The sequence below is a fragment of the Malania oleifera genome, chromosome 3, assembly GCF_029873635.1.
Source record: "Malania oleifera isolate guangnan ecotype guangnan chromosome 3, ASM2987363v1, whole genome shotgun sequence".
Taxonomy (NCBI): domain Eukaryota; kingdom Viridiplantae; phylum Streptophyta; class Magnoliopsida; order Santalales; family Ximeniaceae; genus Malania; species Malania oleifera.
In genome coordinates this window covers 14526330-14598418 of record NC_080419.1, presented here as the reverse complement: position 1 = coordinate 14598418, position 72089 = coordinate 14526330, and the positions used below count along the sequence as shown (strand labels likewise).

General features: G+C 37.6%; 2 protein-coding genes across 2 annotated transcripts in view; both read left to right on the top strand.

Annotated features, from left to right (window-relative positions):
* The first annotated feature begins 29042 nt into the window (after positions 1-29042).
* Positions 29043-54811, top strand: LOC131150202 (3-dehydrosphinganine reductase TSC10A). The gene is made up of 4 exons (XM_058100797.1): positions 29043-29637; positions 33173-33320; positions 53177-53468; positions 54522-54811. Coding segments are annotated over exons 1-4 (972 nt in total). The 5' UTR covers positions 29043-29106; the 3' UTR covers positions 54523-54811.
* Positions 54812-59415: 4604 nt separating this feature from the next.
* Positions 59416-72089, top strand: part of LOC131150201 (peroxiredoxin-2F, mitochondrial) — a 19849-nt gene continuing 7175 nt past the window's right edge. Inside the window, exons 1-3 of the mRNA XM_058100796.1 lie at positions 59416-59782; positions 60204-60233; positions 64763-64921. Coding sequence (XP_057956779.1) covers positions 59567-59782; positions 60204-60233; positions 64763-64921 — 405 coding nt within the window. The 5' untranslated portion in view covers positions 59416-59566. The remainder of the gene's footprint in view (positions 59783-60203; positions 60234-64762; positions 64922-72089) is intronic.

Genomic DNA, 72089 nt, shown 5'->3' with positions numbered 1-72089 from the left:
TATGTTTTACAGATTATTTATTGTATTACAGTTCAATTACTATTTTTAAGTATTTTTAACTTAGTTGCCACACACTAGTAATAGCATATTTCCACTTACTGAGCGTTAACTCACCCCATTACTCTAACATTTTTCAGGTAAGCCATATAGGTTAGTAGATCAGACTCGCGGATAGAGAGAGTGTTTGATCGCCCTGGTTTAGGGTGATTTTTTGACAGAGTTGGGTATATTTTTGAGTAGATGATGATAGAAGGGTATTTTGTATGGCTATGGTCTGTATATCCTAGATTCTGGTATTGTATAGTAAAGATGTGAATGGTTGTATGATATATGTTTCCGCTGCTTAGGGGTGGATGTGAATTCACAGATGTATATATGTATAAAAAAAAATGGTATGAATTTTGAGGGTGTTACAACCACTTTGTACTCTGTTTATCACCTCTGCTAACTCTGGGTCTTCCTTCTGGGCAGCCTTAATCCTCTCCTGCAGTTTAGGCTACACCACTAAACTGGCAATGTGAGCTTGAGAACCATTTTCAACCAATTCGATGCCGAGTCTCTCCAGATCCATCATGATCGGATACTGGATCTCCATAGCTGCCAACGCTGGTCCCTTAGATTTTCTACTCAATGCATCAGCTACCACATTTGCTTTTCCTTGGTGATAACTGATGATACAATCAAAATCCTTAATTAGCTTCAACCATCTTCTTTGCCTCATATTCAATTCCTTCTGCGTGAAAAAGTACTTCAAACTCTTATGGTCGAAAAAGATCTCACACCGCTCGCCATACAAGTAATGCCTCCAAATCGTCAATGCGTGTATTACTGCAACCAATTCAAGGTCATGTGTAGGGTAGTTCTTTTCATATTCTTTCAACTGCCTAGAAGCATACGCCACCACCCTGCCATGCTACATCAATACACAATCAAATCCCTTCAGGGACGCATTACTATAGATAGTATAACCCTCGCCCCCTAACAGGATGACCAATACTGGTGTTGTGACTAATCTCTGCTTCAACTCTTGAAAACTTTGCTCGCAATTATCGTCCTATTCAAATCTAACATTCTTCTTAGTCAGTCGTGTCAAAGGCCCTGATAACGCCGAGAATCCCTCTACAAAACGACGGAAATACCCAACTAGCCCCAAGAAAATCCTAATCTCATGGACATTCCTTGGTCGAGCCCAATTCACTACCACATCAATCTTGCTAGGAGCCACAGAAATTCCGTCTCCTGAGATTACATGCCCCAAAAACACAACTTTCTCGAGCCAGAAGTCGCATTTGTTGAACTTTGTATACAACTTCTTATCCTTGAGCATCTGCAAAACCTGTCTCTAATGTATCTCATGCTCCTCATAGCTCCTCGAATAGACCAGCACATCATCAATAAAAACAACAACAAACTGATCTAGGTATTGGTGGAAGACTCTATTCATCAAGTCCATAAATACTGCAGGAGCATTCGTCAAACCAAACGGCATAATAAGAAATTCGTAGTGTCCGTACCTGGTCCTGAAGGCCATCTTTGAGACGTCTTCTACTTTCACTTTCACTTGATGATAGTCGGATCTGAGGTCAATCTTCGAATCCCGTGTACCCTGGAGCTGGTCAAACAAATCATCGGTACGGGGTAGAGGATACTTGTTCTTGATTATCACTTTATTAATCTCCCTATAGTCTATACACATCCTCATAGTCCCGTCTTTCTTCTTCACAAATAGAACTAGAGCTCTCAATGGAAATACACTAGGTCGTATGAAGCCCTTATCAAGCAGATCTTACAACTGATCCTTCAATTCTGCCAATTTTGTTGGCGCCATCCAGTAAGGTACTTTAGAAATCGGCGTTGTACCTGGAAGTATGTAAATATGGAAATTTACCTCACGAGCGGGTGGCAAGCCTGGTAACTCATCTGGGAAAACATCTGTAAATTCCTTTACTACAGGCGTGCTAACAAGTTTCAATTCATTCTATGACATCTCCTTCACAATTGCCACAAACCCCTGACAACCATTCAGCAGTAGTCTCCTGGCCTGGATAGCTGAAACTGGCTAACGTGGGGATTGCACCTGTGATCCTACAAACCTGAATTTCGCTTTCCCCAAAGGTCTGAATATCACTTCTCGTGCTCAGCAATCTATGCTGAAAAAATTAACTGCTAGCCAATCCATGCCAAATATAACATCAAACCCGTGCATGTCTAACACTATCATATCAGCAAATAAAATTTCCCCTTGAATATCAACTGAACAACCCTGGAGTACTTTACTACATCTTACTATAGATTTAGTCGATGTAGACACTAACAATTCAGTATTCAACAACTGTGTTTCTGCCCCACATAGTTTAACATACTCCAAAGACACGAACGAGTGCATAGCTCTTGAATCAAATAATGCAATAACTTTAAAAGAAAACATAATAATCATACCTGTCACCACATCACCTGTCGTCTCAGCCTCACCCGACGTCAAAGTAAATACCCTGGCTGGAGCCATATTCCTCTGCTAGCCCCTACGTGGCACCTGATAACCTCCTCAGTATGGTCTGGGAGCTGGAACTGCATTTGGTGGGGTAGGGCAGTCTCACACCATGTGCCTTGGTCTACCGCAGCGATAGCAGACCACACCACCAGCTCGACACTCGCCCTAGTGCTTCCTACCACAAGTCTGACAAACTAGTGGACCCTGCACTACTTAAACCTCGCGTCCTCCCTTCTCCTGTTTCCACCCTCTACCATGGTTACCTCTCCTCCACTAATTCTGTCTAGTACCCTACTGGTAGCCCGTAGATGCAGATCTCATCCTCTGTCCTTGCTTCTCTGTATTGAGACACTCACCAATCTCTGCAAAGGCTACCCTGTCAACTAACTCAGCAAAGTCCTGGATCCACAGCACCATCGCTTGCTTGAATATACTCCGCCTCAAGACTCTCTCAAACTGCCTCGCCTTCTTCACTTCATTAGGAACAATATACGGGGCGAAATGAGAGAGCTCGATGAAATGCGCCGCATACTACTAGACGGATAGCTGTCCCTGCTTCAGACTCAAGAACTCTTCTACTTTAGCCTCCCTGATAGTAGTTGGAAAATATCTATTGAATAACAACTCTTTAAACCGGTCCCATGTCATGGCTATTAGAGTCACCCTCTACTGCTCCAACAGTTTCACTGCAGTCCACTACCTCTCGGCCTCTCTCATCAGTCTATAAGTAGTAAAAAGGACCCTCTGTTCCTCAATACACTACAACACGGTCAAAACTTTCTTGGTCTCCTACATCCAATTCTTAGCGGTTGCAGGATCGACTCCGCCTGAGAATGCCGGAGGATTCATCTTCATAAACTTCTCTATGGTGCACCCATGGCCTACAGATGGACCACTCTGCTCCTTTGAGATCCTAGCTGTAACAACCCAAAAAATAATGGTTTTTAAATAATAAAAAGGAAGGGAAATGGAAATAGAAATAGAAGGTGGCAGTAGGCTTCGTCGAAGAACGTGAAGTGTTCGTCGACGACATTACACTTTGGACGTAATAACCTAGAAGTTTTACACAAGGCCTCATTGACGAACATAGGGAGTTCGTCGACAAGCTTATAATTAGGCCTCGTCGATGAAGCCATGCCTCGTCGATGAGAAGATACCGAGATGGGTTTTTGGGACAGTTTGAAATTCGTCGACGAGGGATGAAGTTCGTCAACAAAATTATTAAAGGACTTGTCGAAGAGGTGATGTGTCTCATCGACGAATCCAACTCTATAAATAGTGAAAACTCATATTTTTCACGCAAAACTCGCATAGAAACCCTCTCCTTCTCTCTTCAATTTTGGGTCCATTTTACGCCTGATCAACGATCTAAAGCCACCACGACGCTCTTGGCGAAGTTCTCTACAAGTCTGCTGGAGCTTATCGTTGGTGGAGTAGTTTGGATTTCGTCCCAATCTTAGGGTAAGGCATTTTATTCAGTATTTGTCTTTCCCTTAGTTATGAGAAATACAATACATGAAGAAATACTGATGTTTTGTTCTGGGGGATTTGATTTTCATGGTGTTGAGTGGAGAATCTTGCGGGCATAGGGTTAGAGTACAATAGGGACTTTTCAGAGATAACGTAAGGGAAATATGCAATGCTATGAATTTTTATAATGTTAACGGAGATTTTACACATATGTATATACCAGCTTATTACCCAGTTTTATAGAATATGAGTTTTAAATGCTTGTGTGGCCTGAGTAGATATTTATGTGATGAAGAACTTTTATAGTTTTTACAATATATCATACTATACTGAATACACAGATACAAACAGTATATTACAGTTTTCCAGTATATGAAGTAATACAGAACATACAGATATAGTCATATATTCACAGAGATTATACAGAAAGATATACATATATATACAACTTTTATTTAAATAGTTTCACAAAACACACACACACACATACATATATATATATATATATATATATGTATACAAATGTTTACTCAAATCAGTATGTTATAGTTTTAAAGAAATCATCACAGATATTTATCCAGAATAGTACATTACAGTTTTACTCAAATCAGTATATTACAGCTTTATTCATATTTGAGTAATACCCATTTGGGGAAATACTGCTGTAAATGATGATATGCTTTAAATATGTGTAATACCCATTTTGTGTGGCATGAATAGAATTTATTATGAACTACTGTTTTCTGGGAAAATGTTAAATGATACAAAGTTTTTATATGATATACCGGTGTACGAGCTGAGGATGTACTTACATGATATGTCGGCATGCGGGCCGAGCCTTTTATATGATATGTTGGCATACGGGCCAAGAATTTTATCTGATATATAATATGGTGTACGAACCGTGATTGATAAAATACGAAATGTCGGCGTAAGGGCCTATGATTTTCACGTTATGTAAGCAAAACGATATGATGATATTAACTTGGCAATTATTATTATGAAATAGCCACGTATCACTGTTTGAATATATGTTATATGTTATCAAAACCTGGTTGGTTTGGTTTAGGCTTTCATGGGCATGATACCATAGCTATGTGATCATGATCATTATGATGTTAGTGTTACCACTGTCGTATGGGGCAGTGGGAGGATGGATAGTCGACGTGGTTTATTGTAGTGTTAGCACTCCTAGTGTACGGACCAGGTCTGGCAGACCGATCGTACTTACAGACTTTTGCTTTTGACTTGACAGTAGTCTGCCAGCCATTGTCGGGACCTGCCTTCCGGCCACATAATCCAGTCATGTGGGGGTAAGACATGACAACAGTCAGCTAACCTTCCAAGATATTTTCTATGTACAGTATTATGAGATGGTTTATATATATGGAAACTCAGTACGTTATACCATGTTATGCTTACATATTTTTTCTCAAATATGATATGTGTGGGTTTTATTTGGAATACTTATGTACTGTTATATGTATAACATGAAAGTTCTCATGTTGCCACACACTAATATTAGTTTATTTCCCTTACTGAGAGGTGTCTCACCCCAAATTATATGAACTTTTTAGGAGCCCCAGATAGGAGAGCGGATAAAGCTTCGCAACGCTAGAGTCCATTAGTCCTACCCTATCTGAAGGGTAAGTCTTTTGCTAGGGTCAGAAGGATTTTTGGGTGACGACGCTAGGACTGGTTTTGATTGGGTTGGAATGTATACCATGGATATAGTAAACTCTAGCATTGTGTTGAATGGTAATATGAGATGTATATGATTTTATGTTTCCTGCTACTTAGGCTTCCATGTTGTATTTCTGACGTATCCCTGGTACCAACAGGTTCAGGTTGATTATGATATGCTAGGTTTATTATATCGATTTTTATTATTATGAAAAAAAGTAAAATAAGTAGGTCGCTACAGTTTGGTATCAAAGCTTAGGTTGCTAGGTTCTATAAACTTTAGAGTGCAATGAAAACGATATCAGAGTATAGGAAAGTGATTTAAGATTTTGTTCTACAGTCTAGAGGCAGGACTTCCATGGTGGTTTCTGTGTTTTTCCTAGGATGACGATTTTAGGAAAATCATAGTAAGCTATTGACGGGTTGTGTTCTTAGAATGTGGGACTGGAGTTAGGAATGAGTTAAGAAAGTTAGCATAAGGAACTATGTTAGGCATGTAAAGTATAAGTATAGGGTTTCTAAGTTACGTTTATTGTTTTTTAATACGGATCCAAGAGGAGTTAGTGCCCATGCGAGTAGCAGTAATGGAGCAGGGCCCTCGAGTGTAGGCGGGACTGATTCCGATGCAGTACTACGTAGCGTGGCTCAATAGGTTATAATTGAAATCTCTAGGAGTTCCAAGGAACAGGGAGGCCCGTCTGCAGGCCATGGGTGCATGATAGAGAAGTTTACTAAGATTAATCCTCTGGCATTTTTAAGAGGATTGATCTTGTAGCCACTGAGAATTGGATGTAGGAGATTGAGAAAGTCCTGGCTGTTTTACAGTGTACGGAGGAGCAAAGGGTCCTCGTCACCACTTATAAATTAACAGCGGAGGCCGAGAGGTGATGGATTGCTGTGATACTTTTGGAGCAGCAGAGGACGACACTGATAGTCATGACGTGGGGCCGATTTAAAGAGTTATTCGTTGATAGGTATTTCCTAGCCACTGTGGGAAGCTAAAGTGGAGGAGTTCCTGAATCTGAAGCAGGGACAATTGTCGGTCCAGAAGTATGTGGCATGGTTTATAGAGCTTTCCCACTTTGCTCCATATATTGTTCTTGATGAGGTGAAAAAGGCGAGATAGTTTGAAAAAGGTTTGAGGCGAAGCATATACAAGTAGGTGTTAGTGCTAAAGATTTAGGATTTTGCTGAGTTAGTCGACAGAGCAGCCTTGGCAGAGGTTGGTGAGCGTATGGATGTAGAGGAACAATTACAGAAGAAGAGATCTACATCTTCAGGCTATCAGCAGGGTCCTAGGCAGGGTTAGTGGAGGAGAGGAAACTATGGTAGAGGGCGGAGACAAGAGACTGGGGATCGTGAGGTTTAGATAGTGCAGAATCCTCCTGTGTGTCAGACTTATGGGAGGAGACACTGGGAAGAGTGTCGAGTAGGGAGAGTTGTCTGCTATCGTTGCAGTAGATAGGGACATGTGGTGCGAGATTGCCCTACACCACTAGATGTTGTTCCAGCACCTAGACTATATAGGGGAGGCTATCAGGCGCCACATGGAGGCCAGTAGAGGAATATGGCTCTAGCTAGAGTTTTTGCTTTGACGACGAGTGATGCTGAGATAGCCAGCGATGTGGTGACAGGTATGGTTAGCATGCTTTCCTTTAAAGTTATTGCATTATTTGATTTAGGGACCACGCACTCGTTTGTGTCTATAGGATGTATAAAATTGTATGGGGCAGATACACAGTTGTTAGATACTGAATTATTAGTGACTACACTGACTGGGTCAATAGTGAGGTGTAGTAGGGTATTTCAGAGTTGTCCAGTTGATATCCAGGGGAAAGTCTTGTCTGCTGATTTAATAGTGCTGGACATGTATGGGTTTGATGTAATATTCGGTATGGATTAGTTAGCAGCTAATTTTGCCAGTATTGATTGTCATTCACAAGAAGTGATATTTAGACCTCCAGGAAAACCATAATTCAGATTTATAGGGTCGCGAGTGCAATCCCCGCCTCAGTTAGTTTCAGCTATTCAGGCGAGAAGACTACTACTGAGTGGTTGTCAGGGATTCGTGGCATTTGTGAAGCAAATGATAGGGAATGAATTGAAACTCACTAATACGCCTATAGTAAAGGAGTTTATGGATGTTTTTCCATATGAGTTGCCAGGTTTGTCACCTAATCAGAAGGTAGATTTTACTATTGATCTACTTCCAGGTACAGCGCTGATCTCTAAAGCACCTTACCGAATGGCACCCGTAGAGTTGGCAGAATTAAAGAATCAGTTGCAAGATTTGCTCGATAAGGATTTTATACGACCTAGTGTATCTCCATAGGGAGCTCCGGTATTATTTGTGAAGAAGAAAGACGGGACTATGAGGATGTGTATAGATTATAGGGAAATTAATAAAGTGACAAACAAGAACAAGTATCCTCTACCCCGTATAGATGATTTATTTGACCAGATCCAGGGTACACGGGTATATTCTAAGATTGACCTCAGATTGGGCTATCGTCAAGTAAAGGTAAGGACAGAAGACGTATCAAAAACAGCCTTCAGGACTACGTATGGGCATTACGAGTTTCTTGTTATGCCGTTTGGTTTGATGAATGCTCCTACGGTATTTACAGACTTAATGAATAAAGTCTTCCACCAATACTTAGACCATTGTGTTGTTGTTTTTATTGATGATGTACTAGTCTATTCGAGGAGCTATGAGGAGCATAAGACGCACTTTAGGCAAGTTTTACAGACACTCAGGGAAAAGTAGTTGTACACCAAGTTCAGTAAATGTGAATTCTGGCTAAAAAAGGTTGTGTTTTTGGGGCACGTTATCTCAATGGATGGAATTGCTGAGGATCCTAATAAGATTGATACAATAGTGAATTGGGCTAGACCGAGGAACGTTTAGGAGATCAAGAGTTTCTTAGGACTAGCTGGGTATTACTGTCGTTTCGTTGAGGGATTCTCAGCGTTATTAGGGCCTCTGACACGACTAACTAGGAAGAACACTAGATTTGAATGGGACGATAGCTGTGAGCAAAGTTTTCAGGAATTGATGCAAAGACTAGTCACAACACCAGTACTGGTTATCCTGTCAGGGGGTGAAGGTTATGTTATCTACAGTGATGCGTCCTTGAAGGGTCTTGGTTGTGTATTGATGTAGCATGGTAGGGTGATAGCATATGCTTCCAGGAAGTTGAAAGAATATGAAAAGAACTACCCTACCCATAATCTTGAATTAGATGCAATGGTACATGCATTAAAGTTGGATGTGAGATTTTCTCCGACCATAAGAGTTTAAAGTACTTCTTCACCCAGAAGAAATTGAACATGAGGTAGAGAAGATGTTTAGAGCTTATTAAAGATTTTGATTGTATTATCAATTACCACCTAGGAAAAGCAAACGTGGTAGCTGATGCGTTGACTAGGAGGTCTGTGGGACCAGTGTTAGCAGTTATGAAGATTCAGTATTTGATTATGATGGATATGGAGAGACTCGGCATAAAATTGATTGAGAGTGATCCATAGGTATGTATTGCAAGTTTAGTGGTGCAGCCTACTCTGCAGGAAATGATTAAAGCTGCTCAGAAATACAATCTAAAATTAGCAGAGGTATTAGTCAAAGTGTGGAATGGTCAGGGAGAGGAATTTTGGCGGAGCGTTGCGGTTCCGTTCTAGATTATGTGTTCCTGCCGATACTGACATTAAGAAGACCATCTTAAAGGAGGCTTATAGATCTTTGTACATAGTTCATTCTAGTAGTACAAAGATGTATAGAGATCTGCAAAAGTCTTACTAGTGGAGTGGTATGAAGAAAGGAATTTCTAAGTATGTAGCCCAGTGTCTGACGTGCCAGCAGATAAAAGCTGAGCATCAGAGGCCAGTAGGCCAGTTGTAGGCACTTTTTATCCTAGAGTGGAAATGGGATCATATATCCATGGATTTTGTATCAGGGCTACCGTCAGCGTTGCATGGTCAGAATGCTATTTGGGTGATTGTAGACCATTTGACTAAGATAGCCAATCCTATCAAGATCAGTTACTCTTTTAACCATTTGGCAGAGATTTATATTCAAGAAATAGTCCATTCTCACGGAGTGCTAGTATCTATAGTATCAGATCGGGACCCACGTTTCATATCACATTTCTGGAGGAGCTTGCAGGAAGCCCTGGGGTCTCAGTTATCTTTTAGCATAACATTCCATCCTCAGTCAGATGGGCAGACTGAGAGGACGATACAAATATTAGAAGATATGCTTCGAGCATGTGTGTTAGATTTTAGGGGTAGTTGGACTCAGTTTGTGCCACTGGTGGAGTTTGCATATAATAATAATTATCAGACCAACATTGGCATGACACTGTTTGAGGCACTATATGGTAGGAGATGTCATACTCCTTTATTTTGGGATGAAATGGGTGAGCGGCAAGTTGTGGGACCAGAGCTTATACAGCAAGCAAGTAATAAGGTTCGACTCATCAGACATATAATCAGTGCAGCTCAAAGCTGATAGAAGAGTTATGTTGATAACTGCTGCAAGAAGTTAGAGTTTGATATTGGTGATCATGTGTTTTTGAAGATAGCTCCGTTAAAAGGGGTTATGCGATTTGGGAGGAAAGGTAAACTTAACCCTAGGTTCATTAGCCCATTTGAGATTCTAAAGAAAGTGGGGCCAGTTGCCTACAGGTTAGCTTTACCACTTGTATTGTCCAGGATACACGATGTATTCCATATTTCTATGTTGAGGAAATACGTTTCAGATCCTTCTCATGTAATCAACTGTGGTGAATTAGAGCTCAGGGATTCACTAGTCTATGAGGAGGTACCAGTACAGATTCTAGACAAAAATGAGCAAGAATTGCGTAATAAGAAGATTCCTCTGGTAAAAGTTTTGTGGAGAAATCACGCAATAGAATAAGCTTCTTGGGAGCTCTAGGAACAGATAAGGCAGAAATACTCGCAGTTGTTCCATGAAGTTTAGTCATAATCAAGAAAGTGTAAGTGATTGTACAATATTTCTTTTGCAGGTACATGTAATAGTTTAGTTAGTGAGTAGTCTTTTAGTTTTGGGGGAATCTTGTTTTTTATTTTATAAATATGTAATCTCACAGGACTTGAAATGTAATCATGGTACTCCTCCACCATAAGTGAGGGTAAGTAATAAAATAAGTAAACCATTTATTTTTTAGGGATGATGAATTATATACATAGCAAATTTCGAGGACGAAATTTTTTAAGGAGGGGAGAATGTAGTGACCCAAAGAAATTATGGTATTTAAATAATGGAAGAAGGAATTAAAGAAGGAAATTATACAGGGTCTCGTCGACGAACACAGGGAATTCGTCGACGAACACACATAAGGGGCTCGTCAACGGGGTCATGTCTCGTCGACGAGAAGATACCGAGAGGGTATACCATGGTTCTGAATTTCATTGACAAGGAGTGAGCATTCGTTGACGAACTTCCTTCTTGACCTCGTCAACAAAGTGACATGGCTCGTCGATGAAAGCCAGTGTATAAATAGGCCTAACCCTCATTTTTGGCCGAAAATCCTGCAAACATTCCTCTCTCTCTCTCTCTCTCTCTCTCTCTCTCTCTCCTCAATTCATCCCTTCTCCCTTCTCTCTAAGATTTGGAGATAGATTCTTGTTGGTTCGACGATCTGAAGCCACCACGACACTCTTGAGAAAGTTCTCTGCAAAACTACTGGAGTGGATCGTTAGTGAGGCTATCTCGAAATTCATCCCAAATTCAGGGTAAGGTTTTTTATTCGAAATTTCGTCTTTCCGTAGTTATAGGAAATGTTGTACGCGAAGAAACACTGAAATTTAGTTATGAGAGATGTTGTTTACAGGGTGTTGAACGGGGAACCTTGCAGGTGCGGGACTGGTTTATCTTAGGGGCTTTTCAGGAACCAGGTAAGAGGATAAACTAAGTCAGTTGTTTTCATAAAAAATATATGTATAATCTTACAGCATTTAATTTTAGGAAAATAAATAAATAAATATATATATATGCATTATTTTTGGGGAAATACTGTTGTAAATGATGATATGCTTTAAATATGTGTAATACCCATTTTGTGTGGCATGAGTAGAATTTATTATGAACTACTGTTTTCTGGGAAAATGTTAAATGATACAAAGTTTTTATATAATATACCGGCGTACGGGCCGAAGATGTACCTACATGATATGTCGTCATACGGGCCAAGCCTTTTATATGATATGTTGGCATACGGGCCGAGAATTTTATCTTATATGTAACACGGTGTACGGATCATGATTGATAAAATACGAAATATCGGCATAAGGGCCGATGATTTTCACGTTATGTATGCAAAATGATATAATGATATTAACTTGGCAGTTATTATTATGAAATAGCCACATATCACTATTTGAATATATGTTATATGTTATCAGAACCTAGTTGGCTTGGTTTAGGCTTTCATGAGCACGGTACCGTAGTTATGTGTTCATGATCATTATGATGTTAGTGTTACCACTGTTGTACGGGGCAGTGGGAGGATGGATGGTCGATGTGGTTTATTATAGTGTTGGCACCCCTAGTGTACGGACTAGGTTTGGCAGACCCATCATACTTACAGACTTTTGCTTTTGACTTGGCAGTAGTCAGCTAGCCATTGTCAAAACCCGCCTTCCGACCACATAACCTAGTCATGTGCAGGTAAGACATGACAACAGCTAGCTAACCTTCTAAGATATTTTCTATGTACAGTATGATGAGATGGTTTATATATATGGAAACTCAGTACGTTATTCCATGTTATGCTTACATATGTTTTCTCAGATATGATATGTATGGGTTTTATTGAGAATGCTTATGTACTGTTAAATGTATAACACGAAAGTGCTCATGTTGCCACACACTAATATTAGTTTATTTTTCTTACTGAGAGGTGTCTCACCCCAAATTATATGAACTTTTCAGGCGCCCCAGATAGGAGAGCGGATAAAGCTCCGCAACGCTAGAGTCTGTTAGTCCTACCCTATCTGAAGGGTAAGTCTTTTGCTAGGATCAAATGGATTTTTGGGTGACGACCCTAAGACTGGTTTTGATTAGGTTGGAATGTATACCATGGATATAGTAAACTCTGGTATTGTGTTGAATGGTAATATGAGATGTATATGATTTTATGTTTCCTACTGCTTAGGCTTCCATGTTGTATTTCTGATGTATCCCTGGTACTCATGGGTTCAGGTTGATTATGATCTGCTAGGTTTATTATATCGATTTTTATTATTGTGAGATTGACACCTCCGACCATACAATGCCTTGAATGGTGTCATACCAATACTAGCCTAGAAGCTATTGTTATAGGTGAACTCCACTAACGATAGGAACCGCATCCAACTACAGCCAAAGTCTAACACACATGCCCATAACATATCCTACAAGGTTTATATCGTCCTCTCTAACTGTCCATCAGTTTGGAGTTAGAACGTTGTACTGAAAGTAAGCTTTGTCCCCAGTGCTTCCTGTAAGCTCTTCCAGAACCAAGAAGTGAATCTTGGGTCTCAATCCGAAACAATGGACACCGGTACCCCGTGCATTCTGACTATCTCCTACATGTATAAATTTTCTAGCCTACTCAAGGAGTAGCTAACCTTCATCGGTACAAAGTGAGTAGATTTAGTCAACTTGCCCACGATCACTCAGATTGCATTCTGCCCGTAAGCTGCTGGTGGTAACTCGGTGACAAAATCCATGGAGATGTGCTCCCATTTCCACTCCATAATGCTCAATGTCTACAACGGCCCTGTCGGCCTTTGATGTTCAACCTCTACCTGCTGACACGTTAGACATTGCTCCACAAATCGAGCAATCTCCCTTTTCATGCCACTCCACTAGAAAGATTCGCGCAAATCCCGATACATATTTGTTCTACCCAGATGTACCGTATACAAAGAATGATGCGCCTCCTCCAGAATCATCCTCCTTATCCCCTCGTCATTTGGAACACACAGTCTGGTTCCAAACCTTAATACACCTCCCTCGGTGATGTTAAAATCTGCAGCCAGCCTCTGCTGCACCTTTTCTACAACCTCGACTAACTCCTCATCATTAGCCTGGGCAACTTTAATCCTCTCTAATAATGTCGGCTGGATCACCAAACTAGCAATGAAAGCTGGAAACTACCATCCACCAATTCCACACCAAGGCTCTTCAAATCTCATTTGATATGATGCTGACCTACTACTGCAGATACTGACGCGTGCTCTGACTTCCGACTTAATGCATCAGCTACCACGTTGGCTTTCCCCGGATGATAACTAATGGTGCAATCGTAGTCCTTGATTAGTTCCAGTCACCTCCTCTACCTCATGTTCAACTCCTTCTACGTGAAAAAGTATTTGAGGCTCTTATGGTCCGTGAAGATCTCACACTGTTCACCGTACAAGTAGTGTCTCTAGATCTTCAGCGTATATACCACTGCTGCCAACTCCAGATCATGCGTGGGGTAATTCTTCTCATGCTCCTTAAGTTACTGAGAAGCATAGGCAATTACTTTTCCTCGTTGCATCAGCACACATCCCAAACCCTTCATAGATGTGTCGCTGTAAATCACAAAACCACCGTCCCCAGATGGGATGGTTAAAACCAGAGTAGTGACCAGCAGGTGTTTCAACTCCTGGAATCTCTACTCGCACTCGTCAATCCAATCAAATCTCACATCTTTCCTTGTTAACAGTATCAAAGGGCCAGATAATCTAGAGAATTCTTCCACGAACCGCCGATAGTACCCAGCTAGTCCTAGGAAACTCCGAACTTCCTACATGCTCTTTGGTTTCACCTAGTCGACCACTGCTTCAATCTTACTTGGATCAACTGAGATACCCCCTCCCGACACGATATGGCCTAGGAATGCAATCTGGTTTAAACAAAACTCACATTTCTTCAACTTAGCATACAACTTCCTTTCCCGCAGTACCTGAAACATTAGCCTCAAATGGTTTTCATACTCTTCCAAACTCTTAGAATATACCAGAATATCGTCAATGAATACCACTATGAATTGGTCCAGGTATTCATGGAAAATCCTGTTCATCAAGTCCATAAATAGTGTCAGAGCGTTAGTCAACCCAAATAGCATAACCAAAAACTTCTAGTGACCATACCTGGTTCGGAAAATAGTTTTCGCAACATCCTCAGTCATAACTTTCACCTTATGATACCCTGACTGTAGATCGATCTTAAAAAAGACCCATGTTCCCTGCAGTTAGTCAAACAGATCATCTATAAGAGGCAACAGGTATCGATTCTTCATTGTTACCTTGTTGATCTCATGGTAATCAATGCACATTCTCATTAACTCGTCCTTCTTCTTCACAAATAATACTGGCGCTCCCCAAGGCAAAACACTAGGTCTGATAAAGCCCTTATCCAGTAGTTTCTATAATTGCTCCTTCAACTCTTTAAGTTTAGTTGGAGCCATCCGGTATAGAGCTTTAGAAATCGGTGCCTTGCCTAACAGCAATTCAATAGCGAACTCCACCTCATGATCAGGAGGTAAACTAGGTAAGTCTTCCAAGAATACATCTAGAAATTTGTTAACCACTCGTATATGTTCGAGTTTTAGATCATCCCGAGGTGGTTCCTTCACACAAGCTAGGTACCCCTAACACCCATCCAAGAGTAACCTTCTCACCTGCATTGCCGATAGAATCTGGGGTGTCGAACGCACACACGATCCTACGAACTCATACTCTTGTTCTCTAGGAGGTCTGAACACCACCACTTTCCTACAACAGTCAATCATAGCAAAGCTGGAGGATAACTAATCCATCCTCAGTATAACATCAAAATCAAACATATCATACACTACTAGGTTCATCGGTAGTGGGAAGGGCCTTCCCTGAATTATCACTATATAGTTCCCTAACATCTTCCTGTATATCACTACACTCCCAGACGGTGTAGCCACAAACAACCCTTTATCCATCACTTGGGTTTTAACTCCATATAGTTTCACAAAATTTGCAGATATAAAGGAGTGGGTTGCTCCTAAATCAAATAATACAAAAACTTTATTTAAAAGCAGTAACATGGTACCTATCACCACGTTGCTAGCATGCTCTGCATTGAATGGAGTAAGCGAGTGCACTCTCACCTAAGTTGTGTTTTCTTGAAAGTTTCCCCAAGGCACCTGATTATTTTCCCGATTCTAACTCGATGTAGGTGTACCAGTCATTTTCGTACAACAGTCTCAGGCTTTGTGGCCTGATTTGCCACAGTTGTAACAGTTACCCACAAATTGCTGACATTCACCATCATGCCATTTGTAACACCTGGTACAAACGCTCATGAGATTGGTTCTCTTGTGGACCCCACAGTTCTGTACCCTGGTGATTATCCGAACCGTATTTCCTCTTCTTCCACCGTCCCTATCGAGAACCAATATGTGAACCATAAGGTACTGCTCTCTTCTTCTATTCCTATACCACCTCATCCTCCTAAAGACCAACGTCAACCATGGCGGATTTATCCACCAGAAAGGGAAACCCCCGAATCTGTAGCATTCCCACCAGCCTACGGATGCCCTTCCTCAAGCCCTTCTCGAACCTTTGAGTCTTCTCGTACTCGTTCGAAATCATACATGATTCAAATCGAGATAGCTCAATGTATCTAGTTGTGTAACTCTGCACTGTCAGGGTCCCTTGAGTCTGACTCGAGAATTCGTCTGCCTTTGCATAGCGAAAAGAAGTCAGGAAGTATCACTCGAAGAATACCTCCTTAAAACGGCCACACGTCATCCCTGATGAATCAGTTCTCTGCTCCTCAAGTAGACTCACAGCCATCCACCACCTCTTAGCTTCCTTTGCCAGCTAAAACGTAGCATATAGAATTTTCTACTCGTCAGTGCAGTGCAGAACCTTTAGTATCTTTTCTATCTTTTGCACCCAATTCTCCATCACAATTGGGTCAGATCCTTTAGTGAACATTGGAGGATGCATAGGGTGAACTTCTTAATGGCGCAACCCGCAGTCGTAGGTGGACGTTCTCGTCCCCTAACACTTCGCCTGATATCTCGCATAATATGCCTATTCAAACCTTGAGGCATGAAAGGAGACCCTTCACTCGAAGTCCCCTCTGAGCTACTATCCTAGTTGCTATCCTTGGGCTCCATTCTGAAAATAGTATAAGAATAGATTAACATTCCTATATCATAGTACAATTAACACAATCATTGACGAATAATCATGTTAACTTATAGACTCTCAGGGCCTGGTCTGCCTCACCGCACCGACACAAAACCATTAATGGTTTGCCATGATTTTACTGAAATCGTCATTCTAAGAAAAACACAGAACACCACCAATGAATCCCTTTCTAGCTACAAGACAACCCTCGGCCTACTTTACCTATTCCCTACATCCTATACTTTGGTATGTTCACAAAATCACGCCTAACCAAGTCTCTAAGACCTAACAACCTAGTTAGCTCTAATACCAAACTGTCACGCCCTGAACCCGGAAATGGGCCCCAAGGTGTGATTTAGTAACCTAACTTGTCCCTGTATCATACAACTATCCATGATACTATACAATATGAGGGTCCGACCCCATAGGATTCACGTATACCCTATCCACAATCACATACACAATATTCGTAGTGGAATAATTCAACCTATTACATAATATTGCCATACCAGAGTCTATACAGAACCAGGAACTAATTCCCAAATTACATAACGTACCCCGGGTGTCTATATAACCCAAAATGACAACCTGACCAAAGATCATTACTTACACAAGTACTTCTACAAAGCTAACCAACAACTATGCTCCTAAAATGCTAGGAAGCTAGTGTTGACTACTCAAAGGACCTGAAAAACATTTGTATGATAGGGGTGAGACACCTTTCAGTAAGGGAGAAACAAGTTATATCAGTGTGTGGATACATGAGTGTGATTTCAATAGTAAAACATAAACATTTCACAATTCCAATATTTTCACAATACAGTTCCAGTATATTTCACAAAACACCTCGATCTATTGTAGTCACACTCTTCGGCCTAAGTCGGCCGCACGACACAGCGCCCTCGGTAACCTAGCGTAGCCTAAGTCCCACAGTGTTCAATCGGTGCAACCATGGCGCAAACTCACACCCTTCGGTGACCAACCAAAATCATAGGTGGTATTTCACACCCTCAACCCCAAGCTGGATATCTAAGCCTATGGTAGTTAACTAACTCAGCCACTTATGGTATTATTCTGGCATGCCTCATATCTCAGCCTTTGGTAATTAACTGGAACTCTTCGATTATCCTAAGCCTTCGATTTTATCCCGACTCGGCATTTTCACGAAACCGGGAACATTTTGGAACTTATGTTCCTATATCTCATTTCAATAACTCACAACCAGCAGTAGTTAATCAACACGCTTTTTCACAGAACATATCATTCAATATATCAGCTCAATCCACACTTATTTGGGTAAACAAATAATCTCATATAAGATATTCCAAAAATACAATTTAAAATAATCGAAGGTACGATCATCTCTATATTATAGTTTAACCAAATATATAGTTTTCCAATAAAAACAAAGATGATACCCGAAACCCCCAATTTTCCCAAAAATTGTAACCCGAAAATCCCGTCATTTCACCTGATAGATTTTCCCAAATAAGTAACCAAAACATCCATAAAATCATAAAGCATAGTTTTATCGATTCAGATTATAAAAATAACTGATATAAATAGAAACCCCTTACCTTATCTTGAAAACCAAAACACGAATTTAATCGGTCCAAAACAATGACACACGATCTCCAAAACCTAAAAACCAAAGAATAATACTACAATATAATCCCAACCACTACAGATCTACTGAATCGAAACCAAAATCAGACCCTTACCTTGATTTTGGAACAAAACTCGAAAACCCTTGAAACGAAATTCCAATCTGCAATAAACGTAGAGATTCTCCTCCTGATCCACGTGGTAATGTCGGATCGTTGAGTAACAGACGACCTGAAACCTAGAGAAAGAGAGTCTCCTTTGAATTCTAGAGAGAGAGAGAGAAAAAGAATCTTTGGTTTCTTAACACTTAAGTAATGAATAGGATATTTATAACTTGGTTGACCCGACTAACCTCGTCGACGAGATGGCGCCTTCGTTGACGAGTAGAAGAAGGGCGTTCATTGACGACGAAGTGGCCTCATTGACGAGCTTGAGATTTCAGAATTCCCAAAATCTCTCGGTATTCACTCGTTGACGAACCTTTGAATTTCGTTGCCGAGCTGTAAAAAGGACTTCGTCGACGAGGGAAGGAGCCTCATCGACGAGCCCTATTGTTTTCACCTTTTAAAATTCCACCATTTTTCTTATTTTTTTAATCTAAAATTCTCAGGTCAGGTTCTTACACCCGCTGCCACTTAGGGATATGAAGTGGCTACAATTGTCCCATCGGTCTCTGGTGCTCAGCCTTCACCTACTGGCACGTCAAACAATGCTCCATGAATTCAGCTATCCCCCTCTTTATGCCACTCCACCAAAATGATTTTCAAAGATCCCGATACATTTTAGTGCATCCAGGATGTACTGTGTATAGGGATCTATGAGCCTTCTCTAGGATCATCCTTTTGATATCCACATCTATAGGCACGCACAGCCTGGTACGGAACCTCAGAGTTCCGTCGTTTGAAATACTAAATTCTTCTCCCTGTCCATCCTGCACTTTAGCCATCAACTCCACTAATTCAGTGTCATTCCTATGAGCAGCTTTAATCCTCTCCTGTATAGTAGGTTGGTCCACCAAGTTGGAAATAAATGTTTGAGGATCAGTCTCTACTAGCTTCACACCGAGCCTCTCCAAGTCCATCTGGATCGGGTGTTGAATTACTACTACTAACTATGCTACTCCCCCTCATTTCTGGCTCAGAGCATCAGCCACCACATTTGCCTTCCTTAGGTGGTAACTGATGGTGCAATCGTAATTTTTAATAAGTTCCAACCATCTCCTCTACCTCATATTCAACTCCTTCTGCGTGAGGAAGTATTTCATACTTTTATGGTCTGAAAATATTTCACATCTCTCTTCGTACAAGTAATGCCTCCATATTTTCAATGCATAAACCATTGCAACCAATTCTAGATCATGGGTAAGATAATTCTTTTCATATTATTTTAATTGTCTAGAGGCATAGGCTACAACTCTACCTTACTGCATCAACACACATCCGAGCCTTTTTAATGACGTGTCACTGTAGATCACATAACCATCACCTCCAGATGGAATGGTCAATACCGGTGCAGTGACGAATCTCTGCTTCAATTCCTAAACGCTCTACTTATAATCGTCATTCTATTCAAACCTAACATTCTTCCTGGTTAGTCATGTCAAAGGCCTTGACAATCTTGAGAATCCATCTACAAACCGATGGTAATAACCTACCAGTCCCAAGAAACTCCTGATTTCCTGAACATTTCTCGGCCTAGCCTAATTCACCATTGTCTCTATATTGCTGGGATCCACTAAGATTCCATCTTCTGATATAACATGCCCCAAAAATGCAACTTTCTCTAACCAGAATTCACATTTGCTAAACTTGGCATACAATTTCTTTTCCCTAAGCATATGAAGTACAAGCCTTAAATGCGTCTTATGCTCCTCAAAACTCCTCGAGTAAACCCTTATATCATCAATGAAGACTACAATGAACTGATCTAAATACTGATGAAATACTTTATTTATCAAATTCATAAATACAGCAAGAGTATTCGTCAGTCTGAATTGCATGACCAAAAATTTATAATGACCATACCAAGTTCGGAATGCTATCTTAGAGATGTCCTCTACTTTGACTTTTATCTGATGGTACCCAGAGCATAGATCAATCTTTGAATAAACTCGTGTACCCTGAAGCTGATCAAATAAATCATCTATATGGGATAGAGGATACATGTTCTTAACTATTACTTTATTTATTTCCCTATAATCTATACACATCTTCATAGTCCCGTCTTTCTTTTTCACAAATAAAATTGGAGCTCCTTACGACAATATACTAGGTCTGATAAACCCTCTATTCAATAAATTCTGCAGCTGATCCTTTAATTCTCCCAATTTCGCTGTAGCCATTTGATATGGAGCTTTAGAGATCAGTGTCGTCCCTAGAAGCAAATTGATAGCAAAATCTACCTCACGGTCGGGAGGCAACCCAGTTAGATCCTATGGAAAAACGTCTGGAAAATCCTTTACCACTGGTGTACTGACAAGCTTTAATTCATTTTCTGTCACCTCCTTTACATAGGTCATAAACCCTTGACATCTGTCCAGGATTAGTCTTCTCTCCAGAATGGTTAACACTAACTGAGGCGGGGTATGCACCCGCGACCCCACAAATCTGAATTCTTGCTTTCCCGGTGGTCTAAATATCACCTCTTTCATATGATAGTTGATACTATTATAGTTAGCTGCCAACCATTCCATACCTAGTATTACGTCGAATCTATGTATATCTAGCACAATTAGGTTAGTTGGTAATACTCTCCCCTAAATATCTATTGGATAACCTTTGAGCACCCTACGACACCTCACCACTAACCTTGTTGGTGTAGCTACTGGCAATTCAACATCTAATAAATATGTCTCGACTCCAAACAATTTAACGTATCCCGCAGACACAAAGGAATTGGTAGCACCCGAATCAAACAAAACAATAGTTTGATATGATAAAGCAGTAAGGGTACCTGTTATGACGTCGCCTGCGATCTTGGCGTCTCTTGGCGTCAATGCATAAACCCTTGCTGGGGCTGTATTCCTTTATTAGCCTCCACATGGCACCTGATAACCTCCCCGATAAGGTTTGGGAGCAGGAGCGGTACCAGGTGGTGTAGGGCAATCTCGTACTAAATGTCCTGGTCCTTCGCAGTGATAGCAGATGCCTCTTCCCGCTCAACAATCCCCCAAGTGTCTCTTCCCACATGTCAGACAGACAGGGTAGATCTGCATACCCTGAACCTCACAGCCCCTCATCTCCTGTCTCTATCCCTTGCCATAATTACCTCTCCTTTATGGGCCCCGACTAGGTCCTTGCTGAAAACTTGAAGGTGTAAACCTCTTCTTCTGTCCCTACTCCTCTGCACCTATCCGCTCACTAGCCTCTGCCACGGCTACTCTATCTACTAACTCAGCAAAGTCCTACACTTTCAACATTGCTACCTGTTTATATATTCACGCCTCAAGCCTCTTTCAAACTGTCTCGCCTTCTTTGCCTCATCAGGAATGATATACGGGGCGAAGCGGGACAACTCTATGAACCTCACCGTGTACTGCTAGATTGTTTGCTGTCCCTACTTCAAATTCAGGAATTTCTCTACTTTGGCCTCTTCAGTGGTGGCCAGGAAGTATCTATTGAAAAATAATTCCCTAAACCAGCACCAAGTCACAGTTATAAGTACTGACCTCTGTTCCTCCAATAGTTTTACAGCAGTCCACCATCTCTCGGCCTCTCCTGTCAGCTTATAGGTGGCAACTAAGACCCGCTACTCCTCTGTGCACTGTAACACTGTCAATACTTTCTCAATTTCCTATATCCAGTTTTCGGTGATTGCAGGGTCAGCCCCTCCTGAAAATTTCAGAGGATTCATCTTGGTCAATTTCTCTATCGTACACTTGTGACCTGCAGATGGACCTCCCGCTCCTTGGAGCTCCGTGTAATCTCAGCTATGACTTGATGAGCTACACTGCGTAATACCACATCTGAATCACCTCTGACAACACCCGAGGGCCCTACACCCTCACTACTGCTCGCATGAGCACTACCACCTCCAGCGTCCATCTTGAAAAGACAATATACATGGCTTAGGGTCCTATCCTTAAAATTTACGTATCTAACCACTATCTTGACATCCTTATCTTAAATCAAGATTCAGTCCTACACTATAGAAACACAACCTGGCAATAGTTTACTATGGCTTTCCAGAAATCGTCACCCTAGGAAAGACACGGAAACTACCACGGAAGTCCTGCCTCCACACTACAGAACAAAACCTCGAATCTTTTTTCCTATACTCTGGTATTGTTTTCGCTACACTATAAAGTCTACAAAATCTAGCAACCTAGGATTTGATACCAAACTGTAACGACCTGCCTATTTTTACTGTATACATTTATTCATATTTATTTATTTATTTTTTCTATATAACAACATTCATAATAATTCGGATATCCTGTTAAACTGATATAGTCATGATCAACCTGAACCCATAGGTACTGGGATATACCTGTCATACATCTCTAATACCTAAGCAGCGAAAAACATAAATTGTAACGACCTCAAAATTTAATCATCATTTTTTTTATAAACACATATGAACTGTTCTGATACCCCTGCTATGAAATCTCAGGCCTCAGAGGGCATTGGGGTATTCCTGTATACAACAAACATACCTATGCAATGGAAAACATAAATCATACAACCATATATACCATACAATACCTGAATTCAATATTTCCAAACCATAGTTATATTTTACATCTCTCTCCAGTACCATCTACCCCAAAATACAACACTTTGTACAAACTTATCCTATAAACAGGGCAACCAAGTAATCACTCTATCTGCGAGCCTGATTTGCTCACGTAACTGGCTCACCTGAAAAATATTAAAGTAATGGGGTGAGATGACGCTCAGTAAGTGGAAATATGCTATTACTAGTGTGTGGCAACTAAGTTGCATATTATTTTAATAACATCATAACTGTATAAAATGATAAGTCTGTAAAACATATCTTGCATTTAACACAGTTTAAAGTATAACTATATCATCAGAATTTTCTACTTTTCATACTGCTAATATCATACTATATTTATCAAATACTGTAAAATGTATACATATACATAACTGTGTTTTTTCCCTAGAACTCTGTATGTCATGATTTAACCCCTCATAACAGGGTTGTGCAGCCCGTAGGCGGGACTTAACGTTGGTTGGCCCTCCAGGTAAGTCACTATACTTTACACTTCCTCAGCCCGCACAAACTGCATACACTCCTAAGTGCGGAACTGGACTGCTACCTCGTCAAATTGGCCCCCTCTACCCAGCAAACTAGGGAGCTGCATCCACTCTGAGCATGGTTTGACGGTACCCACACACTATCTGAGATATGTGGTTGCACTCTATCTGTATTAGCAACGGTACCGTGTTCTGTTATCTGTATCTATATCTGTAATATTTTACAAGGATTTGATACCATATACATAATAGTATAATCTTTCTACTGTTTTCATCATGTTTCCAAAATAACTGTAGTGTAAATACTATAATATCTGAATCATATAAATGTAGCATCTGGATGCTATATCTGTATATTTGTTTGTATAATCTAAGTGTTATGGTATTAGGAAACATGACATTCTGTAAATACTATATATACTGATCTGAATAAAAGTCGTGTTATACTGATCCGAATAAAATTGTAATATACTAATCTGAATAACAACTGTATTATACTGATCTAAATAAAAGTTGTATTATATTGATTTAAATAAAACCGTAATATACTGATATGAATAAAAGTTGTATACATGATATGCTGGAAAAAAGCTATATAAGATCTATATCAGATAAATATCTACTCAGACCACACAAGCATTAAAACTCTTATATTGGATAATAAACTGGTATATATATATATATATGAAATCTCTGTTATCATTGTTAAATCTTCTAGTATAGCATATTTCCCTTACTTAATTTCTAAAAAGCCCTTACTGTACTCTGGCCCTACACCTAGCAGGGTTCTCCACTCAACACCCTGAAAACCACATCTCCCAAAATAAAATATCATTATTTCTTTGTATACTATATTTCTTATAACTGTAGGAAAGACAAATACTGAATAAAATGCCTTACCCCGAAATTGGGATGGAATTCAAACCACTTCCACCAATGATTCACTTCGGTAGATTTGTAGAGAACTTCCCCAAGAGCGTCGTGGTGGCCTCAGATCGTCGATCCGGCGAGAAAAGGAGCTGGGATCGAAGAGAGAAGGGGAGAGAGACATTTTAGAGAGAGAGAGAGTGTGTGTGTGTGTGTGTTTCTTGTGCCAAATTCTATGAAATAACCTGGGTTTTGGCTATTTATAACCCCAGATTCGTCAACGAGACACGTCATCTCGTCGACGAGTCCCTGAAGAAGTTCGTCGACGAACCTTCACCCTTCGTCGACGAATTTCAAATTACCACAAACCCCCTCTCGGTATCTTCTCGTTGACGAAACATGTCATCATCAATGAGGCCCTCATATGTTCTCGTCGACAAATTTCCTGTGTTCGTCGACGAGGCCCTATTTAATTCTCTTGGGTTATTACATAAATTACATAAATACCATACAACATCAGGCACAATACCAGAGTTCTATTGAATCTGTCATATATACACAAACATCCATAAAAACACCATGAAGTATCTTAGGGTCATAACCCAAAAACCAATCTGACCCTAACTCAACTACTTACCCTTCTGACAGGATAGATCGGTCAACCCCTACTGCTGCAGAGCTCTATCTTCCCTTCTATCTGGATTCCATGAAATATTTGTAATGTTGTGGTGAGATATCTCAGTAAGGGAGATAAACTAATATCAATGTGTGGTAACATGAGTATTATCATGCTTAAACATGAACTGCACATAATATATATATATATATATATATATATATTTATGATAAAACTAATTGTATACATTCTAAGTAAAACATGATTCATCATATCATAATAAATAACGTACTAAATTCTGTAATCATTTAAACATCTTTTATAACTATACAATACTGAAATAATACCAAGGATGGATAGTTAGCTAATGTCATGTCTGACCCCCCATATGACAAGATTGTTCGGCCCGTAGGCGGGACCTAGCAATGGCTGGCCGACCACGCCAAGTCCAACATATGTCTGTAAGTACGATGGGCGTGCCCCACCTGGTTCGGACTGCCAGGGGGACACCTACACTACACTGAAACCACATCGCCTGCCATCTCCCACACTCTATCTGAGATATGTGGTAGCACTAACATAAACTTATACTTGAACGTAATCTTATCATATAGCTACGGTACCGTGCTCTAAAATCTAGACTAAGCCATCCGGGTTTTGATAACATATAGTACATTTCATATTACTGATACATAGCTGTTTCATATTTCAAAATAATATCTAACATAACGTGCATAATTACAGCATCTGTGCCGGCCATATCATAACATACTGAATATGAAATTTCTACACTGTTTAACGTAATATTTTCAACCATAGTTCCTGTACTGCTTTTATGGTTTTCTGAAAACTGTCATAACATACTTATTCTGGAAAAATATAATATTATGATAAAACATAATTTTCATGGAAATTTATATTCATGCCACACAAATAAGAGTAATACTCTAAACATATAATCTAATCTAAAATCATATTTTATGATAAAATGTATTAAATCTATTTTCTTGTTCAACAGCAGTATTCTCAAACATTATACTATAACATACATAATTTCTAAAAATAAATATTATATATTAATAAATAATTTCATGAAAAATGCTGACTTAATTTATTCCCTTACTTGACTTACTAAGAAGCCCACAAATCTAATCAAACCTATTCCTATGTGTTTCCAGCTCAATACCTTGAAATTTACATTTCCCTAACAAATCAATAAACACCAGTATAATACCTTTCTACACATTCCCCTCAGTCTAGAAATACCCAATAATTTATACAACTTAAAAAAATTAACTTACTCAGATTTTGGGATGGTGCCCAAATGTTCCAAATCAAAATTCTGATATGGTAGTATTGTAGAGAGTCTTCCTAGGAGTAACGTGACGACTACCAATCGTCAAACCGGCGAGAATTGAAGTAGAGAGAAGTCAGAGAAAGTCGGATTCTAAAGAGAGAGAGAGGGAGAGAGGATTTACATGCAAAAATTCTCACAGAATCCCAAGTTTGGCATATTTATAAAGTGTTGCCTCGTCAATGAGACACATGACCTCATTGACAAACCCAAAAAAGAGGTTCGTCGATGATATCATAACCTTCGTCGATGAACTTCAGGCCCTGAAATCAGTCCTCTCGGTATCTTTTCGTCGACGAGACACGTGTCCAAGTCGACGTGCCCAAGAAGGCTGTTCGTCGACGAATGCTCTGCGTTCGTTGATGAGACCCTGCTAAGTCTCCCTCTGGAATTTTCTTTTCTTTCCTTCCTTTATTATTTAATTGCTATAATTCTTTAGGTCTCTACATCTGTTCCCTCAAAGGTTGCTCTTCATCATTTGTTTCATAACAAACTTTGCCTCCAACCCCAACAAAGTTTGCGAGAGGGTATTAACAATGCATATCGATGGTTACATCAAACCGTTGACGGTTTCATCAAACTATCGATGGTCTCATTTGTCCGCTGCAGATTTAAATGATGAAGGTTCGAGGCAAATTATCACAATAAAGACTAAGGAGCGTCAAAGATCCAAAGTCAATGTCTGAGGGTCATATATGCTAACAAATCAAAGTCTATTGATTAAAAAAAGAGGATATATGGCAACAAAGCATATCTTATCTCAAATCATGAGATTTATAATTATTACCTATATCTCATGTAATAGTGTATAAATACCCTTGCTTGTATCTTCTCTAAAGTATATAGTGTTCACGGCTCAACTATTCAATTAAAATATAATTGTTTTCACTGTTTCAATTTTTCTTTGCTTACCATATAATGAAATCACAAGGCAAACGGGTCATCAATATTGCCTAGCCAAAGTAAACAATACTTTCATTATAAATAAAAATATAATCAAACATAACACATGCAATTGAAATTTGTCACTAACAATGAACAATAGGCTGCAACATATGTTATTAAATACAACTTAAAACATAGGTCCAACATTTTAAAATACATTACACACTAAGCATTATGTTATTTTATACACAGGGCTAACTCTTCACAATATGGGGCCTTAGGCGAATGATTTAATTAGGGGCCCTTAATATTTTGTTTAATTTTTATTTTTATTTAAAATTAATTTTTTTAACTTTTTGAGATGCAAAATCACTAATTAAAGTTTTATATTTAAGATTTTCAAGTATATTTTTTCTATTGATAACATAGCCAATCCATTTAGTTTTTTCTTGTGACATAATTGATCGTAAATAATTTTTTATAAGTTTAAGTTTTGAAAAACTTCAAGCATCATAAATAATGTTAGCATTGTAACTTGGGGGCCCCAAAATTTTTGGGAACCTAGGCAAACACCTCAAAGACTTTAAGGTCAGGCTGGGATTATTTATACATATTCAAACATAGGGCTAAATTCTCCATGCAATAGTCCCAATTCCTTTATTTTATACATATTCAAATGTAGAACTACAACGTATCACATGTACTAATTTTTTTAACCAACCTTTGCATTGGAGGCTTCAAATATGTTGTTTTTCTACCATGACCTTTACAAAAGCAATAGTTCTTTAAATGGTCCTAAGCATCACTCCAACAAGGAATTTAGGGATTTGATAATTCCAGAACTTCAACTTATCAAAGAATGACCAACTTCTTCCATCCAACTTTCAAATTGGAGCCATTTGTGAGAGAACCTCCTACCTTGCATCAAAGATAATTGAACAAGGGATTAGGATTCATTTGACTCATTGAATTTCCTTGCTAAGCCCTCATTTTGGTTCCTTTAAATTCTACAAGAGATGTTGAGTCAAGGATTATTGGATGTTGACTAGATGCTGGAGAATGTTGATTAGACATTAGCGAAACATTTCTTCTCATCCAAGAGTATACTCATTTATGTTATAGCCAATATAAAAAATTGAACAAAAAATTTTGGTTGACTAAATCACTGAATCAACACTAAATTGCAATCGACAATTTTCTTATTACACAAGTATATAGTTTTACAATTTGGTTCAATTATTAAACTGTGTAAATTGTTTCAATTTCCTTCCAAGACAAAATTCAAAAGTTTTGCCATCATCTAACATAATTAAGAGGATATGCCAAGCATAGGTACACATGCGAGCCCCAAATAGAGGGATGAAGGAGCTGTGTTTGGGTTAGCTTTGTTTATTGAGAAGAAAGAGGTTGAATTTTTTGAACACTTTCGATATCAGACAATAAAATGGGATGCAATCACTTAACTTAATTCTTGAACTGCCTTATCCCACATCAACAATTCCAAATGAGGGAGAGTGACTAAATTAATATGTACAATGATCCAATTAAAATTAAGTGACAAATTCAATCCTCACATTGTCTTTAACTCATATTATTTATCTTGAATAAATAATTTTTTCAAACCGGTCGGACCGGAAACCGGATGGTTTTCCGGTTAAAATATTGCACACGAACCGATCAAACGTTTCGTCATCGTTGTCCTCCTCGCGGGGAGCTTTCCACTTTCCAGCCATTTGTCTCCGAAGCTCCATCCATGGTAAACCTCGCGTATCTCTCCCTCCTCGTCCTCGTTCTTCCTCTCTTTCTACTCTTCTGCCTTGCCCTACTAGTTCGACCCCGTCGCGTCAATATCCCGATCAAAGGCCGCCATGTCTTCATTACCGGTGGATCGAGCGGCATAGGCCTCGCCCTGGCGCACCGAGCCGCATTAGAGGGCGCGCGCGTCTCCATATTGGCTCGCAACCTCGAGAAGCTTGAGGAGGCGCGGCAGTTCATCCGCCTCGCCACGGGCATCGACGTCAGCGTCTTCGCCGCCGACGTGCGCGACTTCGAAGCCCTCCGGCGAGTGGTGCAGCAGGCGGGTCCCATAGACGTTCTGATTTGCAATCAAGGAGTGTTTGTGGCTCTAGAGTTGGAGAGGCAGGATTTGGATGAGGTGAAGTTCATGATAGATGTGAATTTGATGGGGACTTTCAATTTGATCAAAGCTGTTTTGCCCGGGATGAAGAATCGGAGGGAACGTGGACCTGCTTCGATTGCTCTCATGTCGTCGCAGGCGGGGCAGGTGTGTTACTTCGTGTTGTGATTTCTATAATGGTTTTTGAGGGTAATATTTTGTGTTGGATGTTCTGTATGAGTTGAAAGATTGAGACATTATTGCTTTGAGACACTTTTTTATATTTAGCTGTGCTATGAGGTAGATTGTTAAAACCCCTACCAACTAACAAATATGATAACCGTGTCGAGGATTGAGCCAAGTATATAGGAAATAAAATGATTAATTCCCTTTTAGAAGGAGAGCCCCCAAGTCATCTAGTTTCAGTTAGGCATCACCAACAAGGTAACTTCGGACAATCCCAGATTTCTTGCAAAATCAAACGCCTCCCTAAGAGCCTATGCTTCTGCCTGAGAGGCTCACCAGTTGTACAGGTTCAACTTTCTTCCTTTCTGCCACCAGTCCGAAACTAAGCTGCTGAAGTTTCTTCCTTCCGAAAGCATCACACAGAATTAGTTTTAATCTTTTGAATTCTCAAGTTCAATCCCACTTTTCTCTTCCTGTTTTTAGAATGCTTTTGTCTGTTTGCATTATGATCTTGAGAAATTGCCTGGATCAAGTGCCTTGAGAGACCCAGTGTTGAAAGCTGCATCCCCAGTCGCCCTTTCATATATCCTTTTGCAGCTACTCAATATGATATGGCTGGACAGTTGTTCCAACAAGGTTTACTACTTCTTCATCCTTTTGTGGCCTTGATGATTCTCAAAGTAATTGAGAATGTGCTTATGGAGTTCTTGCTGAAAATTCCAGCTGCCATTCTCATTTTTAATCGTATTATTTAATTGGATTTCTCCTATTTTTCATGATTGAGTAAAAATTTTTCTACTCCAATCTCTTTATGTATTCAATTCACCTTGGCAGTTTACTCTTAGCTCACTTCCTCTCTTCCATTCTAAGTAATTCCCGGACATCTAATCTCGTATTGTCTTTCCTGATCCTCCTACCTTTCCAATGGATCCTCTTGTTGAATACAGGCCAGCTGCTTTTGACATACTCCTGTTCTCTTTTCGATGCTTCCAATAGCCACCTTACTCCATTTCTTAAGTCCCCCATAGACCTCTCCCAACTTCCTAGCATTAGAACCATCCTGAACTGCATTAGTCAAAGAATTGAACTGTCCTGAACAACTCCTCAGCAATCCTTTCTCAAAATCCAGGAGTGCTAAAATTTGAATTATTTTTCCCCCCAATCGCTTCGATCTGCATTAAGGATAACTGGGCTGTTGAGTGAAACTATACCGCTCAGACCGCAACATCAGGTTTCCTATGTTCATCTGTGCATTGCAGGTTAGGAAATGCCCAGTCTTTTCTTTCTCTGTTCTGCTCACTATCCAATCTCCTATTTGATCACATATAATTTTTTTCCAATAAATCTTAGGTCAATTAGGCTTCAGTTGGATCATTAAGGAAAAAAAAAAAGGAATGGAAAACAAGAATGAAATCCTTTTTGTATACATCAAATACTATTAAAAATGAAAATTTGTTCTAATATGATTGAAAATTAAGAAAAATCAAATTTTAGTCATGTGAAAAAATTAAGATTTTTTTTATTTTCTATATATCTTATCTTCTTGCTCTCTTTTCTTGAACCAAACATAAAAAAGTGAATTTGTTAATAGTTTTTTTTTTTGGTCTTTTCCTTAATGTTTTCCAACTTCCGGATGGAGCCTAAGATTAGCTGAAGCGATTAGTTTAATTCATTCTTCATGATACATACCTTGTTCCCTGCTACTTTGTATTTGGAGCTCTGCTTGTCTTTGAAGTTCAAATTTTGGTTGAAGTCTCCACTAATAACATGGTCTTGTAGCGCATACAAAACTACATAAAGAAATAAGAATACTCTGGCCCTTTTTAAGTATCTCCTCTATCAAGCTCCCAAGTATTCCTTCTCTGTTCCAATCTAATAGCCTATAGATTAGACCCAGTCTCCATTCAGCATCTGGATGGTTTCAAACTAAGATATTTTAATTTTTTTCTGCAGACACATGGTTTCTTTCCAGTCTCCTTCCTTGCTAGCCATAACCTTCCCCAGCAGATTCCACACCAGCCCCATTTACAGAGCTCAACCTTGTTTTTATCTGCTTGCACCTTCCTATACTTTGAAAAATGTTAAACCTTTGAGGCGTCAAACTGTGTAGGAGACTCTAACCTATTGAAGTTCCTGCTTAACATCCTCATGGTTGATTTGGATACTTCTTGTGGACAGCCTCCTGAAACCCTTCAGCAGTTCCAACTTCTTAATCCACATGAGCCAAAATCACATTTGGATCTACTATCAACGTTTTCCTGTGGAATTAATATCCCTAGATACTGTTATCCTCACTTTTGAGGACCTTCCTATCTCCTTAATTAGTAGCGTTCGTGGTTGTCTTGGTCCCTGCAACTCCTTGCAACATTTTCATCTTCTCGCTTCTTGCCTTACTCTAATTCCCAGTTATCCTGCGTTTGGGAAGATTGACCATAAACCTCCTAACCTTTGGGCTTACTTAACCTCTTCCTGTGATAGTCTGTGGCTGCTGAGCTTGGAGAATCATGTTTCAATACCAATATAAACTAGTCACATTACCAGTGATAATCAACTGAGTGCACATCATGATTTAATTGGATATAGAAATGGTTGAGTTTTGATGAAGCTTCAGAGAATCTTTTGGGTACTTTTTGGCAGGATCTACGCCCGTTGAGCTTTATTGAGTGTATATATCTACTAATTATTTCTTTGTTTTATTAGAAATATAGCACTCATTTATCTTTATGTTAATTTAACTAGGGCATTGGGCTCAAGATCTCCCCCCCACCTCTTTTTTAGCATAGAAAGTCTACATGCACTTGCACATGCTTGAAGTAAAAAGCATTAATGCTTTGTGGTCGATTTTGGTGATGTCTCCATATTACATTTGTCTTATTAAAAATTTAATATTGTCAAACTTGTATTGAACTAATTCAAAATTTCCTTGCAGCAATCATAAAACAAGGAACTATTAAATGCATTACCATTTCCCTAGCTGTCTGTAAAGTTCCTCTAAGCTCTTGCATTCCAAAAAATTCCTAGGATTGATTCTACTTCTCTAAGAAATAGGAGCTTCAGACCTTGGTTTACAGCTTCCTTTTGCCTTTTGTTTTCTCCTTCAAATAACATTGTATCCATCTTTTTTTTTTTAACTTTATCAAACTTGTAATGAGTAATTTTAAATTTCCATGCGCATCTTGCAGCAAATAGCAATTATAAAACAAGGAACTATAAATGCATTACCATTTGCCTGGCTGTCTGTGAAGTTCATCTATGCTCTTGCATTCCCAAAAATTCCTAGAATTGATTTTACTTTTGTAAGAAACAGGAGCTTTAAACCTTGGTTCAGAGTTTCTTTTTCCCCTTTAAATGGCGTTGTATCCATCGTTCTTTTCTTGCTTTAAATTCATTGTTCTTTAAGTGCAGTTGGTACTTGGTACTAAGTAAAGCTTATTTAGCATTGCTATATTTTCAAATGCCTTTAGAGACATATTCATCTGGCTTCGTGTTGTTGAGTTTATATCATGCTTCTTTGTAGGTGGGTATATATGGTTACGCTGCTTATTCAGCCAGTAAATTTGGCCTTAGGGGTCTGGCAGAAGCATTGCAACAGGAGGTCATTATGGACAACATCCATGTCTCACTCATATTCCCTCCAGACACCGAAACTCCTGGTTTCTTGGAAGGTTTGAAATCTAACTACAAGACTGTATAATGATTATTGTGTTTCATCCATTCAGTGATTTATCTGGTATTTGTTGTACTGCAATACACTGGCTTATTACTGCAATCCATATCAGGAGAGGTGCCTGTGTGAAACTATATTTGATTTGACTAGTTTGTGTGTGTGCATTGCACGAGGTGCAAACTGTTTTATTTTTTATTTTATTTTTTTTTCATTTTTAAAGTTTTATTCCTGCAATTTCTTTTAAGTTACAAAAATAAAGTATAAAATAAGCTTAACTAATCTGTGAAAAATATATATGTATATATCAATATATAGGAATCTAAAACATGGCAAGGATAATTGAATTGCTCAAATTGACATTTAAACATTTATTTCATTCTACTTTTTCCCATCAGAAAATTAGAAAATAATAATATGATCAATATATCCAACACATATCCCTTAATTTTTTTTTTCTTTTTAAATGTGATCCAACTGTATATTTCATGACAAAGCTCCTACTCCTGATGGTTTGAACGTGACATTCTTCCAATGGAACTGGGATTTTCTCAAGCAGGCCACTGTTGGAGTTTTGAAGATTTCTATAGAACAGAAAAATTTTTGTCTAGGATCAACTCAACTTTTATCTCATGTTCCCTAAAAAATCAGGGGTTGCAACATCAAAGAATTTCGCCTAATCAGCCTAGTTGGCAACTTATATAAACTCCTTTCCAAGTCCCCGCTGCTGGGCTCAAATATGAAATCTTAGAAGTTATTGGGAAACACCTGCATGCCTTCATTGCAGGCAGGCAGATCTTGGATGCTGCTCTGATTGTGAGTGAAGCTGTGGATTCCTACATTAAGGCTGGGAAAAGAGGAGTGGTTTGCAAGATGGACATGGAGAAGATGTTAGACCATTTTCTGCAGTTTATCTCAGGAGAATGGGTTTTGGGGAAATCTGCAATGCATCTCTACCCTCTCATTCTCAGTGCTTGTCAATGGATGCCCTAAAGATTTTTTCAGATCATTTCGTGGTCTGAGACGAGGAAATCCCCTCTCCTCTCTTCATTTTTTAAAAATGTTTTAAGTCACGGTGATTGAAGCGTTGAGCCTTATGATAACCAACGTAATGAAGGTAGCCTGCTCAAGGGGCTTAGCATTGAAAGGAACAATGACATTATGGTAGTCTCCCATCTCCTTTTTGCATGACACTATCATATTTTTGAGGATGAGCTTGAGCAAATCCTTAGTCTTAAATGCATCCTCCTCTGTTTCGAAGCAGACTTAGGCTTAAAAGTGAATCTGTGCATAAGTGAAATCATTCCAACGGGGATTTGTGATTGTGGGCCTTTTCTTGTGGGTCTTTTAGGCTGCAAGCTTGGAGCTTTTCGTATTGCCTATCTCGATCTCCCCTTGGGAGCCAAGTTCAAAGATGAGGGAGTTTGGGACCCCACTGTTGGCAGATTTGAAAGAAGACTTGTGGGTTGGAAAAGGATTTATCTGTCAAAAGGCAGTAGACTCGCACTCAAAAGTACTTTATCCTATCCCCCAATTTATTTTATGTCTCTTTTCCCCATCCTAGTGCAGTAGCCAAGAAATTGGAAGGTATTCAAAGAAGATTCCTTTGGAGGAGCGTGGGCGAGGAATTTAAATATCATCTTTCATGATGGGGGATTGTTAAACAACCTATGCAAAAGGGAGGTTTAGGCCTTAAATCCCTTCTCATTTTCAATAAGGACCTTTTGGTGAAGTGTCTTTTGAGATTCTGATAGAGCAAGATCATTTCTGGAGGGAAGTCATTGCTACCAAGTACAGCCTCCATAATGGCTAGGTCTCAAAAGAGTTGAAGGAGGCCCATGGTATAGGTTTCAGGAGAGGATGGGAGAAATTCTTCCCCCTTTTGGTGTAGATGTGAAACGTGGGGATCATTAGTGGATCTCTTCTGTGTATAGGCCTTCTATACCTACTCTTAGGACTGTTTTTTGGGACGAGTTATATGCTGTGTTTGGCTTTTGTTCCCTTAGGTAGATTGTAGGTAGTGATTTCAACATTTTTAGGTTTCCTAGGGAGAAAAAGAGGGATAGGAGGGCTATTTTGAGCATGCAGAATTTCGATAGACTCATTATAGATTGTGGCTTGAGACACCTCTAGTTGGGTGCACACTTTTCTCTTGGTCTGCGGGTTGCACTAGGGTTGTTGCTAGTCGGCTAGGCATGTTTTTGTTTTGTAGCGAGTGGGAGGATAAGTTTTCAAATCTCTCTGAACTGTTTTATCTAGACATGACTTGTGTCTATTAATTTTCTGTTTTGCTGGAGTATAGCAAGGTTGTTTTGGGCCTTACTCCTTTTTGTTTTGAGAATATGTGGATGGATCATGATTCTTTTCAGTCCTTTGTTAAGAAGTCTTAAAGCGATGATTTAGAGAGGGGGTGGGAAGAGTGTAGGCTTATAAGGAAGCTTAAATGTCTTAAAGAGACTTTAAAAAAGTGGAATAGAGAGGTGTTTGTGGTACTAGGATTAGGAAGGCTAGCATTTTGGGTGAGTTGGATTACCTAGATAGAAAAGAAGAAGATGTTAGCCTTCAAAGTGTGAGGAGGTTAATCAGATTTCATTGAAGAATGATTTGGAAGATTTAACTTTTAAGGAAGTGGGAAGTTGGAGACAAGAGACTAAATTTAAATGGGTTAAGGAGGATGATTGTAATTCAAAATTTTTTCCTTAGTTAGCTAATGGAAATGTGAAAAAGAACTTAAAAAAGGGAATTAGATGTAGGCATGGGGCAAGATTACTTTGGATCCTTGTTGATTGTGTCTAAAGTATTTCGTTTTTTCTCTAATCTCCATATTTAGGAGGACGTTTGTAGGCTTATGATTGATGTTTAGACTAGAACCCCATTTCTGGGATCAGGTGACTTGGTTGGAAAGATCTTTTGAAGAGGAGGACATGAGTGTTATTGTGTTCGGGATGGATAGGGATAAGGCTCTGAGTTTGGATGGGTTTAGCATGGCTTTTTTTTTCAAGATTGTTAGGATGTGGTTAAAGGGGGTTTGTAGAAGGATTTTAATGAATTTTATTAGAATAAGATTATGAGTAAGAATATTAATTCCACCTTCATCACTTTGGTGTCGAAGAAGAGTAGATCAATCGAGATTGCTGATTTTAGACCTTTAGCTTTGTTTCTAGAATGAGATATTGCTAAAGTGATAGCTAATAGGTTGAATGTGGTGCTTGATAATACTACTTCTAAGGCTCAAAGTGAGTTTGTGGGGTGTAGGAAAATTGTGGATGCTATTTTAATTGCTAATGAGGCGACGGGGAATGTTTGGAGAAGGGGATTATTTTTTAATTGTATTTTGAAAAAGATTATGATAGGGTTAGTTGGATTTTTTTGGATAAAATTATTTGTTAGATAGGGGATTGGGGAGATGTGGCATTCTTGGACGAGGGCTTGCATGTCCCATATTTTGTTTTCTATTATGGTGAATGGTGAACCTAAACCTTGGTTTAGTGCTTGAGGGGTTTTAAATTAGTGGATCCACGCTTCACTTTTTTGTTTGTGTTGATGCCGTGGTGGATGGAGTTTTGGTGGTGAATGTGGGTTGATGAAAGATTTGAAAGTGAGGAGGGAGGATGTGGTTGGTTCTCATCTTCAATTTGCCAATGATATTATGTTCTTTTTAGGTGATCATAATTATTCTTTTTTGTATATTTTGGGCCTCCTCTGTATTTTTAAGCACGTTTCTGGGCCTAAAAATTAATTTGGGTAAGAGTGGTATTGCTATTATTAATCCTAGTGCTGGTAGAGTAAGGAGTTGGCCTCATTAGCGGGGTGTGGTATTTTGGATTGGAATTTGTCTTATTTAGAGGGTCCCTTTGGGTGTTAATTTGACGACTGGGGGCTTTTGGGATCTAGTAGTGAGTGGAGGCCAAAGCATTTAAATGGGTGGAAAGGCGCATTATTTTCATTAGATGTCCCATTACACTTATTTAGGTTTGTCTTGCTATTGTCCGTTTATGTTACTTGTCTATTTTTTAGGATTCCTATTGGTATTTCTAGTAAGCTGGAGAGGATTATGAGTGATTTTCTTCTAGAGTCGAAGGGAAGAGGGATGTGTTAGTCGGGGTGTGGTTTTTAGGTCTAAAATGAAGGGGATGGTGTTTGGGGGGGAGGGGGGGGAGTGGGATGTAACGACCTGAATATTTAACCTGCTAAATATATCAAATATGCTCCGATACCCCCTGTAGCGCCCTGACCTGCCACGTGGGCCCGGAGTGCTAGTAAAACAAATAAGTCTCTCTGATACCACACACGCGCACACACACACACACACACATATATATATATATATATTGCAACCCGCCCCTAACCAGGGAATCTCGAGTGCACCTGTCATTACTAGAATTAAACCATACAGCGGAAGATACTAAAACATCCGAACCACTTTACCAGAGTTCTAACTGTTTCACAAATACATGCATACAACTACTTGTCTATAAAATAAAACCCATCAAAATAACAAAATGAAACCGCTGGTGACTCACCAGCTCTGTCTATCACCCCCACAGGACTAATCCTTGCCTCGTAGAAAGTTAGGCACGGTTTCCTGAAGGACCTGAAAAATAATTTGTATAATGGGATGAGACACTTCTTAGTAAAACAAATTATATTATTATCACTTTGTGGCTAGCATGAGTTCCTATGTGAATATAAAACTTTCATTATTTCATTGTATATAAAAATGACATTTTAAAACTGTACTGCACTGTATATCTAAAAATACATAATTTCAGAATAATAAACTGTTGGCTCATTATAGCCCATTTTATAGTAAATCTGCTCATATATGCATAAAAGAAACAAGCTGGACTACTAAATTAGTGTTGTCACGCTATCATATACCCATACGACATGCTTCCCCCCATGACGGGTCGTGCGTCCCGAAGGCTGGACTCAGCCTATAGCCGGCCGACCATAGTTGAGTCAAAAATAAGGTTGTAAGTACGATTGTACCTATCTATGGTCACCCAGAACTGCATCGGTTGGCCCCCCCCCCCCCCCAACACTGACCTCGGGGTAGTACTGTAGCCCAGGTCTCCAATCGACTATCTCGTAGCACACTTCCATCTCTGTGTGATTGCACTTACTGCCAACATATAGCTACAATACCGTGCTCACAATATCACATCACATATCCACAGGGTTCTAAAATCATATATGGCAATTTACACAATAAAAACTGTATTATAACTCATTTCGTATAAAATATGACATTCAGTAAAACCCGGCCCCCGATCGTTATATCAAAACTCGGCCCCCAGCTATTATATCATACTGTATAAAATCAGTAAAAACATTCTGCTCAGATATGCCATTTTAAAACTGTTCTCACGCCCCACAATTTTCATCTGATAACCATAAATAAATAAACTGACGGGGAAACATACAAGTTGCTGAAAACAGGGTCTGAGCATCTCCAGGGTTTTATTTAACTCGAACTACATATTTTATTGAAAATAGGAGATTTCAATCACGTTAGTTTTCCCCAAAAATGTATAAAAATCCAAACGACCATTTCTATATAACTGATTCGTTTAGAAACATCATATATATCGTTTCTGTAAACATAAATTGCAATTTAACCAGTCCATAATTCAAAACAACTGACATAATATAATCCTCTTACCTGTTCTTGAAGAAAATGCCTAAAACCTTCAAAACCACAAAAATCCAACCGCACGAATTCACTGAGGATTGACGGCCTACGTGCCGAGAGAAGGGGGAGAGGATTGATTAGCACTCGAAGATGATCCGAGAGGCTTAGGAGGGAGAGAGAGAGATGAGAGAAAGAGAGAGCCTTCCAAACCCTAGGTTAGAGAGAGAGAGAGATATGAGAGTTATGAAATAAAACACATAACTTAGCCCTCAAGTAAACAGACCCGCAGGAAAACCGTTGTCGGTTTTTTTGGGCTTGACCAAACCGGCGACGGTTTGGCCTTAAACCTGCTCTCAGTTGTTTACCTGCAGGAAAACCGGTGACGGTTTTTCTGACCCTTACAAAACCAGTGACGGTTTTGGCCCTGGCCAAACCAAAATCCTCTTTTTCCTTTCCTTTCTCTTTTCTTTTATTTGTTTCTTTATTTTCTTGGTTCAGGTTACTACAGGGGAGGTTTGAGACTTGGAACTTTGGTGTCTAAAAACACTATCCTGTTGGCTTTTTTTGGCAGTTCCCCTTAGATGATTTCTCTTTTTGGCATAGAATCATTAAAATTGAGTCTAGATTGCATATGAATGGTTGGGATATTAAGTTGGGATTTATGTGTTCTTTAGAGAGTCCGTGGAGGTCTATTTTCCAAATATATGCCCTTTTATTCCTCATATGAAGTCGGTTTCAAGGGGGGAGGTTCCTCCAATTTGTCTTTTGGAAGATATCTAGATGGATAATGTTGCTTTGTCCACTTCTTTTCCTCATCTTTATTGCTTTAGTTTGGAGCATGATATTGTTATTTTCTCTTTTTTTTTTTTAAGGTTTCAAATGGTCCTATGTCTTATTGGCATTTTCACTTTTGTAGATCTCTTAATGACAAGTAGGTATATGAGCTTTCTTCTTTGTTGTTGATGTTGGATAATTTTCATTTCTCCTTTGAAGTGGATAGTCATCCTTGGTTTTGGATTCTTTGCAGATTTATTTTTGCAGATCTTTTTGTAATCTTTTCTAGTGTAATCTTTCCTTTTTAAAAAAATTTGGAAGGCCAAAGATTTCTTGAAAGCTTAGTGTCACAAACATGGAGATTTCAATGGGCAAAAGGAATCACTTTTGTCACAATCCTCCTAAAGTGTCAAGGAGTCACGCTCCTGCAATGACAAAGACTACACCAAGTCTAGCCTAGCTATACTTTTCCTTGTCCAAGGAAACACTCAAGTGTCCAACCTAGTGGTCAAGTCACGGCTTGACAACCCTTGAACCAACTAAGTTCATCACAAAGGAATCCATACTCAAATGGTAAGGGAAATTAGTTAACTTCCACCAACACGGAGGGTAACTCTCATCCCCATAGTACAATCGGGGTCATGGATGACAATGCCCATCTATATAACTGATGGCTAGGAAGGGCATTCACCCAAACCTTTTGGTTGAGAGTACCGTGTGTTCTCATTCTCAAATAAATTGTCCATAGGGCTCCCAATCCTGTACGGAAGCCTAGGACATCCCTTGAGGATGTCAAAAGTCCACCTCCGAGCTCTCCTCAGGGTGCTCACTTAGTACCTGACATGATACAGGGAGGTAGACTGCTCAATTGTTGTTCCCCAAAAACTTAGTCTCTAAAGTATTCTCGGTCACGTACGAGCAACCACCAAGGATCTAATGATCATATAGCATAGGTTTAAGAACACCACCACTAGTATTATCCGAACTAGCCACAACATCATACTGACATGCCAAAACTATCCTTGTGACAACTGCATGGTCACATCTAGGTTAATCGATCTTCCCTCCATGTCAAAATCATATACCAAAATCATGTGTCAAGGTCGCAAGACTTTAAGACCTTGACATTGCCCCACTCAATCTCATCAACATTCGCATTGATGAACATACACAATCCAATATCCAAAACACTTGTTGAGCCCTAAAATAGGAGGCTTTAGATCAACCACAATCCAAAATCTCTTCACAGTAGCCAAACTCGTCTCTAATCGCATGGTGGACTTGATCCCACTTTGATTTGAAGTTCGTGGCACATAACTCTGAACACAAGGTCTTCAACCAAGCTCAAATCCGAACTAAATAAAGCTTCCTTTGAACCACACTGAGATCTCTAATACAACCCAGGACCTCTCACATCAAAGATCGTAGCTCGACTGCAAGCTAATCGCCGACTAGCCTACTAGCAATTTCAAAGATTAACACACTCCTAGAACTCAAACTCTTAATCCTTGATGCAGATCTGTATTTACAACCTTGTCTCTCTAAATCAAACTCTTACTAGAGTTCCAAAAAACATTCGCCCATTGATTTATGGAGGCAAACTACTTCCCAAAAGCCAAACTTGCTCCAAGACCAACTGAAATCCATCTCAATTCAGCCCATGGAGCAACCAATACAAAAGTCTCATTTCAGTTCCATACAACCTCGCCATTTCAAGGATAGATTCCATTTTGAAGGTCCTCCTAGTTCAACCATCAACCTTCTTTATAGTTAACCAAGTAACCTTCATAGGCAAAATCGACATACCGTTTCCAAAGTAAGTCTCTACCCAAGAGTCTTACAAGACAAAACTCCAAAGGTGAGACCACACTCTGGATTCTCTTCTATACCACTGTCTCAAAACCATGGGGTTACCAATTCTAGCAAGCCAACCAAGCTTAAATTGATAAACGGTTCCTAAGGTGAGTCTCTCACCCAAGGAGTATTACAAGACACAACCCCAAGGATGGTCCAACACCGAGGAAACTCCAAAAACACAAACGATCTCAACATTTGGGGTTCACAACCCAATTCCTCACAAGATAACCAACATGTTCAGAATACCACAATTTCGAAGTTAACCGTTTGACTCAAATCCAAGCACACAAAAACCCTAAAAACTTCCTCAAATCCTCAAGGCTTAAGCTCCAGTCACATCTCAAGTGACCATCCTCTATCTTGCGACCAATCTTCCACGTCCTCAAACATCCAAATCTCAAAACCCAAATCAAAGCTTAAGGTTCCTGATCACTTTTCCTTTGCAAGCCTATCTCAACCATAGTCCATCATGGTTACTTTATTTTGATATCTTTGCCCCCTTGCTTTAACTCAACTTTCACTTGAAAGGCAGCCCTTTGGCTTAGTTGTGCTGCATGAACCTGCTCAACAACAAACAAGAAATGCCCTCTGGCCAAAATGGCTCATGTGCCCACTACAACATGACTCAAAATCCTTCTAGCAAAACTCATCCCAATGTCTTTGGTATGGGTCATCAATAAGGCTACAATGCCAACAACGCAAGCATGCTCCCATTAATTCTACAATAGTAGTCTCCGACAGTGTTCCCATTGGAATTCAAATCATAAGAGCATCTATGGGTTCCAACGAGGTCCAATGAGCTACATTTGTGGTTCCCTTTCGAGTCCATACTCCCTTGGGTAAATGTCACCACCGTGACCAACACAGAGCTGCACTTGTGGCTCGAGGACCATTTGTCCAAGGGACTCAAAACTCATTCTTCCCCATAGATATAATTATGTAACCTCCCTCTATGGGTTTGAACGACAAGTTCCGTGGGAGGCACCTTTGGCCAAACTCCCTCAATTGTCTATGTCCACCAGAACTAAGAGTATCACCCTCCTTGTGGAATGAGGACACCACAAAGTCTCAACGGATAACCATTTGAGCTCCAATGCCAATCACAATAGGATGACTCCCAAAGTGTGGCAACAATACCCATCTCAAGGGCACAAGGTATGCTCATCTTAGTTCCCTTCAATCCACCCTTATTCCTTCTCAAGGGTATAGAACACCATCAAGTAACCAGACGTTCGCAAGATATTCATTAAGGCCAATTTTTCACTTCATCGCCCATAACGAGTCACATGACAAGGGGGGAGTGCGAGACAAGAACCTACTCTAGGGTAACTTACTCCTTCCCCCACACAATGTCACAAATCGAATACCCTCAATCAAATTGATGCCAATAGTTTCAATCTTATTTTCATTCAGGATTGAGAGATATGCTCTGATGCCAACTATCACAAATGTGGAGATCTCAATGACCAAAAGGAATCATCCTTGCCAAAATCCTCCCAAAGAGTCAAGGAACCATGCCCGTGCGGTGGCAAAGACTACACAAAGTTCAGCATAGCTGTACTCATCCTTGTCCAAAGAAACACTCAAGTGTCTAACCCAGTGGTCAAGTCTCACGGCTCGACAATCCTTGAACCAACTAAGGTCATCACCAAGGAACCCAAACACGAACTATAAGGAAAATAACTCATCTTCCACGAGCATTGAGGATAACTCTCATCCCCACAGTAACCAAGGTCTTGGATGATACCACCCAACTGTGTAGTTGATAGCCAAGAAAGGTGTATATCCAAACCTCCAAGATGAGAATACCGCGCGATCTCATTCCCGAATGGATCGTTCGTGAGACTCTGAATCCCATATGGAAGTCCAGGACAATCCTCAAGGATGTCAAGAGTTCCCCTCTAGCGCTCCTTACGGTGCCCACTTAGTACCTAATAGGTTACCGAGGGAGGTAGGCCTTTTACTTGGTGTTCCCCCTTCGAAGTATTCTCAGTCACATATGAGTAACCGCCAAGGATCTAGTGCTCATACATCATAGGTTTGAGAACACCACCATCAATATTACTTGGACCAACTACAATGTCACAGTGACATACCAAAACCATCCCCATGACAACCACATAGTCGGATTCAGATTAACTGACCTTCCCTCCAAATCAAAATCATATACCAAAAAACCATGTGTCAGGGTCACAAGACTAGTCCCTGACACTAATACTTTTATTTGGTGTAATAGGGTTAACACCAACAATATATTGCATAGTAGGAGACCTTCGAAGGAACTTTCTCCAAAATGTGTGCTTTTTATGTTTTAGCTGTTAAGATTTCAGAAACAGCTTCTCATTTGTTTCTGCACTGTGATTTTGCTTGGAAAAATATGGAATAAGCTTTTTGGTTTACTGGGAGAAAGTTGGGTTTGCTTGAACTTGGCGGAGAATTCTTTTGTTCTTCTTTTTTGGGGGGTAGGAAGAAGGATGCTGTAACATTATGGAGATGTGCATTTTTTGTATTGTTGTGGGGTTTATGATTGGAAGATAATGTGCATATATTTCTTGGGAAGTAGCTGAAAATATTTCTTTGCTATGAGATAAGATTCATTACTTAGCTTCACTTTGTTGCATTGGTTATGGTTTTTTGGAGGTATTGAGCTTTTTTGGCTATCTTTGTTGGTTTGATTGATGTTTTCTTTTTTTTCTTTTTTTTCTTTTTTTTTTTTTCTAATTTTTGTTTTTCTCTGTTCTGTTTAAGAGGATTTCTTATTCTCTTTTTTGTACTTTTTTTAAGGAATTGTCTTCTTTTATTATCAAAAAGAAAATAGTAACAGTTGAAATTTACATATTGTATGTTTATTAAAAGAATTAGTAAGATATTTTTTAAAATAAAGACAGGTAACTCTTAATTACAAGTTAGAAATCATGGTATTAAATTGTGGTATGGAAATATACAAAATCAGCCACTTTGTACCCCAAATCCTGTACAAATATTTCAAGAACTGCTGTTTCCACCATCAAAATTATAGGTAATAAAGGGCAAAAGAGTAAATGCATTTTCAGGTTTTTTAGTTGAGAAACACAAAAAGCTTAGCAAAGGAAGAATATATATATGTGTGTGTGTGTGTGTGTGTGTGTGTGTGTGTTTGTGTGTGTGTGTGTATGTATAGTAAGAATCAAGCATATATAATCTAAGCTGGAAAGAGGCGGTTTTGCCATACAAGTGGTTATTTAGAATGCAAAAACAAACATCAAAACCAAAATATACCTTAATAAGTCACTACATAGAAAACAGCTTAGTTAGATCCAGACATCAGCAGCAGTCTTTAGCTTATTCCAAACTGGTATTAACTGAGCATGTAATCTGCCCAGCTGAAAACACGTGATCAAAACCCTCTCCTTCAAAATGTAGATCATTCCTGGCCCTCCATGAACAGTATATAGCTGCAGTCCAAAAGAGCTTGTATTTCTCCCTTTTAAGGTTACTTCCCACACCCACAATGAAATTTAAGCTATCACTCCAACTGGAAGGAATCCTCTGCAGATTCAAATTTGACAATGCTGCCAAGTACGCGTGCCTCAAATGTTGGCAATCAAAGAACAAATGTTCTCTGGTCTCAGGATATAAACCACAAACCATACAATTCACACTTCTCTCCCAATTAGTAATTCTATCCATTGTGTTAAGTCTATCTAGCATGGCAGGCCATGCCACAAAAAAGTGCTTAGGAACACCATGTATAGACCATAGGATTGTTGGCGAAGTAACAAGTTGTCTTTTTTCTTTAATGCTGTCCCATGTGGAGTAAAAGGAGAATTTACTGGAATGGGAAGGTTTTGGACTAAAACTCAGACCAGTTTGGAAAGAGAAAACCTTGACAGTGTGTCTTGTAGGCAGCTTCCATGAGCTTCCTTTCATAATTCCAACTCTGTAGGAAAATGAACTTCATACTTCATCGTGTTGCTGCAAAGGACTGTTTTGATGCCATTTGTCAAAAAATAAATGTGCTGTTTTACCATTTCCTACCCTGCACAGTATGTTTGATAAGTTAATTCCCTTGCCCTCAAAATCCTTTTCCAGGTCCAGGAGCAACTGAATTATTTTTGACTGCCCAAATGCTGACCTTTTAACAATGGTTTTAAATCGCGGTAGCGGGTAACGTAATGTAACAGTAACGGGTGTAATGGGAAGTGGGAGTACCGGATGTTACATAACGGGAAGCGGGTGTAACGGCTGTGAATTTTTTTGAAGCACGCACAACCTTTTGCATATTAGCGTACTTGCATGTTTTAAGCTTTTAGCCCTTCTTAGAAAGGGTTTTAGTGTATTTTGGATCCTTTAGTTCGAGTAACTAAGTTATTTGGTAAGGGCAACAAGTTTACATTTGTTTTAAACCACCATTGATAGAAAAATTACGTGTGCGCGGATTTTTGTAATTAATTTGATGCCCAAACCACCCTCATTTAAAGGCTTAAAAATATTTTTTAACTTGTCTGTATCCTAATCATCCATACAAATGACTTGAAGAGGTACAAATAAACCACAACAGCTTTATAGCAGATGCTGTTTATCCACTCTCTAAGTCATTTGATGCCCAAACCAACTTCTTTTAAAGGCATACAAATATTTTTCCATTTTGACATTACAAGACTTCGTGTTTTAGTCATTTCCCTTCCACAAAAATGCCTTAAACTTCCTTTCCAACTCAGTAATAACTGATTTAGGCAAAAATATGGCAGATGCCCAATAACCAAGAATACTCGAGGTATGAACTTTATTAGCTTCAGCCTTCCTGCATAAGATATTTATTTCTGAGTCCATGAGCATATTCTACTTGATATTCTTTCAACCAGCATATCACAATCAGCTCTATTTATCTTTTTGGTAACTAATGGCAGTCCCAAATATTTGACTGGAAGCTGGCTCTGTGACATTTGAAGCAATGAAGAAATTGCCTGCACCTTTACATTAAAAGGGCCAGCACAAAATAGCTCTGATTTCAAAGTGTTGCATTTCAGCCCAGTTAGTTTATAGAAAACATGAAGAACACTTAATACTTCTTGCTGAATCAATATCTCCTTTGGATAGAATTAGTAAATCATCAGCAAAGCACAGATTTACTAAATTAATCTTCTTACATCTAGGGTGGTAGGATAATTTGCCATGTAGAGCAGAATATTGAAGCAACATTGTTAATGGTTCCATAATCATTCCTAAACCTGCAGTTATGAGAAGTGTCCATGATAAGAAACACTGCCTTTAAACATTACTAATAAACAAAATTAACAACAAGAAGAAGCCTTAAGTCCTACTAGGTAGAGTGGCTAGATGAATCCTTTCCGCCAATTCACTCAATCCAGAGTGTTTTCTTCTATTAGATTAGGGGCTATTAAATCTTTCCTCGCTACCTCATTCCAAGTTATTTTAAGCCTACCCCTACCCATTTTCATGCCAGAAATACTAACTCACTCCTCCTCACAAGTGCTCTACTAGGTCTGCATTTCAAATGCCTAAATCATTTATGCTGCCCCTCATCTTGTCCTCAATCGGTGCTATACCTAAATTATTGCGTATATGCTCATTTCTTACTTTATCTTTTAATGTTAAACCACTCATCCACCTTAACATACGCATCTCAGCAACTTTTATTTTTTGTACATGTAGTTTCTTAGTCGGACAACATCCTGAACCATAAAGCATACCTGCCCTTATAGCCATTTTATAAAAATTTCTTTTTCATTTTAAGGGTTTTCTACGATCACACAACGTACCTGAAGCACTCCTCCATTTTAACCAACCAATCTTAATTCTATGTACTACATCTTCATTAATTTTCCCTTCAACTTGCACAATAGGTCCAAGATATCTAAATCTATCAATGTCATTAATCTCTTGATTATTCAGTTTAATCTTCTCTCTATTGCTACTCCTTATATTACTGAAATTACATTTCATATATTTTGTCTTATTCCCACTTAACCTAAACCCTTAAGACTCTAAAGTGGCTCTCCAAAGTTCTAGCTTAGATTCTACTCCGCTTCTACTGTCATCAATCAACATGATATCATCTGCAAACAGCATACACCAAGGGATCTCATTTGGGATATTCCTAATAAGTTCATCAATTAGTAAAGTAAAAAGATAAGGACTCAAAGTAGATTCTTGATGTATATCTATTGTGATTGGAAACTCTCTAAAATCTTGTCCTATAGTCCTAACGCTAGTCACTATTCTATCATACATATCCTTACTGACCTTCATATATCTATTGCAAACTCTCCTTTTTTTTAATACTCACCAAAGAACTTCCCTAGGTACTCTATCATAAGCTTTCTCTAGGACTATAAAAACTATACGCAAGTCCTTCTTTTCCCTAAACTTTTCCATTAAACTTCTTAAAAGATAAATATCTTCCGTTGTTGATCTCCTATGCATAAAACCAAATTGATTTTTTGAAATTTTCATTTCTAATCTTCTTCTATGTTCAATTACCCTTTTCCATAATTTCATTGTATGAATCATAATCTTAATTCCACGATAGTTATTACAATTTTGAATATTGCCTTTATTTTTGTACAAGGATACTATCATACTCTTCCTCCATTCCTCTAGCATTTTCTTGGTTTTTATAATAGTGTTGAATAGATAGTTAACCAAATAATTCCTTTATCCCCTAAACATTTCCAAACTTTAATTGGTATTTTATGTAGTCCTGTGGATTTTTCACTCTTTATCTTTCTTAATGTCATTTTTACTTCAAGGACTCTAATTTTGCGAATAAATCTCCTATTTTTAGTTTTCTCCTCATTTGTCACTTCCAAGTTCAATCTTTCAGTTTGGTTTTCATTAAACAACTTATCAAAGTATCTCCGCCACCTCTCTTTTATTTCTTCTTCTCTAATTAAGACATTATCATTCTCGTCCTTTATATATTTTACATCACCTAAATCTTTGCAATTTCTTTCTCTCGCTCTGGCAAGTTTATAAATGTCTTTTTTCCTTCTTTTGCATCTAGTTTAGTATATAAAGTATCATAAGCTCTATGTTTAGCTTCATTGATAGTTTTTGTTGAATTTTTTCTCGTTTCTTTATATTTTTCAATATTTTTATATTTCTACAATTTTTGACATATTTTGTACCAACTTTCTTTACTACTCAGATATCTTCCTTTGGACTCACCTAAAGCCTCTTTTACCATCCTTATGACAGAATTTTTCATTTTATTCCGAACAATATTTGCATCAACCTTATCCCCTATTGCCCAATCACACTCTTTATTCGTTTTATCTTTGAGTTTTTCTATATTATCTCCCTTCAAGTTCCTCCATCTAGTCCTCTGTGTTGATTTATACTACTCTTCCATTTTTCAAATATGTATATCTAGTACTAAGATTCTATGTGAAGTAGCCAAACTTTTACTTGCAATAACTTTACAATCCTTATAAGATAGATGATCCCCCCATTCTTGGTTAAGAAGCAATCTATTTGGCTTTTATTATACCCACTCTTGAAAATTATTAAGTGTTCATCCTTATAAGATAGATGATCCCCCCATTCTTGGTTAAGAAGCAATCTATTTGGCTTTTATTATACCCACTCTTGAAAATTATTAAGTGTTCTTCTCTTTTTATAAAGTAAGTATTCAATATAACCAAATCGTAAGATATAGAAAAATCTAAGATCGTATCACTGGTCTCATTTTTATCTCCATATCCATGGCCTCCATGTATCCTCTCATATACTATATAATCCTTGCCAATGTCACCATTTAAATCAACTCCTATGAACGCATTTTTACACATTGGTATCCCTTGTAATACTATCCATATCTTCCCAAAATTGTCTTTTAAGATTTTCTATTGAGCCTATTTGGGGAGCATACACACTAATGACATTTACTATCTTCCGCCTAAAGCTATCCTGATTTTAATGATCCTATCTCCTATTCTTTTAACATCTACTACATTATCTTTTAAGTCTTTATCTACAATAATACCCACCCCATTTTAATGTTTCTCTTTACCAGTGTGCCGAAGTTTAAATCTTAGTTTTGTCAATTTCTCTAGCTTTCTCTCCTACCCATTTCATCTCTTGAAGGCAGATTAAGTTAATTTTTCCTCTAAACATTATTTCCACTATTTTCATACTTTTTTCCTATAAAAGTCCCTATATTCCAAGTTGCTGCTTAGCTTAGTTGCTAGTGCTAACGTATTAACTTTCTTCCTTTTATACTGACTCGGTCTATTCCCTTGACCTAGGTGAATTTAGTAAGAGCTCATGATGATAAGGTCTAACAAAGTTTTACACTGGCTGTCAGCTACCTAGCACAACCCTACTCCTTAATTTGGGCTTGGGACCGGCTGTGTACAAAGAATTTGTGTTACACAGGCGAAGCACGCGTTTGATTTTTTTTTTTGCTAACTTATTTCACATAGACAATTTTCTAAGTCACGCCCTACGGCTAATTTACACGCAGTACAATGCATTAAAAAACTTTATAGCATACAACTTTGGGTGTTAATCCAAGCTAGGCTAAAATTAAAAAACCATGCAATAGCACTTTTTGAAAAATTTTGTATATTCTAAAACTTGCAAATGAAAAGCACAAAAATGCATATAGTAAGCCTATAAATCAAAAACACAAAATCTTCACTACTAACCAAATATTGGAAAAATTATTAATAATTGTAACAAGAAAAGAAATAACAAGAGAGGAGACTATCTCACTAGTGGCTGAAACTAAAAAAGGTAACTACAACCGCTTTAAAAATAGTATCATAAGTACCTTTGACGCAAGAAATTTTTTATGCTGCTAACGGCAATCAATTCAAAGAATATTTGAGCATCGAGGGATCGCAAGAATTCTTCAAGTCTAAATTCTAGAATCACATCCAAGAATATTAAAGAAACAAGGTTCCTCAACCCATAAATCTTTATTGCTTCTTCATTATTTTAGGACTGAAGAAACAAGAAATCCTTGGATTTATTTGAGTCTTTAGGAGAAAACAAAGGAAAAGACAGGAAAGAAAGGAAGTTCAGAGAGTGGATCTGTTTGGTTGGTGAGAAAAAAAACCAAAAGAGAAAATAGAATACAGGAAATGAAAGCAATAAAAAAGAAAAGAAACCTTTAAGAAGTAAAAAGTAAAAGAAACAAACGAAGAGGAATTTAGTTGGTGGGGAATTTATTTCTTTTGTATACGATGAATCCAAAATTTAATATGAAGCTGAGATTGTTAGATTTAATTAATGAATTTCCTTACCAACAATATCACAGTTCTTGCTGACTTGGATATGACAGCTTTGGGGGCGGATCTGTCCGTCCCCGTCGATGACCTCAGTGATCCTGAATCGTCTGCGAATGCATCCAAAGAAGAACCTGTAGAAGCTTCGCAAGAACAAGAACATCTGAAGGTTCACGAACTCGAAAGAACTGAATGTTACTTTACAATGATAGTTCTGGACCTTCTGGTGTGGGAGGCTGTCCCGAAAGAGGTCCTCACACTGGCCGTAGGAGGCTGCCGCGGTGCAGGAGGTGTGTGGAGGAGACGCCTTTGGCTGTGAGAGGAAGCACAGGACTGATATGCCATCTGCCAAGGATGCGTTAGAGAAGGAGACACTGTTCAGAGTTTGACAGAGAAGAAAGCACTTTTCCGCGTGCGCCGGAGAAGGAGGCGGAGTGAGAGTGGGAGTTTTTCTTTTCTTCTTGGTGCTTGATCTTGACTAGGTTTGGGAGACTAAGACAGCACGAATTATCAAGAAGACAGGTAGCTGCCTGGAATCATTTCGCAGCTAACTCTAAACAGCGACAGTGGCAAGAGGAAGTGGCGATGTCGGTTGGGATTGGCCAGAGTTGACGATGTGCAGTGAGGGACGCGACGGCAATGAGAGCAGACAGTGGGCAGTTTATTGGCCACATTGTTGCCGATTAAATCATCAAGATGGATAGGCGTGGAGACAACCGTCTGGAAGATGGCCTGAGAAGACAACTCGTGCCCTGTGGAGAGCCTCGGATCTCTCTCTCTCTCTCTTATCTTTACTAATAAACAAAATTAATTTTATATTATCTGTAGAGGTGCACATATGGCTAAATTGATCAGAAAGTAAAACAAATAAACTATCAAATAATTAGAGCACAATTAATTCAGCATGCATTTCATTTCATTGCAAAATGAGTATAGTGCAGAATGAAATTCTTTTACAGAGACAGGACAGGGAGAGGAGAGAGAAAAAAAAAAGATACAGAAAAGTGTAAGAGAGAAATCCTAACAGAGCCCTTTCATTATCTCCAAAACCCTAGTGATGAAAGAAGACCTAGTGTAGGTTCTTTTCACACTCCTGTTTCTAAGAGTACAAGTCTGATAACAGCCCCACACTATTTCGCAAAACAAATGCATCTTCCATCTTTTGCATATGCAAAATTTTAGCACACAAATTAACATGAAATACCCAGATCTCTAGTCCACAACAATTCATACCAATCCAAAGACCAGGTACCATCACAAACATAGAACTTTTGCACACATGCGATGTGCCATGAATTGTGCATACACGTCCAACCAAAAGAAATCCCTTTCCAACCATTTTCCTCCAAATCAAATGAGTTGAAAAACTCCAACGTCACCAACTCTTCATCAACATCGATCAATAAAAGACCATCCAAATCCCATTCTAAACTCAAATCACCTATGTGTCGATCTTGGTAAAGTTTGTGCTCATGAATTTTTTTTGGGTGGGGGGGGGGGGGGGGGAGAGAGAGAGAGAGAGAGAGAGAGAGAGAGCATAACCAAAGGGAAGGTGAGATGGAGTTTTGGCTCTTCAGCACGCAATGTTGGACGTGCCTAGAGGATTCTGTTGTAATTAAAATTTTGGAGGGTGTATTTTAAAGGGCAGAATAGTCATTATAATATTTTTTCTTAAGGATGACTAGAAAAACAACACTTCTAGAAGTAGTGGAATTATTCTAAATGACTTTGGCTGTATTTAATAATTTTCAGGTAGATGTTTCTAGAATAGTTTGAACAACAAATATATTAATGAATTTATTGGGCACTCTTTGCTTTTTTTTAGTAAATAAATAGTTGACATAAAGTCAAAATACGCTCAAACTCATCTGTATACCAAATGTCAAAGTTTTGTGCTCTACTGATACATTTTTCCCAATGAGTCTGTTGGAAAAAGGAAAAGACCAAATAAGAAAGCTGAATTGGCTTTTTTTGTGTAAAAGGTCTAAAATATAAAAGGCCTAATTCTACTTTGTAAGAATAATATTAGCTTGGGTTGAAACTCAAAAGTGGACAATATTTGACTTTACAGAGTCCTGACGCTCAGAATTTAGAAATAGTTTGTTCATTTGGGACCAACTCTTTGAGCAAGATGATTATGTCCTTGGTTTGAGAAGGTTTCTAGCCTTTTGGCATATCTTCTAGATGCCCTTAGGCATGTTCCCTAAACATAACTCCAAGCATGTAGCACATGACTCCAACTACTTGAGAAAAACACACTGCTCAGTACTCATAATCTGTTAAGGGTCCAACTGTTGCAGGACTTTGTTCTGGTATGCTTTTAGGAGCTTTCCACTGACAGTGGCTTATTGATTGCAGAGAACAAGAGAAAACCACAGCTCACCAGTATCATAGCAGGTTCCTCTGGAGCAATGAAAGCTGATGAGGTTGCCAAGAAAGCTTTGGATGGCATCAAAGCTTGTAGTTTTATTGTCCCCTGCAATTTTGAGGGATTTTTGCTGTCCATAGCGACTGCTGGTCTATCCCCTCAAAGATCATTTGGGATGGCATTTGTTGAGGTGGTTGCTGCTGGTATAACACGTTTTGCAGCTCTAGTTTTCCAATGGGTGTGGTATGGAAGTATAGCAAAGTGGCAAGCACAGAAGACTTAGTAAGTGTTCTATAAAACAGATGGACCATTTAACAAATATATCAATTTCCTCTTATCTCATCTATATTTTGTTACTACATTAGATTTATTTATTTATAAGTGTTCTGAATAGCAAAGTATGAGTGGCTGATTCTTAGCTGTACTTTTTACCTTCTTATTTTTTTCCTTAAATGATTCGTGTTATTTAGTAAAATTACTGAAATTTGCACAAATGAAGATTTTATTGTCCTTGTGATTCTGCTTCTATTGTATAGGGGCATGAGATGTCCCCTCTGTTTGGTATATGGTTTTGTTAAGTTGTGTTTCATTTAATATTTTGCTTGTTTATTCAAAAAGTTGTGTCATGTTATTTGGGCTGAAAATCAAAACAGTCAAACAAGTCAGTTTCCTGCTCTCAGTCAGAGATTGATAGGTCAAGATTTTAGTGTTCTCGATGTCTAGGTTGTCTGCGAAGTTCACTTCCTGGATCTTGTCTTTCTAGGGTGTCCATGAGCATCTTTTTTATATATCTAGGAAATTACCATCACAGCAAAGAAAATGCATTATGCATATTAGACAACTCCAATATGGTAGAGAAGCTTAGGGCCTGTTTAATTGTGTAAAACAATTTTATTTTACAAATTTTCAAAGATGACAAAATTCCTCATTGCGTTTCAGTTTTCCAACATTTACATAGGAAAGTTTGAAAGAATGTCTTTTCCATGTTGTCTCCAAGACACCAACTGGTATAATTTGAAAGAACTTTAAATATCTTGCATATGCATCCTTTTTACTCTCTCCCTTTGTTATAAGAAATCTCTTTTTTTCCTATCAACAGGATGTCTTGCATTTGAAAATATTAGAATTAGACCCAGCCTCTGGTGTCTGCTTACAATTTTTTATTTTCTAAATTTTTATTTTTGCTTCCCCCCAACAGATACTCATATTAATTGTATGATTTTATGTTTTGGAACGTGATTGTGTTCCCTTTCCTTCTCTGTAGTCATGGCGTCTTGGTTGATGCTTGATGTTTGATGTTTTTATGCTGAAATTTCTTATGGCTTTTGATTTCAGGGATGCATGAGCTCTGCTCTTGGTTCTCTTAGAAGTTTCTCAAAGGCTTATCTTGGACTTCTAAAGCAGCTCTCCCCAGTGGCTCTTGTGTACTTGAACCATAGAGGATATTTCTTGCCTTATTAGACAGATTTTGCTTTAGAACTTGTAATGAATTTTTCTTGGTAGATTTGTAATAATTTTAGGAAATTAAAGAGTGTAATTTTTATGGCAAATATTAAATTTTGATATTATTCTTGATCGACAAATTCAAAAATAAATGAATATGTTTTTTTTGGATTTAAAAAAAATAATTAAGAACCCAGAAGTCTGAGGTGGTGGAATGGAGTTGTTCTAGGCTGCTCGTAGTTGTTGACGTCTTTTAGTGCCAAATCATCTAATAGATTGAAGATAATTATTTTAGATAATTTTTTGTTGTGTGTGTGTGTTTATGTTATATAGAATAATAAATATAAGAGTCGATGCAAACAAATTAAAATGCCATAAATTAAGTATGACCAAGCCATAAAGGTGGACTACATTTTGTTGGAAATTTTAAAGTAAGAAAATAGTAATAAAATTTTAAGAAAGGATTTTATAATCAAATTATTGGCGCCAATTTCTTACTAAAATTTATCAACTATTGAGTTTTTAATATTAAACTAATGAATGAAAAAGGTTAAAATGAAATAAAATTTTAATTTTTAATTTTCTAATTCTATGCCCTAAAGAATGTTGGCAGTAAATTTCAATTCAAATTCTTCACTTCATTGATTTGTTATATTTGTGAATTTTATTTAATTTTAAGCCTGTAGAAGAGACAGAACATCTCACGAATTATAGGGAAGAAAAAAGATATTGGAAATTATCTCCCATATCCTTAATTAATAATCTATATATATATATACTATTATAAAGGGGATTTTCCTATTTGGTGTCATCTTTCAAAAATGTTAAATTTATCTCTATAAATACCGATGATTATTTCAAAATACTTCTTTAATTATCTATAACTTTTTCATCATATCTTTATAATTATATCAAATTATTCTTATAATACTCATAATTATTTTAAATTATTCCTATAATTATTTACAACTATCCCAAAATGTCCTTATACTATTTGATTTTTTATTTTTTTTTATTTCTTTAAAAAAATTTGAAAAAAATGGAAAGTCTTAGAGCGCGTGCCCATGACTAATATATATATATATATATATATATATATATATGTGTGTGTGTGTGTGTGTGTGTGCGCGCGCACGCACTATATAAGAGCAAAATAAGATTATTAAAAATAATTTCATTTTTTAATTTTATTTTTTTAAACAATTATAAAAAACCTGTTATTTTTTAGTTTTAAAAATTTTATATAGAAAATATTTAAAAAAATAAAAAATAAAAAATGCTTTCCCTTACTTTTACAAATTTGAAAAATTAGTCATTGTTATGAAAAATATGAATGTCTCCCCATCTTTCACTCCTTCGTTTTTCACCCCAATAAATGTTTAGTTATCCTTATTGACCTATATAAGGGCACCCTCCCCTTCTCATTTGAAACACACATATTTACATGCTTGTATACACATATTGCATGCTTGTATACATACTTGCATGCTTGAAGTAAGATATATAGAAAGGAAAGAACAAATAAAGAAAATAGAGATATCTTGTACAAGGCCGGAGATATTTTGTATAAGACCGATTCCAAATCATCTTATAATTTTTCCGAGATATTGAAGGTTTTTATCTCTTTCGCCTGTGGAGTAGGCATAGCCGAACCATGTAAGTTTCTATTTCATCTCTATTTACTTTTTTGCATCTTTTATAACACGTCATCAGCACGAGACTTTAACTATATGAGATGTTTCTTTAAATCTTATTTAATTTATTTCTTTTAACTTTTACTCCACAAGAGAATAATATTCTCGAGAAGAGAATATGTCTTTTAAAGTATAAAGAATACCAAACTCCATAGTCCCCTTGAAGAGACTATATAGTTAATTCTCTTGTCTATACATTTAATCTTCTGAAGAGATAAACCTCTTGAAGAAACTATGTATCTAGCCTCCAGAAGAAATGGTAAATATTTACTTTCTAAAGAGGGTATATTTTTAACATCTCGAAAAAATGTTAAATTCGATCTCTTGAAAATGTGAACCGTTTATCCTTCAAATGAGATAGTATATTTAACCTTTGGAAAATGTGATAAATTATTACCTAATTTAATATTGTAAATTGAAATCATACTTCTAAAGAGTACAAACTGAGAAAAATTATATAATGTTTCTAAAGAAACAAATTTAAGTACCCCATAAGGGTGGAAATAATATTATATTATTATTTCAATTTTATTTTAGTTTTTACATTTTGTTTTCTAAATTATTTTATTATTATTAATTTATTCAGATGTCGAACCTAAGTAAAGTTGAATTTGTTCTCCTTGATATCAAAGGCAACAATTATCATGGATTCTTGATATTGATATTCATCTAAATGCAACGAACTTGGGAAACATTATTTTAGATTGAAATACTGCATGTCTGTAGGATTGCACAAAAACTATGATCTTCCTCTGTCATCATTTAAATGAAAAATTAAAGACTGAATACCTCATTGTTAAAGACCTACTTATCCTATGAAAAAATTTAAAGGATATATTTAACCACAAAAAAATTGTGCTTTTACTAAAACTCGATATGAATGGTTGCACCTGAGGTTGCAAGACTTTAAAACAGTTAGCAAATATAATTCAACTCTGCATAAGATTAGCTGGAATAAAAAATTATGTGGTGAAAATATTACTAATGAAGATACGCTTGAAAAAAAACTTTTACTACTTTCCATCCCACTAATATGCTCCCGCAGCAGCAATATAAGAAGAGAAAATTTATTAAATTTTTTGAACTTATATTATATCTTTTTTATCACTGAGAAAAATGACGAGCTTTTGATGAAAAATCACCAAATTCGTCCAATTGGTTTGACCCCATCTCGTGGTCGAGGACGAGACCCTAGTCATGGTCGTGGGCATGGTCGTGACTGTGGTCAAAATAATCACTGACATTAACGTGAGGTTGCAATCCCCCATAAGTGGATAACCACTAGAAGAAGGATGGCCCCCAGAAGCGGGTTGATGATCAAAATCTGTGATCTAGACAGTATAAAATTGAATGTTATAGATATGGAGAAAAAGGTCATTGGTCGCGTACCTGTCGTACACTTAGACACTTGGTAGATCTATATCAAACCTCTATAAAAGAAAAAAAAAAAAAGTAAAGAAGTTGAAACAAATTTTACTAATAATATTGTTCCAATACATCTTAATGTTGGACCATCTAGCTCTGTTTATCTTGATGTTGCCGATTTCCTTGTAAATCAAGATAAAAATAATGATGTAATATTTTAAGATATAAAGTAAGCAATATTGTATTTTGATTTTAATAAATAAATTATCGTATTTATTGTTACTATGATCAATTATAATATTGGATTTTTAAAATATGTGTTGTATTGTGAATTGTCTTAAAACTTTTATTGATTCTAAGATGATTTTGGAAGAAGTTTGTTTAATTGATAGTGTTACAACATACACAATTCTTCAAGATACTTGAATATATCTTCAACAAATGTAAATGTAATATTTGGTTTTACAAATTTGATTGTAGGTTTCGGAAGAGTTAATTTAAAGTTACCCAATGTTACTTTAATATAAATTGATGAAACTTTATATTCCAACATTTCCAGAAGAAATCTGTTAAACTTTAAAGATTTAAGACTCAGGATTTCACATTGAAACTACAAATGAAGGTAGTAAAGAATTCTTTTTATTACTTCTATTGTTTCTAGGAAGAAACAAATTTTAAAAAAATTGTTAACTTTATATTCTTGATTGTATTATACAAAGATTAAAGTAGTTGAATCATATAATGTTTTACACAAGAAGTGTAATGATACAAAATTATTTACACTTTGATATGATCATCTTGGACATCCTAGAGATGTAATAATGTAAAGAATCATTGAAAATTCACACGATCATCCACTAAAAAATCAGAAGATTCTTTTATCAAATGATTTCATGTATACTGTTTACTCTCAAGAGAAAATAATTGTCAAACCATCAATTTCAAAAGTCTTGAATCTCCCGGTTTCTTACAGAGAATGCAAGTGACTTAGATCAATTATTTCTCATATCCAAGCAAATTGTGGTTTTCAATCAATCAAGGATATTCCAACAATTTTATATGATGACAATACTGCGTGTATAACTCAACTAAGAGGAAAATACATAAAGAGTAAAAGAACAAAACATATCTCTCCAAAATTCTTCTATATACATGAACTCCAGAAGAATGATGATATAAATATTTAGCAAATCCGATCAAATGATAATCTAACACAGATTTGTTCACCAAAACTTTACCTACTACAACATTCAAGAAATTAGTTAATCTCATCGGAATGAGACATTTTAAAGATTTTAACAGAAGGAGTTAATATATGTGTGACATCCAAGGGAAGTGTTATGAAAAATATGAATGTCGCCCTATCTTCCACCCCTTCGTTTTTCATCTCAATAAATGCTTAGTTATCCTTATTATCCTATATAAAGGCACCCTCCCCTTCTCATTTGGAACATACATATTTACATGCTTGTATACATACATTGTGTTATTGTATACACACTTGCATGCTTAAAGGAAGTAAAATATATATAAAGAAGGTGGAAGATAAAAAAAAAGAGAGATATCTTGTACAAGATCAGAAATATTTTGTATTAGGTCAGTTTCAAATTATCTTATAATTTCTCTTGTTTATCTTATTTACCTGTAAAGTAGGTATAGTCGAACCCGTAAATTTATGTATTATCTCTGTTTATTTTCATCTTTTATAACTTTGAAAAAATTGGAATGAATAAAAAAAAATTTTTTCACGAAAAAGAGAACACGGCCTAATATTTTCCCCTTACAGCAATACAATAACTGTCCCCAGAAAAACCCCTGTACGCCACCCCGCGTCCTGCCTGCTGAGTTTCGGGAAAACGATCGTCTCCGGCGAGGGCCATGGCGTCTGCAGCTCTGAGGCGAACCAGCTGCCCTGCGATGAAGTCAGTGGGGGGAATTCTTCGAATCGCAGCCTCGTCGAGGGCCTATTCGTCACTCTCAGTTGGCACTGACATAGTCTCGGCCGCGCCAGACGTTTCTCTCCAGCAGGCGCGCAGCTGGGACGAAGGAGTCTCCTCCAAGTTCTCCACTACACCTCTCAAAGACATCTTTAAGGTTACCCAATTCTGTGAAGAATTTGATTTTGAAAAATTTGCAAATGGGGAAAATGTATTCTGAAATATTTTGAGATTTTCAGTTACTACTAACGAGTGATGATGGGATTTTGAATGCCAAGCCCCTTTTTGTTTTTTTTTTTTTTTCCCCTGGTTGATTTGTTGCAAATTTTCCCTATTTTACTTCCATTCATTGGTTCATTAGATTTTGGTGTTTTTTTGGTTGTGCAATTTCGTACTACTTTTCTTGATTTTGAAAGAAAAAAATGATTTGATTTTAGCAGTTTCAAACAAAATGAAAGCGCTTCAGAAATGCTAGACGCAGTAGAATTTTTAGAATTAGATGTATGATTTTGGGTTTGGGATGTGGTTTTTTATTTTTACTGACTCATTTTTTATTGTTCGTTTCTTTTATGTCGCAGGACAAGAAAGTTGTTATCTTTGGTCTCCCTGTAAGTAGAACGTGTTAAATAGTTTTTGTAATTTTGTCTTTCGTCTGTTAATTTGTTACTTCCCTCCAATTATTGATTGTTGCAAATTATGTTTTGCAAGAATTCTGCGTTCACCCATTGCTTTTAGATAAAGTTGTTCTTCTCAGCTTGACGGGTTTTTGCCAAAAACAAGGGGAGGAGAAACTTGGACAACCATTAAATCAACCAAAATTTTCTTTTTAAGTCTATTTTCTTAACTTTAGATTTTGGAACCCTATCCAACAAGAAAAAAAAGTTTATTAAGGTTGAATTTGAAACTTGGAGCACATTAGGGGAAGAAAAGGAAAATATGAAGATGCAGAATCCATTATTTCATGTCTAACTATGGATAAATTCATTAAATTGAGAAAAGTGAGAAAGAAAATAAAACAATAACAATAACATAGCCGGTCCCAAACCCGGGTAAAGGAGGAGGGTTGCGTTAGGTAACTGATAGTCAGCGTAAAATTTGTCAGATCACTATGATATGAATCCTTACCGAATATTTATTTGGGCGTCTCCTACGAACGACGCGTTGCACTTTTACCACCTGTGTATAGTGAAAAGTGGGCGAGGGTGGGCTAGGTCATCACCTAGAAGCGACACACTGTGTTGGCGTTTAGGTACGGTGTCAAATATGTGAGGGTTCTTGTGTCATTATGGACGTGGGCAAGTAAAGATGTTAGTTCAGGAAATTAGGATTAGATTAACAACTTGGAATATAGGGACGCTTACGGGTGAAAGTATGGAAATTGTGGATACGATGATTAGAAGAGGAGTTAATATAATTTTATTTCAAGAAACTAAGTGGGTGGGAGAGAAAGTTAGAGAAATTGATAAATCAGGATTTAAATTTTGGTACACTGGAAAAGCAAAACATAAAAATGAAGTAGGAATTATTATAGACAAAAATTTAAAAGATAGCGTTGTTGATGTAAATAGAATAAGGGATAGAATTATAAAAATCAAGATGGTATTAGGATAAGAGATAATAAATATCATTAGTGCTCATGCTCCTCAAGTCGGCTTAGCAGAAAGTCTTAAGAGACAATTTTGGAAAGATATGGATAATATTATACAAGGCATACCAAGGATTGAGAAAATATTTATAGGAGGAGATCTGAATGGACGCGTTGGAAGGGATAGTAAAAATTATGAGAGGATACATTGAGGATGTGGATATGGAGACAAAAATGAGCCTGAGAGATGATCTTAGACTTCGCTATGTCATATGATTTTAGTATAATGAATACTTACTTTAAGAAGAGAGAATAACATTTAATAACCTTTCCTTTAAAAGTGGACAAAATAGAAGTCAAATAGACTTTTTTTTTTAACTAGGAGGGTAGATCGTTTATCATGTAAGGATTGTGAAGTTATTCTAGGTGAAAGCCTAACCACACAGCATAAAGTCTTAAGTGTTAGATATATTATTAAAAAATGGAGACAAAAAGATAGAATAAAGTAGTGTAAGAGAACTAGGTGGTGGAACCTAAAAGGAGAAAATATAATAAAATTTAAAGATAAAGTGATCAAAGATGGGGATTGGACTATAGAGGATGGAATAGATACAAATACTCTTTGGAGTTGATTAGCTAGCTCTATTAAAAAGATAGTAAAAGAAATTTTACGTGAATCAAGAAAAAGATTCTCAAATAGCAAAGAAAGTTGGTGGTGGGATAAAGATGTACAAAAAGTCATAAAAACAAAAAGAATTTGGTATAAAAGGTGGCAAAAATTAGAAACAGGGTTAACTTTGAAAAGTATAAGGAGTCAATAAAAGATGCAAAAAAGGTCATTAGTGAAGTTAAATACAGATCATTTAATAGTTTGTATGATAGATTAGATATAAAAGAAGAGGAAAGAGATATTTAAACTTGTTAAAGTTAGAGAAGGAAGAGTAAGGATTTAGGAAATATAAAATGTTTAAAAAGTGAGGATGATATTGTCTTGGTTAAGGATGAAGTTATTAAAGAAAATGGTGAAGTTACTTTAGTAAGTTGTTTAATGAAAACCAAATAGAAGGCTTAAACTTAGAATTGTCAAATGAGAAAAAGACTAAAAATATGAGATTTATTCGCAAAATTAGAGTTAACGAAGTTAAGTTTGCACTAAAAAAGATGAAAAATGGGAAAACTCTAGGACCAAATAACATCCCAATTGAAGTTTGGAAATGATAACAGAATTATATGATTAAGTAATTTATTTAATACAATTATAAAAACTAAGAAAATGACAAATGAATGGAGGAAAAACACTTTAATACCTATATACAAAAATAAAGGAGATATTCAAAATTGTAATAACTATTATGGAATTAAACTTATGAGTCATACGATGAAATTATGGGAAAGGGTAGTTGAACAAAGATTAAAGTTAGAAACGAAAGTCTCAGAAAATCAATTTGGTTTTATGCGTGGGAGATCTACCATAGAATCTATATATCTTTTAAGAAGATTAGGGAAAAGAAGAGGGACGTGCATATGACATTTATTGACCTTGAGAAAACATATGATAGGATACCTAGGGAAGTTTTATGGTGGGTTGTAGAAAAAAAAAAGTGTATGTAGTAGGTATATTGATATCATTAAGGATATGTACGATGGAGTAATGACTAGTGTAAGGACTATAGATGGAGAAACTAGAAAATTTCCAATCACCATAGGTGTACATCAAGGATCTGCTTTGAGTTATTATCTTTTTGCTTTAGTGATAGACCAATTGACTAAGAGTATTCAAAAGAAGGTTCCATGGTCTATGTTGTTTGCAGATGATATTGTATTAATTGATGAAATTAGGGACGGGGTGGAGGCTGAGTTAGAATTATGGAGAGAAGTTTTGGAATCTAGAGAGGCTTTAGGATAAGTAGAAATAAGACAGAATATATGAAATGTAATTTTAGTAATGATAGGAGGAGTATTGGAGACAAAGTTAAACTTGATGATGAAGAAATAAATAACACTTGTAGATTTCAATACCTTGGATCTATTATGCAAGCTGAAGGAGAAGTTAAAGATGATGTAATGCATAGAGTTAAAGCAGGTTGGGTAAAATAGAGAAGTGTTTCAAGTGTGCTCTGTGATTGTAGAATACCCTTAAAATTTAAAGGGAAGTTTTATAGGATAGCTATAAGACCAGCTATGTTTTATGGTTCGGAATGTTGGGCGACGAAGAAACATAATATCCAAAAAGTAAAAGTTGTCGAGATGAGAATGCTTAAAGGATGAGTGGTATAACATTGAAAGATAAATTAAGAAATGAACATATTCGCAGTAAGTTAGGTATAGATCCTATAGAGGATAAGATAAAGGAGAGACAACTTAGATGTTATGGACATTTGCAACATAGGCCACATAGTGCACCAGTAAGGAAGAGTGATTTAGTTACTGTGGCGGGGCAGTAGAAGGGGTAGGGATAGACATTGGAGGAGATAGTGAGTAAAGATTTAATATCCCTGAATTGTCAAAAAAAATGGTCCATGATTGCATAAATTGGCGGAAAAGGATTCATATGTCCGACCTCACCTAGTGGGACTTAAGGCTTGGTTTTGTTGTTGTTGAGAAAGAAAATGAAATATAAAATAAATCAATGAACAAAATTTGATTTACACATCATTAGTATTTTATTATTTTAAAAAATTTTAACCATATTGGGGAGAACTTTTATTTTATAATTTTGTTTTAGAGAGAAAATACAATGAAAATGTATTTTGGTCTTATTTTCCTTCTTCCTTTTCCTTTCCTCAAACAAAATCTTCTGTCCAAATGGAGCCTTAAGGAATCATTAGCTCAAATAGTTTCTTTCCTCATCAGCACCCCCACTGCCCCAGTGACATTTTTTAGGGCTTTTTGGGTTGAGGGCAGCAAACATAGCCTATCAACCAGTGCTATGACTTTGGGCTCCCAATCTGATCAGACAGATTCAGAAACAGCCAATTACTCAATTGTGGTTTTTGTTTTGAAGAAGCTTGTTTTTAGGTAACCATGATCATTTGATTTATGACTTATTTCTCATATTACTAGTTAATTGCTTTTGTTTTCCAGAGAGAGAGTGTGTTTAGGTTTACTGATCTATGAGTCAAAGCTGAAATGAAAATTTGTGGTCTGTGATGCGTTTATGTGATATTAAATTAGGAAAATATGCATTCAGCTCAGATGCATAAGCATGTAAAAATGGGGTTCTTACACTTGTAGTTATTAGAGAGTGAGCCTTGACTCAATAATAAGGGTGTTATCTCTCAACTTGAAAGGTCAAGGTTAGATCGCAGAAACAGTCTTTCCAAGCATGGAGGTAAAGCTGCGTAGTTCGTACATCATGCCTTCCCCAGAACCCCATTAAAGTGGGAACCTTGTGACTAAATGTCACATTTTTTATGCTGGTAGTTATTATGGCTGTCAGGTTTGAGCAAGAGATTTCCGCAAAAATTTGCCACAGTAAAATGTTCATTTTCTTGTGTAGTATGTTTTGCTTAAATGGATAATCTCATGACGTTTGCACGTGCTATCTTTCAGGGTGCTTACACAGGAGTTTGTTCAGCACAACATGTACCAAGTTACAAGAATAACATTGATAAATTCAAGGCTAAAGGAATTGATTCTGTAATCTGTGTAGCTGTCAATGATCCGTATGTTTTGAATGGCTGGGCCCAGAAACTTGAAGCCAAGGATGCTGTAAGTGATTTTGTCCTCTTGCCTTCAGATTATAGAATTCTAATTGTCATAGATTTTTCTTTTGTTTAAGGTGAATTTGAAGGGTTATAATACATTAATACAAGCTTGAAATCCATGTGGCAGAAAGAAAATATCATTGATAGAATTTATTTTCATTCATATCTCTGAAAAGTTTACAACTCTTCATATAGACTTCATATCAACTAGTCCTCCAAGGACTCAATTTGCCTGGATAAAAAGGAACTTCTAAAGCCATGCATTGACTTAACTTCAAAGCAAATGACCTGACAGCTTAGCTCACTTAAGGGCTCTGACGAAGATCACACTTGGCAGGATTACTGGTGGTAATTTAGGCTTTTATTTGTTTTATTTTGTTTTGTAATTTTTTATCTTTAGGGACTTGATATTGTCTCCTGTATTATTCTTATTTAATTTGGGGGAAAATCCTATTTAAATGCTATTGTGTATAGTTTGAGATAGCTTGCATTTTGAAATTGGGAACCCTAATTTCATTTTTTTTCATTTTTCCTTCTTTTCTTATTTGTCCTTCAATTTTCTATTCTTTTCCTTTACTTTCTCTCTTGCCAATCTGTCCCACATCAATTGGTATCTGAGCTTTACTTCAATCCATCATCGCTGCATCATCACTATCATCATTCACAGCCATCATCCGTCGCTGTCATCACAGGCATTCACCCATTGAGCACTATCCCTCCTCAAATACCATCATTAGAAACCCTAACAGCATCATCTTCACGACATCTGCAACCCTAATCATTGTCAATCTAAACCGAAATCATGTAGCATGGCAATTAAACCACAATCCTTTAAACCTCGATTTGCCCCTTCTCTCAATCAGTTGATCCAGAAGTTTAAAAAAGACATTGTGGCTGTTGGATGCTACCAGATCAAAGAAGGAGAATAAAGAAGAAGAAAGAATCCTATGTGGGAAAAACTGCTGCTGCTGCATTGGATTGTGTCACCAAACATACTACACCACTCTGTTGCTGTGTTCTTGTTATCAAAGAAGAAAGTCAATGTAGATGACATACGCTTTGCGGTATATGCACTCTAATCTACTTACTAGGGACGTTGATGGGTTCGGCATGATTGTTAGGCAATAACCCGTGGCTTATACTTAATCTTAAACCTAGGCAAGAGTACACTTACAATATCAAAAAATTAAGGATTATGTGGCTTCCTATGATGGTAGGTTAGACATCGTCACATTCTCTGATTATTTTGAGTGAGTCCTGAGTCCACTGCATAAAAATGGAACTCACTGGTTCTGCGAAATGGTAGTTGCAGACTGTTAAGCATGATCCAGAACACATGGGTAGGCCACCCATTATTTTAGTGGGAGGAGATGAGAGTTTTTTTTTTTGACAAGGAGTCCTCCTGGATAACAAAAATACAAAAATCTATAATAAACTAAAAGAACCAGAAGAAAAAAAGTGCAACTAACAATTACAAGAGTTGCCTTCCAATGTAGGCCTGACCATTGTTCAGTGAAAACCAAAATGACTGACCAAACCAAAAAAAATTTGTAAATCAGTTCGGTTAAGTTTTTAAATTTGGTCGGTTTGGTTTAGTTTTTAAGAAGATCAGTGTTTGGTTATCGGTTTAGTTAAAAATATATATTTTTTCAGTTAACTGAATTAACCGATATATATATATATATATATATATATATATATATATATTAATGTGTGTATAAGTTACCATAAAACCCTCACCCCACTGTCCCTTCAGATTCAAATCATTCAATCCTTGACCTTTCTTGACAACACAACAGCCTAATCAAAACCCTAATACAGTTGGCTGCTCCTGCTCCTCCGGTCCTGTGGCCTCCCCGAAGTTGATTCCACTGCTCGGCAGTAATTTAAACATCAACTCAGGGTAGTTTGTCTTTGTCAATAGGGAAGCAAATGGGCTTGTGTACTTGACTGCAGCTTGGGCAGCTTCATCTCAGATCGCAGGACAGTGTTCCAGTGAATTCTTCAACTTCCTTGGACCTGTTCCCCTTTCCTCTGGTTGCTTGCAGGTCTTCTGGTGTTTGTGTGTTCTGCTCTGTTGTTTTGCTTTGGTTCCTTTTTTGTTCTCTTGTTGTGTTCAGTTGTCTTGTCTTGTATTTTGCCTCAAAAAAAAAAAAAAAAGGAATTTCAGCAGGAATCGGATATGTACCTATTAGTGTTGGTTAATTACAGTTAACGTTGATTAACTGAAGTAATAGTTGGTCGGTTAAGGTTTCGGTTGTGCAGTATGCACTACAATTCGGTTTGGTTGAGGTAATTGCTTAACCGAAATTTTTCTTTGAATTCGGTTGATTCACCATACTGACCGATTGCAATGTCCTCCAATCTCTTAGAGGTTCGATGACGGCAATCCCCAAAAAATTCCTGGATATTGCACCCAAAGGGAAGGTAGGGAAGTGTCTCTATCCCATAGTTACCGTAAGCATATTGAGTGACCTTTAAAAAGCCTAGCATTCCTCTCAATTCACATGATCCAAAGGATGGCGAAGACAGCTGCAAACAAAGAGTGTTTCCATTTCTATGCTTTCCAAAACCCCTGAAGTTAACCAATAACAAGTCTCCCACCTTTCTCGAACCCAACCACTCTTCCCCTGCAAGTGAAAAAAGGCATTCCAAAGTTCCGATACTACCCTGCAATGCACAAAAAGATGGGCATTTGTTTTGTTGCTTGCACAACACATGAAGTGCATGTCAGGATTGAGAGCTTTATGGGGCCTACTCTGAAGCAAATCCTGTGTATAAATCCTTTCTAGGATTATAGTCCGGACAAAATCTTGAATCTTCCCTGGTGCCTTAGCCCTCCAAAGAATGTGATTCCAAGGAAAAGGTTAGATGAGGGAGGTTTTAAAGGTGGGGAGAAAGAATTTAAAAGTGAATATAACTAAGGAATCTCCTTCCCACACTGAGGAGAGAGAGTTAGACAAAGAGAGAAATATTTTTTGAAAGATTATAAGAGTCAATGATTGTATTAGTGGTAGAAGCTTAGGCAAAGGAACTTCAACTTAACTAATAACATTACTTGTGTTGAAGTTTTGATGTTCCATGTCATATTTTTTATGAGCAAATGAAAATCGTGTCTAAGTTTGTCCGTGGGTTATAAGGAATGAGTTGAAAATGGAGATTTTATTTCAATTTTTTGAGTCTTTAAAAAAAGGTTTATCATAAGTTTTTTCGGTTTGTAGAGAGATCACAGGACCTCAGTATACACTGAAGAGGAGAGTTGCTCTGTAGCCTGGACTCTGGAGTCTAGTAACTTTTGAGAACTCTACTCAATTTGTCAGTAGCTAGTCATATTGTTAACTAGTGCTCTCAACTTCTTTTTTACTTTTTTTTGTTGAGAATAAGAAATTCATCAAGAAAAAAGGAATTACAAAGTGGATAAGATGTCCTCAAAGAACAAAAAAAAAATAAAACAAAAGCTGAATACAAAAATAAAATAAAAAACTAAGCTAAAAGGGCCAACCAATCACACTGAAAAGGAGATGATATTTTCAAAACAGTGAGTGGTGAACACCCACAAAGAAACCAAAACAATAATCCTGCCCTAAATTAAATCTATAGGCAACGGACAATCCTGAAAAATGTGAGCATTCCTCTCCAACCAAATTACTCATTTACCCAAATAACAGTGAAGACTGCAGACCAACACAATCTTATTTTGCTTCCCAAAGCCGACAAATTCAATCAAGAGGATAACCTCCAAACACTGGACAAATACAACACTCTCCTAGCAAACAAAAAGCCTTACTCCATAAGCACTGGCCTCTGAGCAATGAAGAAATAAATGAGCAAGATCCTCGCTACTAGCACAACATATATCACACACATAAGGAGAGAGAAAGCCATATATGGTCTTTGAACTTACAAATACAACACTCTCCTAACAAACAAAAAGCCTTACTCCATAAGCACCGGCCTCTAAGCAATGAAGAAATAAATGAGCATGATCCTCGCTATTAGCACAACATATACCACACACATCAGGAGAGAGAAAGCCATATATTGTCTTCGAACTTGCAATAGATTGTGTATGTTAATTCTATTAAGAATGGCAATGCACACAAAGGAATTACTTTGGAAGGAGTTTTAGCTCTCCACAAACATTTGGCAATAGGAAAGGAATGTGAAGATTGAATTAGATGAGAGAAAATTAATTTACAAGAACTACTAGAATTATCCAAGCACTGGACTTTAATATCCCACCATGAGAGTTTGCAAAAGAATCCAAGAAACCAATAAGCGAGGAAAGCTCCCTGATCTCCATATCACTCAAATTTCTATGAAATTTAAATTCCCAAGAAAACCTAGCGTCATGGATAATGAGGAAAAAAGAAATAAGTATTAGGACACAAAGTAAGATAAAAGATTGAAGGAAAGGCAATTGAAAAACATAATTAGAGATCCTTCCGAAGCTGAACCCTACAACCATCTTCCACCTTATATTTGATACAAGTTAAAAATTAAAAATAAAAAATAAAAAAAGAGGATAGCTATGATATCACTAATATGAACTTTCATGGGCTTTCATGAGAAACTCTAGCCATAATTTTAGCATCCCATCCATTCTTCTGCAGCCACATTTACGTTTAATAAACTATGACACCCTTCCACTTCTAGCGATAAAGAGTTAGCTCTTTCTACTAGGTTAATGATAAGACCCTGAGGTTTTATCGTGGAGAAATTGGGGAAATTTAAAGAAGGGAAAATAGTAAGAGAAAATAGTGTTTGATCACTTCGAGAGGATCTGCCTCCAAATTAGCCAAAGGCGATGAATTATGGTATTACTTCATCGCTTGGATCGTCAAAAGCCCCATAGGGATTTATATATATATATATGAGTAGAGAAACTTACTCCTATCAGGACTATAAATATCCCTTCAAATCCTAATTGATTTGGAAATCCTAAGGAATCATATTGATTAGAAATCCCAATTGATTTGGGAATCCTAACACCCCCACCTCCTTCAAATCAACCTTGTCCTCAAGGTTGAGGAGCAATAAACTCCGAGAATCTCTCCACTTTGTAGCTGCATGCACAATGACTAGCATCTCTTTGTCATCATGCCGATGTGGGATGGAGAAAAAGCCTTACTGGTAAAAGCAATGGGGCATCTGTCATGTATTAAAACTGCACCGATGTCAACTTCTGATGCATCAGACTCAATGATGAACACCTTGATGAAATCTAGCAAGGCAAGAACTGGTGTTGTGGACATTACGTGCTTAAGCTTGACAAAGCTTGTTCGGCATCCTTACTCCATATGAATGCATCATCTTCAGTAGAGCAGTCAATGGAGCGCTAATCGTTCCATAATCCTTGACAAACTTGTGGTAGTAACCACCCCAAAAATCGTTGCAGCATTTTTATTGTTTGTGGAATAGGCCAATTTGTCATCGCCTATATTTTAGAAGGGTCAACTAAAACACCTTAAACAATCTGCTGAAGGTATTCCACGTGCGGTGGAGAAAAACTGCTTTTAGATTTCTTGGCAAATAGATGATGCTTACGAAGAGTGGTGAGTACAGTTCGCAAATGACCTAAATGATTTGGCAATAAAGGAATGGGGTGATCATGGTCGCTGAGGTGGCAATCCCCGTGGTTCCGCAAATAGACCAGAAAATTCTGAAATAAAAGATTCTAGTGCTTCATCTTGCCTAGATTGATGTTGTAACTCCTTCGATGCTTAAAGTTGTACCAGGCAACCATATGGTTCCTTTTGAAGGAGTTTCTCCATACGATGGCTTGTAATTGTAGTGACATTACCACAATGTTTGCCTTTAAGAATCACTCTTTGGACATTCACTGTGAACTTCATAACCAGTTTAGAGAAATTCCCAGCTATATCACGTAACATCCCTAACCGTTCAACACCCAAAATCACTTCATGGTCTTCTAGTGGTAGCAAAAAGAAATCAACATACAAACCATGATTTTGCATAGTAAGTTTAACCTTCGGACACTTGCTCTGACATGTCAAAGTCCTTCCATCTGCAACCTTTCACATCAAACTTTTCACATTGCTCCATAGGGTAGGCTAGTTGTTCAATACTTTTAGTGTCCATGAAATTATTAGTGTTGGCCGTATCAATTAAGAAAGTAATAGGTTGGTGTTTTATGAAGCCACTAATTTTCATGGTTTGAGGATTAGCATAACCAGCTAAAACATGAAATGAAGAAGTGATAGATTCATCATTTCCTGATCTAAAGAAAGGGGTTCGTCTTCAACCTCTTCTGGCTCCTCCACTGGTTCAATCATAGAAGAGTCGTCATTTTTTGCAATGGTGCCGATGTCATTTTTCATCACAATGCCAGCACAAACCTTTTGTCATTTGCTCTTTAAGTTCGTCTTGATTCAATGGTTTGGTTGGAGGATTGCAAGGAGTAGGTGGTGTGATAGTGTTGCTGACATTCTGCTTGCTAATGGTCTTGTTAAAGCAGCATTTTTCTTCTCCCAACTTCTCTTCTTCTAACCATGCAAAGGAAATTGCTGCAGTCATAGTTCATGGCCAATACACTTTGACCTCACGCCGAATTTTAGGTAAGAGACCTTCAATAGAAGTACCGACAAGTTGGCTTTCGCTCCAATATTTAGTCTTGTTTGATAGCCGCTCATTGTATCTAACACTCCCAGACAATGCTAGTTTGGCATATTTTAGCAAGCTCTCCATCGATATTCTCATATCTAATTGGCCCAAATTAGACAAGTAATCCAGAAACAAATTCTACCCATAAAGGAATTCCATAACGAGCTTCAAGCCAATCATACCATTGAATAGCATCGTCGTCCAAACTAATAGAAGGCAGCTATTCATTTCCAGGGAGTTCAGATCTAGGTTATAAGGTTTAGTTCACTTGCTTCACTTCATCAAGGAGTTGAGTTGGAGTTGAGATATGAACTATGAGAGTTTTCGTTTGTTTCATGCTTCTAAGGGTGGTCTGGTCAGCTAAATTGGTATCCTTTTTGGTATGCGTTGCAAACACTTTCATTTTTAGCATGTTAGAAGCATTCTCAACTTTAGATATTTCTGGAGTGCGATGAAAGCGAAAGTATTTTTCAACCCTAGAAACCCAATTGATAGGATCATCACTGTCCCACTGAGGAAATTGCACCTTCATACGAAAAGGACCATGA

Bases quoted from the DNA above. Each gene is read 5' to 3' on its own strand.
- LOC131150202 (XM_058100797.1), top strand. From the start codon at position 29,107: ATGGTAAACCTCGCGTATCTCTCCCTCCTCGTCCTCGTTCTTCCTCTC. The intron at 29,638-33,172 runs GTGTGTTACTTC...GCTTCTTTGTAG, and splicing joins TGTCGTCGCAGGCGGGGCAG to GTGGGTATATATGGTTACGC. The intron at 33,321-53,176 runs GTTTGAAATCTA...TATTGATTGCAG, and splicing joins AACTCCTGGTTTCTTGGAAG to AGAACAAGAGAAAACCACAG.